Genomic DNA, 72,089 nt, shown 5'->3' with positions numbered 1-72,089 from the left:
CGGAGAACGCACAGTGGAAGCGTGTATTCGTCATCGCCATACTGGCGTATCACCCAGCGTGATGGTATGGGGCGCCATTGGTTATACGTCTCGGTCACCTCTTGTTCGCATTGACGGCACTTTGAACAGTGGACGTTACATTTCAGATGTGTTACGACCCCGTGGCTCTACCCTTCATTCGATCCCTGCGATACTCTGCATTTCAGCAGGATAATGCAACTGGCTATCACAATACGCCAGTCACTATTCTTGATGAACTGTGATATCGTGTTGAAGCTGCATGGACAACTGTACCTGTACACGCCATCCAAGCTCTGCTTGGCTCAATGCCCTGTCGGATCAAGGCCGTTATTACGTCCACAGATGGTTGTTCTAGGTACTGATTTCTCAGGATCTATGCACCCAAATTGCGTGAAAATGTAATCACATGCCAGTTCTAGCATAATATATTTGTCCAATGAATAGCCGTTAATCATTTGCATTTCTTCTTCGTTTAGAAATTTTAATGGCCAGTAGTGTACGTCCACATGAATTCCGAGAGGCCTGTCATAACAGAGCACAAGTAACTTTTGAACAACCAAACAGACATAATAACAAATCACTACTAAACCCGGCCAGTCATGAAACCCTCTACCCCCCCCCCCCCCCCCCACACACACAAATAAAACGGCTGACCATAGATAATATAAACGTATTTTACGTATACGGTTTGAAGTGTAGAGTGAAAATATGTACCAAGCCCTGGAATCGAAACTGGGTCTGCTTACTAGGCAGGTGCGTTAGCCGCTAAGCCACCTTGCCTCAGGGGTTCAGACAGCTGCACCGTTTATGCTGGCACGCCTGCCTCCCAGATCAAAATTCTCCCTGCCGCCCGTCTACTTTAAATATCTCCTTACGCACGAAGAGAATTTCCGATGCTCTACATGTTCTGGAATAGCACCGCAGCATCGTCGCCTGGATCCACCATTTACTTTCGGCGCTGACGTTGTATTCCAGAACATGGAGAGCCTCGGAAATTCTGTTCGTGTGTAAGGGGGATTTACAATAGACTGGGGCAGCGGGGAGAATTTTGATCGAGGATGAACGTGTGGCACGGTGATCCGTGTAGATGTCCGAACCGCTGTGAGGAGGTGGCTCAGTGGCTAATGCATCTGAAAGCAGGAGACCTGGTTTTGATTCACGGCCTAGGTACAAATTTTCACTCACCACTTCAGACTATATACGTAAAATAATATCTGTACGACACCAGTAAAGTCACTGAAATTGTGTCATTTCATGTATATTAATATTTATCTGTTAACACCACAGCAGAAAACAAAACATAACATGGTGAAAAAGAGTATGTGTGTATGTGTGTGTGTGTGTGTGTGTGTGATTGAGTGAGGGGGGGGGGGGGTTGTAAGCTGTGTAAATTAGTGTTAATGGCGTTGGAGATAGAACAACAGCTTCACCAGCAGAAAAGTAAGGACACGAACAAATCGTCTAAAGTAATAAAAGATGCGTTGAACAAGAAAGTACCAGAATCATAACAGTTTATAATTTATAGGAAAAACGAAAGGTTTTGTCGTTGAGTCGAGAGTTAAAAAAAGTTTCCGTCCCTACAGTAGCCTATGAAAACCAGCTGAGCACTAGACCATCTGTTGATATAGCGTTGTACGATTCTTCCAGACGGCAACACAGTGCTTTTTTTGGAGCTATTCGGCAAAAAAGGACAAAAGTGAATAGCTGTTGTTATTGTTTTTTTTCCGAAGCTCATTATGCTGGACTGCCCTGAAAGCGCGGCAAGAGTCGGTGCAATATTAGAAAACGTGTATTAGAAAATGTGGCTGTTGCTTGTATGAAGGTCTCACAGATTAATTGTTGTACTGAATGGTGACGACGGGTGTCTAAAAAGTAATATGAAACCCAGGTTGTTGAAAAGTAAGCCTATATCAACAATAGAATGAGAATACGGTCCGAATCACTTTATTACGACTGCCTTCTGAGTGTGACGTACAGAGCACGCAGTTTAAGGCGATGCGGTTACATTGACATTGCTTCAATTGGTCTGCGAGCGAGCGCAGAATCGCCAATTGAAAGCGAGCGCAATATACACTGAAGAGCCAAGGAAACTGGTGCAGCTGCCTAATATCGTGTAAGGCCCTCGCGAGCACGCATAAGTGCCCCGAGACGATATGGCATGGACTCGACAAATGCCTAAAGTAGTGCTGGAGGGAACTGACACCATGAATCCTGCAGGGCTGTCCACAAATCCTAAGAGTAAGTGGGGGTGAAGATCTTTTCTGAACAGCACGTTGCAAGGCATCCCAGATATGCTCAATAATGTTCATGTCTGGGGAGTTTAGTGGCCAGTGGAAGTGTTTAAACTCAGATGAATGTTGCTGGAGCTACTCTGTAGCAGTTCTGAACTTGTGGTGTGTCGCATGTTCCCGCTGGAATTGCCCGTGTGTCGGAATGCATAACGGCTATGAACGGATGCAGGTGATCAGACAGGATGCTTACGTACGTGTCACCTGTCAGAGTCGTATTGAGCTTGAAACGCTCCCTGCTGACATGTAGGGTACATGGATTCATGAGGTTGTCTCCATACCCGTACACGGCCATCGGCTCGATACAATTTGAAACTAAGCTCGTCCGTCTAGGCAAGATGTTTCCAGTCATCAACAGTCCAATGTCGGTGTTGATGGCGCAAGACGAGACGTAGAGCTTTGTTCCGTGCAGTCATCAAGGGTATACGACTGGGCCTTCGACTCCGAAAGCCCATATCGATGATGTTTCGTTGAATGGTTCGCACGCTGACACTTGTTAGTAGCCCAGTATTGAAACCTGCAGAAATTTGCGGAATGGTTGCACTTGTGTCACGTTGAACGATTCTCTTTAGTCGTTATTGGTCACGTTCTTGCAGAATGTTGCCGTCCGATGTGGCCGAGCGGTTCTAGGCGCTTCAGTCTGGAACGGCACGGCCACTACGGTCACAGGTTCGAATCCTGCGTCGGGCATGGATGTGTGTGATGTCCTTAGGTTAGTTAGGTTTAAGTAGTTCTAAGTTCTAGGGGACTGACGACCTCAGATGTTAAGTTCCATAGTGCTCAGAGCCATTTGAACCCTTTGCAGCATCTTTTTCAGGCTGCAGCGATGTCAGAGATTTGATGTTTTACCAGATTTCTGATATCCACCGTACACTGGTAAAATGGTAGCAAGGGAAAATCTCCACTTCATCGCGACCTCGGAAATGCTGTGTCCCAGCGCTCGTACGCCAACTACAACACCACGTTCAAACTCACTTAAAGCCTAATAACCTGCCATTGCAGGAGCAGTAACCGATCCAACAACTGCGCCAGACACTTGTTGTTTCACACTCGTATAGGCTTTGCGCACGCAGTGCCGTATTCTGCCCGTTTACATATCTCTGTATTTGAATATGCCTCTCTACACCAGTTTGTCTGGCGCTGCTGTGTGCTTATCGGTAGAGAAAAGAAGTCGCATTTTATCCATAAAATTTCTTCGGAATTGGTATGGAGTTCGCATAAATATGCAGTTAGCATTAATTTTACTCCATGGAACTACTGCAAAATATGAAATATTTATACAATGTGTCAAACTTATATTTTTTGAGGTCCATGGGTGAAACTTGACAGTATAGAAGGAGAAGAAAGTTTCTACGCCAAAAGGAAGCGTGACGGTTAAAAAGTTTTCCAAGTTTCACTGCATCTACCTCATGATCCAAAATTATCGGTCGATTTTTGAAGAAAATGTATTGCACAGACAACAGTGATCCGCCAAGTCTTATTACGGGCGTTACTGTGTGTGCGTCGTGTGAGTCCTCTGTATGTTTTCCGCTTTGACTGAAAGTGTCAGTTTATTGGTATTTCTTTTGCAAAAGTGGAATGATTCTTAGCGCAGGAGTCACTAAGACCAGTGATCTTCTGATGTGCGTTCGTATTGAAATCATCGACCACTCAGCCTGAATCACTTAACTTTCTGTAATGATTCTAGATATGATTTCTGTCAGTTTTTTACGTAATTTTGAGCATTTTTCTGAGGTACCTAATCCAATTGTGAGAAGCTGTTAACTGTTTTCAGCCCATTTCCTAAACAGTATCTAAAACCTAGTGGCGCAGAATGTTATCACTGAAACTAAAAGACGTTTCTCCACTTTGGAAAACAAAGTGTTGGAAATGAACCGCCTTTAATCAGCAACATATCCGATCGTATCTTACTTTGTTCTTCAAATTCGTATTTTCTGCCTTTGCTGTTCACTTTCAGAACGACCAAAGCGGAATTTCTTTTGAACAGCGCTCAAACGTAGGCTTTTCTTACCACTTCCGTTCACTCAGTACACCACGGTGTCTTCATTACCTGATAAGATAATTTTAGTTCCTAGCATTGCTTTCAGAGATAACGGATACTTCAATGCGGCACTATCGCTCGAAAATGCTTCGCTATTGTAATTACCTAAATCTTTTCGTCTGTGACGGATCCATAGCGCTATTTAAATGTTAGCCTACAGGTTTAAAGGCTATTTCTCACACCATGATCTTCACGCATGTTTTCTGTTGACGGATTTCGTTGGCAAAACATTAATAGGGTTCCCCATCATACGCGAGGGAGAATGAGTGTACAGAAAACTTTTAAACTAGATCTAAGACAAGAAAGAAGCGTTTACAAATACTTACCATAAGTTAAAAGAGGAGCCCGAAGAAACGTACTTCAACTTCCCTTTTTCACAAAATCTTGAACTGATATTCCCCTCCGTGTACGCAGGGGCCATAACAAGACGGCCCCACTCACGCGATTATGAACGCTCGGTTCTTGTTTGTTCAAAAACGGAAGAACTATGGATGGATAACCAGAAATCCAGATAATTCACGTGCTGATGGCCCATACTTTGCTGTACGTTAATAGCTTGCTGGTCAGTCCAGAACGTATTCCTTTGCTCGGCTCAACACAAAGTAACTTCATCCACTTTAATCAAAATTTAAAAAGCAAGAAGCAACGTAACAGCCCAGTCACAACTCATATGTGGTAGATTGTGCGGTATGGAATGGTGGAATGATTATATAAAATTGTTGGTAAGGCGGGTGCCAGGTTGAGATTCATTAGGAGAGTCCTTAGAAAATGTAGTCCATCAACAAAGGAGGTGGCTTACAAATCATTCGACCTATACTTGAGTATTGCTCATCAGTGTGGGATCCGTACCGGGTCGGGTTGACAGAGGAGATAGAGAAGATCCAAAGAAGAGCGGCGCGTTTCGTCACAGGGTCATTTGGTAAGCGTGATAGCGTTACGGAGACGTTTAGCAAACTCAAGTGGCAGACTCTGCAAGAGGGGCGGTCTGCATCGCGGTGTAGCTTGCTGTCCAGGTTTCGAGAGGGTGCGTTTCTGGATGAGGTATCGAATATATTACTTCCCACTACTTATACCTCACGAGGAGATAACGAATGTGAAATTAGAGAGATTCGAGCGCGCACGGAGGCTTTCCGGCAGTCGTTCTTCCCGCGAGCCATACGCGACTGGAACAGGAAAGGGAGGTAATGACAGTGACACGTAAAGTGCCCTCCAAAGAAGAGCGGCGCGTTTCGTCACAGGGTCATTTGGTAAGCGTGATAGCGTTACGGAGACGTTTAGCAAACTCAAGTGGCAGACTCTGCAAGAGGGGCGGTCTGCATCGCGGTGTAGATTTCGAGAGGGTGCGTTTCTGGATGAGGTATCGAATATATTACTTCCCACTACTTATACCTCACGAGGAGATAACGAATGTGAAATTAGAGAGATTCGAGCGCGCACAGAGGCTTTCCGGCAGTCGTTCTTCCCGCGAGCCATACGCGACTGGAACAGGAAAGGGAGGTAATGACAGTGACACGTAAAGTGCCCTCCGCCACACGTCGTTGGGTGGCTTGCGGAGTATAAGTGTAGATGTAAAATATGCGACGACGTCAGGGGGGAAATCCTGAAGACAATACTTCCCCTCTCAGCAACAGTAGCGCTCTCATGCTGCAGTCAATATAGTGTCGGGATAGAATGAGCTCTTTCCCAATTCGAGACCTCAGCTACAGCAGAGAACATCACTGTCTTGGACCAAGGTGATAGTTAAAGTTTCCGATGACAGGACACATGCTTTTGTCAGTGTGGAACGTTGTACTGCAGCAGAACAGTTCGTCAATCTGTGCATCAAGTGCCGGCCGGAGTGGCCTTGCGGTTCTAGGCACTGTAGTCTGGAACCGGGCGACCGCTACGGTCGCAGGTTCGAATCCTGCCTCGGGCATGGATGTGTGATGTCTTTAGGTTAGTTAGGTTTAATTAGTTCTAAGTTCCAGGCAACTGATGACCTCAGAAGTTAAGTTGCATAGTTCTCAGAGCCATTTGAACCTTTTTTTTTTGTGAATCAAGTAATGCATTAAATGCATTAATAGTCAATGCCACTTTTAAATTATCCACTAGTTCTGTGGCAGAGAACTGTGCCAAAGTTTTATTCACTTATGTAATAAAGTGAACTAATATTTCACCTGTTATAGTTAAAAACGAACCCTCATCCACAGCAATCAAAGAACCCACAATTGCGGCCGCACGAAAGTAGTTTCGCCTGGTCAACTGCATGTATGGAAAATAAAACACCATGGATGCTATGTGGTGTCACCGCCAGACACCATACTTGCTAGGTGGTAGCCTTTAAATTGGCCGCGGTCCGTTAGTATACGTCGGACCCGCGTGTCGCCACTATCAGTGATTGCAGACCGAGCGCCGCCACACAGCAGGTCTAGAGAGACTCCCTAGCACTCGCCCCAGATGTACAGCCGACTTTGCTAGCGATGTTTCACTGTTTACATGCGCTCTCATTTGCCGAGACGACAATTTAGCATAGCCTTCAGCTACTCATTTGCTACCACCTAGCAAGGCGCCATATTCAGTTACTATTTTGATATTGTGAATCGTGTACCGTCAAGAGCGACGTTCATCATTAACGGATTAAAGTTAAGTATCAAACTAATTAAGTCCGCTTCCTGAATTCTAATTCCTTGTCATGTTCCAGACCTCACGTCAGACAGCGTGGCTACAAATTCCATGCGGAAGTCTTTGGAGGTACTTGCGGCTGGCGCGACTTGTGTGACCAGGAGGTGTCAGCAATAGTGGCCACGGGTGCGGCGCTGCCGTCGGGGCCGGCCACCTGCGCGGGGAACCACCCGCGTGACATCACCGCCGGCCGGCTATTGTGGCGCCGCCGTCGCGACACCGCGGCGCCAGTGCCGGGCTGCCGGCGCGCGCTCGCATCCCGATGAGGAGGCGGCCATTGTCTGCCGCGGCAGGAAGCCGCCTCCCCCGCCCCCCTCCCCCACTCACCATCCGTCTATCCGCATCTTAAGCATTCCGCTTATGACTGGGAAAGTGACCCGGCATAACAAGCTCCCACCCTGGTCGCGCAAGGAAAGAAACCACGTGGCACCAGCAAAGTGTCGGCAACTACAACAGACTTGCGCTGTCTCAACCGCTGGCACGGTGTAGCAGCCTATTGTCATTACGGGCCATGCGACTCCTCGGTTCATATAAAGTTTAGCCTGTGATGCGTACTACTCGAGTACGGTATTATTGCACTAGGTCTCCCGTGGCTATTATCGGAAGCTCTTCGTGACGTCATACACTGAAGAGCCAAAGAAAGTAGCACACATACTTAATATCGTATAGAGACCCCGCAACACAACGTGGCATGGACTCTAATAACGTCTGAGGTAATGCTAGAGGCAACTGACACCATGGATTCTCCAGGGCTGTCCATATATCCTTAAGAATATGAGCGGATGACCTGAACAGCAGGTTTCAAGCCACCCCCGATATGCTCAATAATGTTCATGTCTCGCGACTTCGGTGGCCAGCGGAAGTGTTTAAACTCAGATGAGCGTTCGTGGAACCACTCTGTAGCAGTCCTGGACGTGTAGGGAGTTGCATTGTCCTGGTGGGATTACTCAACTGCGTCTAAACGTACAATGCACATGAACTGATTGTCCGGCCCGAGTGGTTCTAGGCGCTTCAGCCTGCAACCGCGCGACTGCTACGGTCGCAGGTTCGATCCTGCCTCGGGCATGGATGTGTGTGATGTCCTTAGGTTAGTTAGGTTTAAGTACTTCTAAGTTCTAGGGGACTTACGACCTCGGATGTTAAGTCCCATAGTGCTCAGAGCCATGAATGGATGCACATGATCAGACGGATGCTTACGAGCGTGTCACCTGTCAGAGTCGTATATAGACATATTACGGCTCCCATATCAGTCCAACTGCACACGCCACACGCCATTACAGGTTCAAATGGCTCTGAGCAGTATGGAACTTAACTGCTGAGGTCATCAGTCCCCTACAACTTAGAACTACTTAAACCTAACTAACCTATGGGCATCACACACATCCATGCCCGAGGCAGGATTCGAACCTGCAACCATAGCGGTCGCGCGGTTCCAGACTAAAGCGCCTAGAACTACTCGGCCACTCCGGTCGGCCCCTGCTGACATGTAGGGTCAATGGATTCATAAGGTTGTCTCCATACCCGTACACGTTCATCCGGTCGTTAAAATTTGAAATGAGACTCGTCCGAACAGGCAACATATTTCCAGTCATGAATAGTCCAACGTCGGTGTTGACGGGCCCAGGCTAGGTGTAGAGGTTTGTATCGCTCAGCCATCAAGGGTACAGGAGTGGGCCTTCGAAAGCCCATATCGATGATGTTCCGATGAATGGTTTGCACGCTGACACTAGTTGATGGCCCAGCATTGCAATCTGCAGAAATTTGTCGAAGGGCTACACTTCCGCCAAGCTGAACGATTCTCTCCAGTTGTCGTTGATCTGGTTCTTGCAGTATCTTCTTCCGGTCGCAGCGATGTCTGAGAATTGATGTGTTGCCAGATTCCTGATATTCGAGGTACACGTGTGAAACTGTCGTACGGGAAAATCCCCACATCATCGCTACCTCGGAGATGCTGTTCCCCATCGCTTGTGCGCTGATTATAACATCACGTTCAAACTCACTTAAATCTTGATAACCTGCCATTGTAGCAGCAGTAACCGATCTAACCACTGCGCCAGACACTTGTTGTCTCATACAGGCGTTGCCGACCGCAGCGTCGTATTCTGCCTGTTTACCTATCTGTGTATTTGAATACACATGCACATATCAGTTTCTTTGGCATTTTCAGTGTAGCAAACAAGCACAGTGGTGGTTAAGGAAAAGCGAATCGCACTGTGAATACTTTCAGGACCACTGTGCATGTACTGTCAAGTGGTTCAGCGTGTCCTCGTGAAATATCACGATAATTACAAGATGACCGAAAGACCCTCACTCCCAGGTGAAATAATATTGTGGTCGACAAATACTTGCGTTTAGACTAACCGCAGTTTACAGCACAGACAACAGATAGTCAGGCTCAAAGTGACGCCATTCTACCCACAGTGCCCTCCACAGCATTTGCTGTGAACGTGGTGGGCGATCGCCCAGTTACATTGCCACACGTGCACAGAAGAAATTGCGAGATAAAGTTGGGCAGGAGGCATGCGACTATCGAATATGTAGTTAGCGCAGCTTTTTTCGCCGCTTTATTCCGATGCTAAAAACAATAGTTCACTTGTTCTTATAAATTTCTTTCTCGATGCGTATCAAGTATAGACTGTCATTAGAATTTATCTCTAAAAGATCACAATTATCATGAAAGCAGTTATGAAAGTCTCTGTACTTAATGAGTAGCTACTGACAGAGTTCCAGTACTGGCTGTGATTATTATCTGATGGCATCGAAACTTGGTAGATATTCTAATGGATCAATGCGGAACCGATTTGCTCTAGAAAAAATTATTTGCAACTTTGGCCACCACGAACGAACCTGATGCTTTGAATGCATGAAACGTGTACAGAAATGTTTCCATATCTACTGGTTTAGACGCAGGACGAGCACAGAAGAGATCAAACAACTGAAAAAGGCACAATGGTGATTTTATTATTAACTGCACAACTCTTAAAGTGTTCATTTTGTTCAACATGAGCACCGGAGACGTCGACAAAATGCTGTAAGCGGCAGATTTGCACCTGGTGGCCAAAACTGGAACTAATTTTTTTTCCGCCATAGATCTGTATCAAATTAATGCGTTAGCATATGTTGCAAGTTTCGCTGCCGTACGTTAATTACAACTTACACTAGGCGTCCGTGAGGAGCTGCACTTTAATTATAACCATCCAATACAAACGCAAAACATTAGACGAAATTTAAAAGTAAACATAATCGAAAATGTATTGACCAATAATTTGGAACCATATAAAAGAACATGATAAATACTATTTGTCATGCAGTTCCATATTGATGGTAGTGCTCAGCTGAACACGGACTACCGTTACGAAAGCTTTCTTTTTTTTTTTTTTTTTTTTTATCAGTCTTCTGTCTGGTTTGGTGTGACCCTCCACGAATTCTGGATGTTTTACAATCTCTGTTTTCCTTTGCAGTTTTTGTCCTCAACGACTCCCTCTAGTACCATGGAAGTCATTCCCTCATGTCTTGACAGATGTCCTATCATCCTGTCCCTTCTCCTTGTCATTGTTTTCCACATATTCCTTTCCTCTCCCATTCTGTGCAGAACCTCCTCGTTCCCTACCTTATCAGTCCATGCAATTTTCAACGTTAGCCCGTAGCACCACATCCCGAATGCTTCGATTCTCTTGTGTTCCGGTTTTCTCACAGTCCACGTTTCACTACCATACAATACTGTGCTCCAGACGTACATTCTTAGAAATTTCTTTCTCAAATTAAGGCCTATATTTCATACCAATAGACTTCTCTTGGCCAGGGATGTCCTTTTTGCCAGTGATGTCCTCCTTGCTCCGTCCATCATTGGTTATTCTGCTTCCTAGGTAGCAGAATTCCTTAGCTTCATCTACTTCGTGAGCGTCGATCCTGATGTAAAGTTTTTCGCTGCTCTGATTTCTGCTACTTCTCATTACTTTCGTCTTTCTTCGATTTACTCTAACTCAATACTTGGTACTCACTGGATTGTTCATTCCATTCGACAGATCTTATATTGGCTGTGGAGCTGTTATTTGCGTCTTCTTCTGTCTCACTTCATAGCACTACGTCGTTTGCAAAGGCTAGGCCATCCACTTGGGCACTGTTGTCTGTTTTTTTTTGGCATTCCTATATCGTCGTCCATTGCTCACCAACATGTGACTACTTCATCCAGCACTATCTCGAACGAAAATGGTGAAATTTAAGCTTCCTGTTTGACATTAGTCTTGATCTTACACTTGCCTTTGTGTCTGTCAGAATGTCCGTAATCACTTCCCGCATGGTGGCTTCTAGTCCTGTGTTCTTGTGAATCCTTCCTCGAGTCTGTCTGCCGATACCGCCGAGGACAGTTTCAGTACTGCAGTACGATGTCACACTGAAGTATTTTCACTGTCCGAAAGCGTACATGTACACGTATCTCATACAGAATAGCCCCCAGTTCATCTAGGGAATCAGTTGAAGGACTGGAAGAAATCTGTAGCTGGAGCTCTAAATTGTTAATCACACGTCTGTGCGGGCTGCAGACGAGAATGGTTAATGTACCGGATGCAACACCGCAGGTATAGATCTTCATAAATGGCTGGCGACATGCGAAGGGCTCGTTCGTCATCTAGTCGCCGACGGGTTCAGTGCAAAAAGCGTTCAGCCGGCACTCCATACATCAAAGTATTGTATCATCGTAAAACGGCCGCGCCGCGTTCGCGTTCATTCGGAGGGGCGCTGGGTTCTTGCCCAGGGCAAGTCATCAGTCAGTCGTTTCACGGGTGCTCTTTTCTTCTTACAGCCGTATCGCCATTTAAATGGTAATGCTGCACTCACTGCTGTCGCTTTGGACGCTATAAGCTGGTAGAGAACGGCACAGAACGAGTATGAAATAATGAGCCGCTCTCGGCATCGTCCAGAGAAAGGGACTTTCTCTCACCTTATGTGCATGCGCTGCCCATTCAATTAGAACATTTCCGTCACTAATTCTCTTGTCCTTATTTATGCACGCGGCAATTGCTACTTAGTGATTTTTGTCTGCTGCATTTCTTTTCTACCTCTCGTGTTAAAAGATTTGCTTTTTGATTCAATTTAGATTACTTACGTTCCGTTTGGCCCTCAACACAATGTACGTCATTAAGACACAATGAAAGCTCCAAAATTAGCTGCAATAAGGTACTATATTTAATATTTTACATGACAGACCTGTTTAGGCTTAATTGCCAGTATCAAGTGACGTTTAGTAGGAAGTGATCTCAAGGTGTGGGAAGTATAGCATTTTTTGTAGCTATGAAACGGAAAAAATCGGTTTTGACAGATATGTCGACACTTCAGTATTTTCACAGTTCTTTATTACGATGCTATACAGCAGTTATTTTGACAGTTCGATATTTTGACAGTTCTTTTTTTTTTTGTTACTTTACAAAGACTGAGATCTCCTTTGCCCTTCAGGAGAGCGAGGGACTCACAGCTGACTTTAAAGAATACGCCTTGATAAATAAAGCAGCGATTCTAGGCGCTACAGTCTGGAACCGCGAGACCGTTACAGTCGCAGGTTCGAATCCTGCCTCGGGCGTGGATGTGTGTGATGTCCTTAGGTTGGTTAGGTTTAAGTAGTTCTAAGTTGTAGGGGACTGATGACCTCAGAAGTTGAGTCCCATAGTGCTCAGAGCCATTTGAACCATTTGAAACAAAGGAGCCCAATGCATCCAATATGCGTCTGGCCATTGACGGTGGGATGGGGAAAGTCTGGACGACGTGCGGGATTCGTGATGCGACATAAACGTTAGCATACAAGTCTGTTGCAGCACATCCAGGGTTCTGAGTCGATGGTCAAAGAGCCCTGCCCGGATGCGACGTTATAGGCGCCTACTGTTAAGGGCCACAGATCGCGGCAAGTTTGCCGGAAAATCAGTGCTCAGACATCGTACCGAGTCATAGACCCACAGGGAATGAGGCATCGGAAAGTCCACGTCCTATATACAGACAGTGCGCTGAGATTTGCTAATGTTAATGATGCTGCCTGAAGTAGCGCCGTAGGACTCAACCCACTCCCACGCTGCGGTAATATCTTTGCCGCTGCACATGAAGAAGACCAGGTCGTCCGCATAGGCCATGCAGCAAAAAGTGTGGCCGCCAAGAGACATACCGTTTAGGCATTGACAGAGGATTTAAAGTAATGATTCCATGCGAGAACCGCAGAATCGCAGAAAGACGGGTTCCTTGCCGCACCGATCGTTACACCAAAGTAAGACGACCATTGTACAGGATTCTAGATGTGGCGCCCCAGAGCAGACGCATTATTACCTCCACAAAGCCCCCTGGGAATCCTATATTCTGCATCAGCGCTGCCAGATAGGAGTGATCAACCCTATTGAAGCCCCATCTGTGCAAGCATTTTAGTGCTAATGCCATGATATCGAAATTAGGCAGTTCTGATGTTGTGATCGCCTCGTAAGACGCCTGATCATGGGAGGCCACGAAGTGGACGACCCTTTGGAGCGTGGTGCCAAAAACCTGGTAGATATCTTCATGTCATTCAGGAGAGATAGGGGACGCAGGCTCCAGCATTCGGTTTATGTACAGGAATGAGCAATCCTTCGAGGAAAACACCAGAAACCTGTACCTCAGGGGAAATCACGTCACGGCATAAGTCCGTCCCAGCGTCAGTAATAGGCAGTTTAGATACTGCAGAACTCCAACGGGAGGGTATCAAGTCCTGGCGACTTGCAATGTTTACTGGTCAATATAGCTGGAGTGAAATCCTCCTCGGTTACATCCTAAAGTAGTTCCATTTGCACGTTCTGCGATAGCGTGACATACGCAAGGCAGGAGACCCTCTCAATCGCGTCCAGGGGAAGGTGGTGGACCGCGAATAGTTGGCTGTAGTGAGTATGGAGTTCATGTCCGATCTCACGTTGTGTATCCCCTTAAAGACAATCGGCTACAGTTACAGCATGGATAAGCGTCTGTCGCCGACGCCAGTGTTCAGCAATGATGTTATACATCGACAGCATTTTGTTGCCCATTTTATTCACTGGGCACATATGAGCAATCATCCCTCCGACGTGCTGCTTCAAGAGTGCAGTGACCCACATTTTCGCACGCTTCATTATCTGCTAAGGGACAGGCGAATGCGGCATTGCGGACCAGTTTCGCAGAATGTGGTTATAAAACTCTAGTGAAGGCCGCCTCCAAGTGGAAACGTCCCTGCCATCGCCAGTTAGCGCCTCCCTGAGAGCCAGCTTGGGGCATAGCAGTCACCATGAGAGGTAAGCTGCCTACCGTGGAGTTGCCTCCACGACCTGCCAGCATTCAGGCGAATATAGGAGTGACACGGTCAATTTCCAGCCTAGTCCGTGACATAGCATCTGGCGGCTCGAGGTGACAGTATATAAACAGGCTGGTTGGTTGGAAAAGTCAACGGGCCATATTTCAGTGGCCTGTGTGCTCCAAACAATTGAACGCGAGGGGTAGGCCTGGTGTAAGTGACTAGAAGAGTGCATGAATCTCTAACAATCGCCGTATACATACTCCCGCATGTCACCGAGTCAAAGGTTGTTTACAATGATGGTGAGCACTACACATCGACCGTAGTGTAGCGGTTGCTCCTTCGGCGCCTGGGTAGAGTTAAAATACGCATCAAATGTTAAGGCGTCCTGATGTCCCAAAAAGAGCAGCGCAACAACGGCCGAAAAGGACCGGCCCGATCCTAAGGGCGCCCAGATGTTTGCGATTCTGACATCATGGAGAGCGCGCCATACCCTTTCCATCAAGAAGAAAAACGATGCTTTCAGCGATTAACCATTAAGAAGAAGGATTGCCACGTCACTGCTAGTGTAAGATGCGTTGGAGACATTGCAAGCCATCGCTTACTTTAATCATAAATATATGTCTAAGTGATGCTAAATGTTATTTTTACATAAAGAAAAGTATAATCTTCTCCATAACCTTCAAATCTAGAGACATACCCTTAATTTTTTTATATGAATCAGTTAATTTACTCATGACACTTTCCTTGCCTATGCTTGTGGACACTTTCAGAACTCAAATAATTAATAAAATTTACTGGTTTAATAATTTATGATGTATGCATGTACAAAATAATGGATAGTTTTATTAATAATTTCGTATCTACAACTAGCTAATAAATCTTACGCAGAGCCGGCCGCGGTGGTCTCGCGGTTCTAGGCGCGCAGTCCGGAACTGTGCGACTGCTACGGTCGCAGATTCGAATCCTGCCTCGGGCATGGATGTTTGTGATGTCCTTAGGTTAGTTAGGTGTAAGTAGTTCTAAGTTCTAGGGGACTAATGACCACAGCAGTTGAGTCCCATAGTGCTCAGAGCCATTTGAACCATTTTTCTTACGCAGAAATGACCAACACAAATCAGAAAAAGAGTGGTGTTTGACTGGCAAAGCATACATTAGGGTCCACGCTAAATTTTTTGTCCCTTGAATTAATCCCTTTTACAACACAATCTGACTTTGTTTACATGAATCTACAGTGAGGCCCAATTCTCTTCAAATGGAATCAACTATGTCCGAATATACCACAAACTATGGTTCATCTCAGAAGGAGTCGTGAGTATAATTTAACAACTCTACACTGGTGCATAAGTACTATACCCTTAGCCCGCCTGGCTAGCCATGTGGTCTGCTTCCCAAGTGGGGAGGCGTACCGGTTCCTGGCACGAATCCACCTAGCAGATTAATGTCGAGGTCCAGTGTTCTGGGCAACCTGTGAATGGTTTTTAACGCGGCTTTCCATCTGCCTTGGCGAATGCCGACTGGTTCCCCTTATTCCGCCTCAGTTATACTATGTCAGCGATTGCTGTGCAAACACTGTCTCCATGTATGCGTACACCATCGTTACCACGCAAACATTTGGAGTTACACTCATCTGATATGAGACGTTCCTGGGGGGGGGGGGGGGGTCCACTGGAGGCCGAACCACACAGTAACCCTGTGTTTGGTGTGGGCCAGCGATGGGGAGAGTGGACTGCTGTGGCCTGTTGAGAACCACTGAGGGCTACGATGGCATGAAGTCTCTCTGGCGTTTCTAGGCCCCTGGTTCAATACACAATACTCTACTCTTTCACCTTCATTCAGGCGGCAGCAGAAAAATGCGCACTGTGCGCGAGGAGTGGTGTGCTGCAGCAGCTGTAATCTTCTAACGCATCCACAAAAATTTGCAAACTAACCAGTCTTGCGTTCTGATTATCAGATCGTGGGAAACATCCCTATTAGAGCTCTGAGATCCTGACAGATTTCAGTGTGAGATGCACCTGTTCGCTGGTCTGGCCAAACAATTTCACTCAAACATGTGATGGCATGTGCTGTAATTCTCAAATGTCAGGCAGCCTACTCAAGATGAATTAGTTTGCCCTTGTGACACACAATATGTGTGAGATGATGTGTAGTTCCACTGTCGGTACAGTTGGAAACTGCCTCTGGCTCTTAGTCCATCACAAGGTACAGACAAGAAGCCTCACTCCACCAGAGTGGACCATAAGATGAGGAAGGCAAAGAATCACAACCACTTTCCACTGAGCCTCGGCACAGGAGGCGAGTTAGCAAAAACGAAACCGCCACCACGTTGCATAAACCAAAACTATGTTCTACACATTGAATCTCGCCTTTTGACTGTTACGTTAGTCAGGCAGCCAATCCAGACACAGCACCAGTTATAAGGTGACAGAATAAATGAAGGTCAGCTTCGAACCTTACATGAGAGCTTTATCCATCGCAACGAGAAGGTGATTATGACAACTAATGTAATTCGGCTGTTATGAGCAAATTTGCCCATCAGTATGTAATACAAAAAGGGATGACAGTCAATCAACGGTAATTAACACACTATTACTATATAATGCATGTCTTTGAGCGGAAGGTGGAACAAGCAGCGAGAGGCGTTTTTAGTTTGAAAGCCAGAGGGATTAGGGCAGAAGTGAAGGCGCGCCGCAGGGGTTATCACAGAAACCACTTAAAGGGGTGGCAGGTGGAAAGTCAATGACCTGACCGGGTGACTCAGGTGGGAGAAGCGCATTTAGTGGCACATCTGCAGAGGGACAGAGAAAAAGCTTTAGAAAGCTGCATTTCGGAATTCCAAAGGGATACGAACAAAAACCAGTGATGCATTTCGATCAAGTGTCCAGCGAGGGCGACACACGTGAAGGTCAATGTACTTTAGCCGTCTAGAGTGGGCAAAAAACGTCTGATTGGCGGAAATACACTAGGAAGGAGGAAAATACTGCAATTTCGACGCAGTTTAATGGGAGGGACATTGCGACTGGCAGAGAGAGTCGAAAAAGGCCATGACATGAAGAACGAATCAACCCAGGTGGGGGAGGTAGTTTGGCCATGAGTAAGACAAGAGAGAAATTTTTGTAAACTCTTCTCTGAACTGGCATCAAGTGCAGAATGGAGCACTTAACGCTCTGTACGACGCAGGGAAGGAATTTGTGTGAACACTGTGTTCACAGTGGCTGAACTCCAGCTAGAAATTAGCTGTAGCAACGTTCAGCTCCAACTATGGAGAAACGAACCAGCCAATTAGTTAACTGTTCTTGCGAGAACTGAGAGGGCACTATAATATGCACGTTGCTCCAACCATGCGTGTGTATATCGGCACCTACAAAGACTAGGGCTGAGTACATGTTTTGTCACATAACGAGAAATACAAGGAAAGTTTCTGCTGGAAAGTTCAACAAAGGTTTGATTAGTTTTATAGGAATTTCTGCTGAAGAGGGCGGACTAGCAGATGGCAGCTCATCGCAGCTTAAGGTAAATACAGCGTGCAGAGGCGTAAATATGATGGTTCACCATCCTGTGTCCACTGTAACTTCGAGCGGCCTTGGGTAATCTTTCGCTCAATTTGTCCTATAACTGACCATCCACCATAGACTTGATTGTCATCCTAAATAGTACCGAACTTTGAACCGGAATCGGACGATTTTCGTAGTACTGACCAACATCATGACATATGTGTAGGAACAATTTTGTAAAGAAACTTCTAATTAAACTTTAATAATGTTGTGTTTAGGATTAATATTCTTTCTGAGAGTTAATATTTAATATTGTTGTGTTTAGGATTATTTCACTTTTTTGGTGTTGGCGAGATGCATTATCCTGACAACTGTTTTTATGTTGTCAAATTGAAAACTGTGTAAAAGTGTGTATTTTTGTGCTAAAAATTGCGACATTAAACATGTCATTTCAACTTACACAGTTTTTCTCAATCATATAACCACGTTACACGGTGTTCCCATGCCTCTACTTTGCATATCCTCAGGGAGTAAATTAGTGCGTCCAAATCTCTCTTGTTTGAGAAAAAGAAGAATTCAGATGAGGCAGGTGTCGTTCTCACAGTCAGCATGGCCATATCTTGGCGAAAAACATCTGCCTATATGGGACCACAATCCCTCATTTTTAGAGAGATCTAATCTTTCGGGCCCAACCATTTCCAATTTCTGAAAGAAGGTTGTTAAACTTCCCAGGCAGTCATGCCAGTGAAATATACGTTTTTCCCACTGGCTATAAGAACCTGGTGACTTGCTGGAATCAGGAGGTTACGGCCAGTCCATATCGTCCCAGCTCCGAACATGAGAATGCACAGAGTTTTATGACCTTCCCATCGTTTGCAGTATCTGTCCAATGGTTTCCTCCACCCACTTTCTGCCAACTGGCTGCCTCCACGATGGACTGCCACCTGGCCTGACCTGCTGATGAGTATATTTTCTTATGGTGCAAGATTGGTAATGGAAATTGTAAAATAAAGATCAATGGTGATTGTATGTTGTATTACAGACAATAAAGATTGTCCTATCCGAGAACCTGGGTGTCATTCGCTCTGCGAACGTCGAGGAGTGCGGACGCATAGCCCTGGGTGTCTCGCTGGGCGTTGGCTTGCTACGTTCATTTGTGTCAACGTGCCACAGCAATGCCTCGGCGACGTGCATGGCGTCGTCGCTGGCGGTGCAGCTTTCCTGTGTATCACAGTTTGAAAGTTATTGACATTGATTTGGCTGGACAGTTTAATAAACAACAATTGATTGGAGGTCCAAATGTCTTTCGTGGACTTCATTTGAACTTTACATGTGATGTACAAGCAGTTTTCGGAGGTAGTACATGGCTTACGCTTGCTGTAGTATGGCGCAACCATGCAGATTATGGTGGCCTTGAAGCATTTCCCGATGGAAATATTCTAACATGGAAGACATGGAGTATAGCAGAAACAACAGGACTTTTGGCTAAGCAACCTTATGGAACAGTTGTTCCTAGTATGCCATTTACTTTGAGTAGCCAAAGGAAGAAGAAATTAAATGCTGATGAGTATATTTTCTTATGGTGCAAGATTGGTAATGGAAATTGTAAAATAAAGATCAATGGTGATTGTATGTTGTATTACAGACAAAACGGCGCCCTCCTCTTCGACCCTAAGGAAGAGAGAGCTATGGCCAGAAGTCACTCTTCAGGTACAATCCACTGAGCGGTCCTTCCCAGAATCACTCACACAGACTGGTCGCTGCACTCAGCATTTATGGCTCCCAGTCCTACTCTCTCCCTGTTTGTCGCCTCCACTGCAGCCCGTTGGGTACAAGTTCTCTATAGGTTATGCAGTTATAAGAAGTTTCTGCCCACAATGTGCTCCACAAGAGATGGGAAGCAAGCAGACGTCCGCACCTCACGGCTACACGCACTGAACTTAGCGGCTACCCATACATGACTGACAGCTAAATCCAAACTTCCACATGTGGTTGTTCTTGGAGCATGACCTGCACTCATACAAACAATATGCAACTCCGTTACATTTATGCAGAATTAGAGGAAATAGACGCCATGACGAAGTACGAGGGAAGAAGAAATGTATTCTCCACAGGGGTTCGTTACTTCAGATGCGATCGGCAGGGACTCCCACCACCGTGTACAAATTGTCAAAGGGTTGGCCATACATATCGCGGGTGTTGCAATACAGGGAAATTTGCGAACAGGGGTCCATTAAACAGGAGCGGGAACCCATTAAAATTCTATGCTATTAGAGCGCATGCAAAGTCGGAGTGGTAGTTACCAGGCATTATTAAGGGTAAAACACGTAGACTATTAGTCGACACTGGGGGTCACGTTTCAGTCATAAGTAAACTGTGCACAGAGGTGAGGATATATGACCCTCCTAGATATAAGTTAAGTGGTATAGGCAGAGGTGACGTATGTTCAGTAGGCCGTACGTTACTAACCTCTCACATTAAGGGTGTAAGATTCCAGGAGGTTGTGGAAGTCGTATCAAGGGTAAGCGATGAATATGTTATCCTAGGGTTAAACTTCCTGACTGAACAACATGCCATAATCAGTCTTGGGCAGCAATTGTGAAGCTTGGCGATACATTGTTTCGATTAGGTGGCGCAGCTGCCAAGGATGGTCTGCCACAAGATCCCTCTTCCCGGGAACAGGATTCCTCTAGAATGAGATTTTCAATCTGCAGCGGAGTGTGCGCTGATATGAAACTTCCTGGCAGATTAAAACTGTGTGCCGGACCGTGACTCGAACTCGGGACCTTTGCCTTTCGCGGGCAAGTGCTCTACCATCTGAGCTACCCAAGCACGACTCACGACCCATCCTCACAGCTTCAATTCTGCCAGTACCTCGTCTCCTACCTTCCAGACTTCACAGAAGCTCGAACGCTTGGTGAAAATCAATAAAAAGCAAAGCGCTTGGCGCGGGAATGGTGGAAGCAAACGAAATTAAGTCTCGACATTCAGCAACGGGAGTCAGGAGCGTACGACCAGGAAGACAAATTTGATGGTTCGCGATAATACTAGCCAACAAATACCGATAGTAGGCTATTTACCGCCCGCGTCACTATTTTAAAATCATAGTTCAAAAGGGTTATCGGGCGGACCTGATCCACACGCAAACGTCCCGGCCTTCTAGGGATCAGGACAATTTAGCAACCTTTAAGCTGGTCGGGAGAAGGCCTCAGTGGAATACTTCATTCACCATAGAAGTTATCGTATCTCCTATCAGGAGCCAAAATCGAATATAAAATTCTTTGGGAAGGCCATAGAAGCCAGGCGATTTGTGGGAGGGAGAACGAGCCACAACATCAAGCATATCATCACGAGAAAACACAGAGAAAAACTCTTCCTGGAGAGCTGGCCTAACACCACTATCAAAGAGGGCTGTAAAATCAACAGACAGTGGACCTTCTGAATCCACTTCAGTATAACGTTCGGAAAAGTACTGGTAAAGTCCACACATGATATCAGATTGGAAGGACCACTCACGCCCATCTAGAGAACGAATGGCAGAAAGACAGGTCCTTTGAGATCGCTTGTGAAGCCGAAGAAGATGATAGAGAGAGGACAACTCATCCTGTGCGATTGAACGAGGCGGGGAACGCAGTCGGACACCGTCACCTGCCTACGTTTTGCCTTCACACGGTGGACGTCGACGACTCTCGAGAGGTTATCACAAGCATTATCGTAAAGATAGCGAAGGACAGCATAATAAAAGTCCCTAGTTCGCCTTATTTCAGCCGCCTTTTCACCGCTAAAATGCTTGAGTGTATTTCGAATCCGGGGCTTAGCAAAGGCAACCCACCATTACAGAAGTGAGGAATAACGCGTCTGGGAGTGAGTTGTCCGCCGCCATACGTCTGCGATGACGCCTTCCAGAGAGGGGTCCGTGAGGCGTAGAGTGTTTAGCTGCCATAAAGGGCGCGAGAGATTGACCCGCTGCCGGACGTGGTTAAAAGTCACTGAAACAGCACAGTGATCAGTGAAACTGGCAGGAATTACACAATCGATGGAAGCTGACTACATATGGGGACAGATAAATAAAAGCGGTCCAATCGGATACTTGAAGTAAGTGAAAAAACGTAAACCGCACCAATGTAGGATATTTGCAAACTCAAGGATCTTGGAGATGAAAGGCCGTCACCGTATCATTAAGTTCAAGACAATATGTATAATCGGGGGTGTGATCTACACGACGTAAGACGGAATTAAAGTCGCCCCCCCCCTCCCCCATAAAATCCTTGGCGGGTTCCGTCTAAGTAAACGAACAACTTATTACTTATAAAATCGCGCGCGATCGGATGAACAACCGGATCCAGACGGAGCGTAAAGAAAAATTAAAGCGAAGTGATAAAAACTACAGCCTATACCGCGACCATTATCTAGCGTTTCGAAGTCCGTCAGTGGGATTCCATCTCTATAAAGCAAAGCCATACCGGTAGAATTTTCAGGAGCCATTTAAAAACATAGAGTATCCAAGAAGACAAAACACATCAAATAATACCACTTGTAAACATACGATATCAGCTTGGGAATCGTAAATGAACTGGCGTAACGCAGCAAGCCATAATTGCGAACATATCCTATTAACATTGAGGATTAAAAATGTATATGCCTGCATCCGTTAGCACATGTAAGGTCAATGAAACAACGCTAAGGAAAAAGCACTCATTACGTCCTTCTCTCCTCAACGTCCGGAGGATGGGGAAAGGAGGTATAATTCTAACCCTCCCCACCGGAAGCCGAGGAATCCTCGTTTCTCTTTTTACGACGCGCCGCTGCACGTGCAGGTTGAAAACGCTGTTTCACACCACACAGTGGAAACATGCACTCTTGATATGGAAGGGTTGGGAGCACGTCAAGCTCCGATTTGACAGAGGAGCCATCGTCACCGCACTTATCGGAAATAGGGGAGCACAACTCAGAATGACTAACAGCAATATCAGGTACAGAAGAGACAGGAAATGCAGTGCCGGTGTCGGATGGCATCTCCTAATCATCAGGAAGAGAACCAGTAGAATCCTGTTGCTCCACCGTCTCAGCGTGGAGGAGGGGTGGTATTTCACTGGAACACTGTAAAGACTGGCGAGCAGGCACTGTCTCTGCAGGAACATCTGAACTCACGGGAACCATTGCCTCTACGGGCGAAGTGGGGGTTGCAGATTCAACACATATTTCAACAACAACAGAAGCAGCTACATCGTCTCTGGTAGTACTGAAATCACAATGAACGTAAGTAGACAACTCATTATTGCCAGAAAGTGCACCCTCTGTCAACGCCGTATCAGAAGAACGAGACTGGAGTGGGGCGTCCTCGAAATCTGTACCGTCCTCAGTCTGCCGGCGTTTGACTTGCCCTGCAGGAGCTGTCGTCCCCTCATGGACAGATGCCGCATGCCGCACTGGGACGCGCCGGTAACGGTGGAAATTCGCGAGGAGTAGGGGGTAATGTCGTCCCTACATCGCTGGAGATTGACTACAGGTGACTGCGATGACACTATGTCTGCTAAAGTTAAAGGAATACTTTTTTGATAAGACGACGTCAGAACAGTAGTACGGCGCGGACAATCAGAACTGAGATGGCCGCTTTCGTTACAGAGAAAACATGTTCCTTCTTGCCCTGCATACGTAACATGGATCCGGTAACCACAAACAGTTAAGTGGGAAGGAATATTCTTTTTATCGCACGTGTCCACACTCCGGATACCATTATAACACTGGAAGAGATGATGTGCTGACCAGCGTTCCCATCGGATATGTCGTATTACTCCAAATGGAAGCAACGCTGTTTTAAGAAATGAAGCGTCCACTTGAGGAGGAAGGTTATAAATTCTAACCGCAGTATACTCGAGTGCCGCATTTTCAAGGAGTACTTGACCAACGGAACCATCTCGATGTGTAAACAACACTTTAGAACCAACCCGAGAGAGAATCCGTTCTACTTGAACGGGATCATAAAACTTCCCAAAGAATGCACACGAATCAGGATCAATGTAAGCAGTATCTACCTGTTCAGGTGTAACACGGATAACATCAGCCAACCAATCGTGAATCTCTACAGACCCAAGATGAACAAGACGCGTACTCTCGTCAAAAGTGAAACGAACAGTAGCTCGACGAGGAACAGACTTAGAAGACTCAACAGACACCATGGCGCGGACAGAAAACATCGCCTCCAAGAGAAATACGGCAACACACTCCGCTACGCAACTACGATGTGACTACGGCCGATACACCAATAAGACTAAGTAGCTTCGACACAAGCGGCGCTGCGGCACAGGCGGAAGTTAACTACGACCTCCTCGCTCGACGCGCAAGGCGACACTTCCATATATATGGTTACCTTAATAAAACCCAGGCTGGTGACGATGATGATGTTTGATTTATGGGGCGCTCAACTGCACGGTCATCAGCGCCCGTACGAAGTGCCAGTTTTTTCACAGTCCAATTTTTTACACAGTACAATCTAGCCACTGTCACGAATGATGATGAAAATGAAGAAATGATGAGGACAACACAAACACCCAATCCCCGGGCAGAGAAAATCCCCAACCCGGCTGGGAATTGAACCTAGGACCCCATGATCTAGAGGCAGCAATGCTAGCCACTAGATTACGAGCTGCGGACACACAATCTGGGAATACGTACTAACGATTGTAGCTCTCTAACCATGTTAAGTCTCCCTGATCAACAGAATAACACCATTGCACAGACTATAGTCAATAATTGGTTTTCAAAATTCAGCGTACCAGAAGCACCAATGTAGTAATTTCACGACTAACCTCATGAAACAACTTTGCCGTTTGCTGAAAGTACGTAAATTATGCACCGCCACATTATACGCACAGGCAAACTGACGGACGGAAAGGAACCACCGTACTGTCTGGAAGATGCTTAGGTATTCTGTTAACGACCAACACAGCAATTGGCATATCGTTGTTCAATACTGTGTAACCGCTTACAACGCCAAAACACATGAAGGAACGGGCAGGTTAGCGTATGAAGTTATTTATGAAAGAAAGATGCCTTTGCCATTCGATATTATGAAGCCCAAAGAAGGAAAGAATGGAGAAGCAGTTAGGAAATGTGCTCGAATCATTAAGGACGTGTGGACAAAGGTACAGTAAGCAAATACCGGATCATTAGAATGGCAAGAGGAATTAGGCAACGTACATCTTAAGCATTCGTGATTCAAAATTGGACAATGGGTTTTTCTATCCGCTCCCTATGTTGTTAAAGGAAAGACGAAAAATATTGTGACAAATTACCAGTGTCCGTACCAAGTCGTCGAAATCACTAGTTAACGTCAAGTAACAATTACCCACAGAAACAACTATTGTTCATGCAAGCTGGTTGGAACTTTTTGAGGGAGTAACGGATGTAATGCCACCAACGGTAGCAAATACTGTTCCGAAGCGGCTGGACTGTGCAAACGGAAGACCGCTGATACACCAACACAGAACACGCACTCGGCCCCATATAACCTACGGTCACGCGAGTCAATTACACATGCACAATACAAAATCTACCATTGTAATGCAAATGCAAACAAGCTTTATGTACTGCAGATTCTAGCGATAATGCACTTGCAGGGAATTAGTTACAGGAAAGGAAATGAGCAAAATAACTGAAGGTGAAAACCCAGAAGTACTCATGAATAAACTCGTACTTCCAGAAGTAAAGTACTACAGCTGCTACTGGAGCATCACGCACAAATTCCTCCTCGTATTTACGACGAGACTTTGGAAAGTAAGGTACACATTAACGCAGTGGGTTAAGTAACTTTTAGTCAGTGCTGCACTGCACTTTAAAATAGCATAGACACTAATTTTCTATAGGGAACAGACATGCTACCAATCGTTCTGTTCCTCGACGACAGAAATCCTCTCCTTCGTCAAGAGGATATTCGAGAACACTGTGAGAACGTCGCCATCAGTTGAACATCTCTTAGCCCCTAAATCTCCTTTCGGGCTTGCCGACACGGTGGAAATCTCATGTTGCAAGATCTGGACTTTCTAATCAGCATCGCCCGCGTCCATATACCAGCAGAATTTAACGACGAATCTGCGTACAATTTAGAATTTTGCCCACAAGAACCGTACTGCCCATCAACTTTGGAGTACATTTCCAGTTTATGGGCTGTTTTACTCCCACACTAGGATGCATCTCTTATCCATTCTACGGTAGAACTGCGTCTGCAGGAAACTCGGAACTCTATTCTGACAATGCGCCACTCTTGTTGCGTAATATTCTTCGCGTGGACGACATGTATAGTTTATTTTCTCAAGTGTTTACGTATCAAGAATATGTCCCTTAACTTCGTGGAATAATTGAATCTTCTCCTGATGTTTTACTTGGTAAAAAGCTTTCTAAAGCCAAGATCACGTAAATATTCCTTTATTTTCAACAACAGGTTTCGACAGTGTTTACTATCATCTTCAGGCATTCAAGATTTTTGTTACAAAACGTATTCGTATTCATTGTACGTCGGATAAAATATGAACTACCAGAATATGTTAGTCCAGAAACACAAGCAGATATTACAATTTTTGCTGAGCAACAATCACAGAGTATTTTTTAAAGGAACACACCGCCATTGAACAGTTTTATTGTTTATTTAAGTACAATCCAGGTTTTAGACTTAGACACCATTTTCAAATATTTGCTTTTATGTCTTTAGCGTATATTGCAGGACACTTAACGTGTTGTCAGGCTCGTAGTTGGCCATTTTTGAGCTTGACAACAGGTTAATTGTCCTGCAATACATGTTAAAGGCATAAAATCAATACTTGAAAATGGCATAAAAGGCCGATACCTGGATTGTATTTAAATAAACAACAAAACAGTCAAATTGCGGTGTGTCCCTTTAAAAGATATTACGATAAGTTAGTCCTATGGTGCCTCGCATAGATCATTAGCACTGCTATAGAGTTTCACAGTTTTACAAAATGCAGACTTTTACGAGTGAACGACCTTGAGGAGTCGTAGAGCAGATACATTTTCATATTTTAAAATTATTTTATTCCGTTTAAGCAGTTGCAAGTCTGATACCGGTTCTTCTTTTGACAGTGTACTGTGATATTACTGCGAGTTCTGTAGTTGATTCATTTCGTATCCCGTTTCCAGCTTGTTTCAGAGAGCGATTCTGTGTTAGAACGACTCTAATATATAACCGATATAAAATTAAATTACTAGCATAAATGAAATAACTCTAGCTGCTATTGAAGCGTTAGAGACAAATTGCTCCTCGCATTTTCCAAGACTGTGCCCCTTAACTATACAGTATAGAGTTTGAACTGCCAGAACAAGTTGTTTCAGAAACACAGCCAGATGTTACGATATTTTATTCCTAAGTGCCAACGCGCTGGCGTCCCGCTTCGGACCATTAGCATTGCTATAGAAGCCACGCGCGGCAGTATCGCAAATTGTGCAGAGTGTGACTAACTATAATGGCGCAGGTATCTGGGAACTGGAGCTTGTAGCTTAACTCCTCGACCGCCTCGCGGGTGTCGGCAATTTGCTGGACAATCCTTTCTCTCTCTCTCCCGGCCCTCGGCAGCACTGGACGCCCACCAGCGCTGCCCGGCTGGTAGTAAACTCTGAGAGCGGAGCCACCTGAGCAACGGCACCCCCGGGCTCAGATCTCTCAGTGATACTCCCGCTGCCGAAGTTTATAGAGGCGTAATTCCCTCCAATACACCGCAGATTATTGGGAAACGGCCAGCCGCCCGACGCACGCATAAAAATGTCGCGCAGCGCAGTCCAATCCTATTACTCAGGGACAGAACAGGTTTCTCTATGGCACTGTGCACACACTGAGACGTGCCGGAATGGACGACTCTGGGAGCGGAACGCGACAACTGTCCCTGCCGTTTTTGAGGCTAGGAAATTAGGCAGGCGAAGGAGCCAAACGGACGGCATCCATCATCAGAACGCACGTGGCCGCTATGGCTCATGTGTGCATGGTAAGCAACGGGACTACAAATGATTTGATTATTTCATGTTTTCATTAGTACCGAACACAAAATAAATGATTTCAGCAGCGTCTTAGAGTGAGAAAGTATTAGTTTATACACTATTGGCCATTAAAATTGCTACACCACGAAGATGACGTGCTACAGACGCGAAATTTAACCGACAGGAAGAAGATGCTGTGATATGCATATGATTAGCTTTTCAGAGACTTCACACAAGGTTGGCGCCGGTGGCGACACCTACAACGTGCTGACATGAGAGAAGTTTCTAACCGATTTCTCATACACAAACAGCAGTTGACAGGCGACGAGAAATGCGTACCACCACGTTTCCGACTTTGATACAGGTCGGATTGTAGCCTATCGCGATTGCGGTTTATCGTATCGCGACATTGCTGTTCGCGTTGGTCGAGATCCAATGACTGTTAGCAGAATACGGAATCGGTGGATTCAGGAGGGTAACACGGAACGCCGTGCTGGATCCCAACGGCCTCGTGTCACTAGCAGTCGGGATGACAGACATCTTATCCGCACGGCTGTAACGGATCGTGGAGCCACGTCTCGATCCCTGAGTCAACAGATGGGAACGTCTGCAAGACAACAACCATCTGCACAGACAGTTCGACGACGTTTGCAGCAGCATGGACTATCAGCTCGGAGACCATGGCTGCGGTTACCCTTGACGCTGCATCACTGACAGGAGTGCCTGCTGTGGTGTACTCAACGAGGAACCTGGGTGCACGAATGGCAAAACGTCATTTTTTCGGATGAATCCAGGTTCTGTTTACAGCATCATAATAGTCACATCCGTTTTTGGCGACATCGCGGTGAACGCACATTGGAAGCGTGTATTCCTCATCGCCATACTGGCGTATCACCCGGCGTGATGGTATGGGGTGCCGTTGGTTACACGTCTCGGTCACCTCTTGTTCGCATTGACGGCACTTTGAACAGTGGACGTTTCATTTCAGATGTGTTACGACCCGTGGCTCTACCCTTCATTCGGTCCCTGCGAAACCCTACGTTTCAGCAGGATAAATCACGACTGCATGTTGCAGGTCCTGTATGGGCCTTCCTGGACACAGAAAATGTTCGACTGCTGCCCTGGCCAGCACATTCTCCAGACCTCTCACCAATTGAAAACGTCTGGTCAATAGTGGCCAAGCAACTGGCTCGTCACAATACGCTAGTCACTACTCTTGATGAACTCTGGTATCGTGTTGAAGCTGCATGGGCAGCTCTATCTGTACACGCCATCCAAGTTGTGTTTGACTCAATGCCCAGGCGTATCAAGGCCGTTATTGCGGCCAGAGGTGGTTGTTCTGCGTACTGATTTGTCAGGATCTATGCACCCAAATTGCGTGAAAATATAATCACATGTCAGTTCTAGTGTAAGATACTTGTCCAATGAATACCCGTTTCTCATCTGCATTTCTTCTTGGTGTAGCAATTTAAATGGCCAGTAGAGTAAGTTCGAGACGCAACTGCATACGCCGTTTAGCGGTAAATGTGTATCTTAAGGCTACTGCCATTTGTATTCTACAATCTGAGGGTTTTACCGACTGACAATTGCTGGTGTGAGTCAAATATGTGCGAAGATACTGTCAGTACGATCAGTAAGTGTTAAACAGGATCTATTAAATACATTTGGAAGATACAGGGTCACAGTTATTGAACTATATGAAAAAAGTAAATCAATCACAGAGTACGATGTGCCCATCTTTTATTCAACATGCAAACATCATTACAGACATTCGTATTTAAGTTATGACATGCGAGCTGATGCCAGTGTCATAGAGACTCGATACTTGTGCGAGTTTCATCGGCACCACGGGCGGCTGTGAGGATGAAGATATCGACTTCGCCTCGGCCAATTGCCGGCCGTGTACAATGCGCCAATGACCGGACGACAACGGACAGAAGTCTACTCGGCAGATAGAAGAGCATCTCCCACATTTGGTTATAGATCATCGTCCAGGATTGAGTTAGACAGGGAACGTCGTTTAGTGAACTCTTTAGAAGTGAACAGACAGTTGTAAATTGCATTTGCTATGTACGGTGATGTTTGCCTACGATTATTTGCACTTAGCCAGTAAGGGCCTTTTTCTTCTGTTATATTACAAGCAGTGTCGCATAATTCAATATTTATCTAGTCAGAAAGGTAAGTAAACATTTTAACTCATTTGTGTGACTTTGTTAGAGCGTTGTAGAACCTTCGTTTTCCTATCCTGTTACCTGATCCCGGGGCATAGCTGTGTAATAGCAGCAGGGAGAAATTGTCTTAGCGGTGTACTGCACCAGTAGCCGTTTCACGAACTCACAAATTCGGCAGTAGTGAGTGACGAGGGTTTATGAAAACTTGTAAATTGCACGTTTCTGTAAAGAGAACAAAATGGTTCAAATGGCACTGAGCACTATGGGACTTAACTGCTAAGGTCATCAGTCCACTAGAACATAGAACTACTTGAACCTAACTAACCTAAGGACATCACACACATCCATGCCCGAGGCAGGATTCGAACCTGCGACCGTAGCGGTAGTGCGGTTCCAGGCTGTAGCGCCTAGAACCGCTCGGCCACCACGGCCGGCTTCTGTAAAGAGAACAATCGAATAATGTAAACTAAAACTTGCTATGAAATGCGCGTTCTTGAAAGACGTACAGCTACCTAAGGCGCGATGTATGGAGGAACAACAAGTGAAAGAGAGAGTGACGGCGATGACGACGAAGGCGACGAATGAACGAATGAGAGAGCCACAGGGACAGAGAGAGAGAGAGAGAGAGAGAGAGAGAGAGAGAGAGAGAGAGTAGCCATGTGTGGTAACGAAAAGAGGCGATCTGTTTCTGTAGATGCTCGCCATATTAACTTAGTTATTTTAACAGAGCACACAGAATTCTAAAAGTCGTTTCTGAGGTACACCGCAAGGAGTTACGATTATCTTTTTGACCGAAAAGAAGAATGGGAGCACTGCAGCTACTCAAAGAATATTTCACACTAGGAAGAGATCACATACCTTCTAATGCAGAAGTTGGAATAACTGCTTTAATTTAACTTACCTTCATACTATATTCATTTACTAAAGAAGCTGTCCAATGTGTCTCAGAAGCAGCTATGTTAATGATAGCAAATTATACGATGCCTCCAATCAATGATGACGCACTTCAATACAAGGAAATCATCCAACAGTTACACAATGCGGGCAAGAATATCGGCTTGCAGTTGTTTCCTTCCCGTTGTGCAGCTTTAGAGAACGAACTAGAAAGTGTTGGGCTTAGCAAGGACCGTAATTGATGTTCATGTCTTGAACCAGTAGAACACCGTTCACCAGAGCAGCTGTCGTTATTCGCTGTCGTGTAACGGAATCGTTCTTGGCTGACATGGAACTTCAGACCAAGGTAAAACGTGGAAAGAAGCCTTACAGCCTGCACTCTCAGAATGACCCGCATGAGAAGCTGCTGCGGGGTTTCGAAGTAAGATAGGCGATTGCCTCAGCAGCCATTTTAACCACCCAGGCGCGTGCTAGACACATAATCATCTGTCCGCCACTGTCAGCTAAACGTTTTACTAACGTTTCTTAAAATACATCATAGTCGCCGTTGACTGTGTGAAATATTTATTGTTACTATTGCAATTGCGGCCTTATGGCCATTTTCAAGTAACACTGCAAAGTTACTAACGAATAGTGATATGATTTTCTAACAATGGTAATATATACTCAGTTGCATGGAAACTTAATTATGATCCTTCTAGTGCCTCTGCACTCAGTATTCAAATAAGTAGATAAAAAAATAAAAAAATACGATTGCAGCAGTGCATTTCACGACTGTTTGATTTATAATAAGAGTCAGATCCCATAGAAAAAAAATAGCGATAATACCATAATATGCACGATTATTCACACAGAACGGGAAACGTTTACTTCGAAACAATAGTAAAAAATGGCTCAAATGGCTCTGAGCACTATGGGACTTAACTTCTGAGGTCATCAGTCCCCTAGAACTTAGAACTACTCTAACCTAACTAACCTAAGGAAATCACACACATCCATGCCGAGGCAGGATTAGAACCTGCGATCGTAGCGGTCGCGTGGTTCCATACTGTAGCGCCTAGAACCGCTCGGCCACTCCGGCTGGCTGAAACAATAGTCGTATACGATTGTTTCGGCTCTGAGCACATCTGAGGCACGAGAAAAAGAAGACATAAGTCGGAAGAGGTGACAGTTGCTTGTAACAATGTAGTTTCTTTGTACTTAGGCCAGTGCTAGTTTTCCGGTGATTCGTGTCCCGTTAAACATCGCAGTAGTAAGTTTGCGAGCTTTCCAGAAAGGAAACGTAAGTTATTCAATAACGCTTTCCTATCCTGGTAGATTTAGGGTTCAGACTTTTATCAGAACATTCAAGGTTACTGCCCGTATCTTAATGAAGTAGGCGTCGCACTCAGCTTATTGATTTTTTTACTAACACATTAACCAATTTCCCATTTAGGTATGAAAAATTATATCCTGAACACTCAAAGCCGCGCATCGACGAGCAATGCGTTCGTTGAAGTTCTCGATGATGCGTTCACGAACATCTGGTTATAACTCTACGCCATGACACACTGAGCAGAGAGATTCACAACCCCCATTTGCACCAAAGGTCGGCAGTCGACTGTCCCCGCTGATCAAAGATGTAGACCTGTGCTTGTTAACGGGCGTTGGAACTCAGCGCTGTCAGGACTAATTTCTAAGGATACTAAACTAAAGCATGTTCACGACAGGGAACACAGTACAGAAGAGAAAGATCTTAAATTGGACGAATGTCAGAGGCTTTACTCGAAATAACAAACGAAGAGGTACACTGAAACGCCGAACAAAGTGATATAGGCATGCATATTCAAATACAGAGATATACAAACAGCCAGAATACGGCGCTGCGGTCGCAACGCCTATGTCAGACAACAAGTGTCTGGCGCAGTTGTTAGATCGGTTACTGCAGCTACAATGGCAGTTTATCAAGATTTAAGTGAATTTGAACGCTGTGTTATAGTCGCCGCACGAACGATGGGACACAGCATCTCCGAGTTAGCTATGACGTGGGGATTTTCCCCTGTGTACTGTGAATATCAGGAATCCTGTAAAACATCACATCTCTGACAACGCTGCTGCCGGAGAAACATCCTGCAAGAAGGGGACCAACGATGACGGAAGAGAATAGTTCAGCGTGACAGAAGTGCAACCCTTCCGCACATTGCTGCAGATTTAAATGCTGGGCCAGCGACAAGTATCAACGTGCGAACCATTCAACGAAACATCACCGGTAATAACTCTTTTAATTTCATCCTTCAATTGGTGTAGTTTGTGGTTTGTTAACGTACACTTTAGATTTCACAAATACCCACCAAAAAAAAAAAAAAAAAAACACGAGACGTAGTAAAAACATAATTTATTGAGGAAACTTTTCATTCAGTAGAGCAATCGTTTCACAGAATTTGTAACACGTCGCACAATCTTGTTGAAACCAAAAATCGCTATTTTAATCAATAAGAGGGAAAATCCAACCAAGAAAGCATGTTTCGGTAACGGTCGCAGTTCACAGTAAAGGCAACTCGCTCATCATTTTCAAAAAAGTACGGGCCTATACTCCTCCTGCCCAGAACCTACGCCCCACAGTCATGCGTTGTGGGTGCATCTCATCTACCACAGCCACTCGCGGATTATCGTTATCCCAAAATCTGCAGTTCTTCTTACTGAGGTGGAAGTACGCCGCTTCTGAGAAAATTATTCTTTTTGTGAATATCACGTTGTCCGCTTGTCGAGCCAAGACCCATTGAACAAATGGATGTCTCTTTCCATGATCTGCAGGTTTCAACTCTTGTATAAGTTGATTCTTGTACGCATGCATTTTCAGAAAGGATTTCATGCAGTGAACTTCGTGATAAATTCAGTTGTTGAGCTCGTCGGCGAACCGATATTCTGGGGCTTACGGTCACATTGTCAAGCAGGACAGCAATGTTTTCTCGTGTTCGAACAGAACGCGGCCGTCCTGTTTTCTTAACGTGTGGAACAGAACCCGTGGTCTCAAATTTCCGGGCCAGCTTCCGAACTGATGATTCGGTTGGAGCGGCATTACGTCCGAGCGCAATTCGCGAACGGTTGCCCCACTGTTTTTGTAACGACTTTTTATCATTTGGATATGTTGCTCAGTCGTCATCTGCTCCATGACCGCCCCCGGTAGCTGGGTGTTCAGCGCGACAGAATTTGAATCTTAGGGGCCCGGGTTCGATTCCCGGCTGGGTCGGAGATTTTCTCCGCTCAGGGACTGGATGTTGTGTTGTCCTAATCACCTTGCACCTGGCGAACGGTCAACCCTATGGGAGGCCCTAGCTCAAAAATGGTTCAAATGGCTCTGAGCACTTTGGGACTTAACATCTGTGGTCATCAGTCCCCTAGAACTTAGAACTACTTAAACCTAACTAACCTAAGGACATCACACACATCCATGCCCGAGGCAGTATTCGAACCTGCGACCGTAGCGGTGGCGCGGTTCCAGACTGAAGCGCCTACAACCGCTCGGCCACACAGATCGGCGTGGAGGCCCTAGTCACACGACATTTACATCTGGTCCATGACGAAAATGAACGTGAAACAATAATGCTAACCGCACAAAAACTATCAGGCTACTAATGGCAAGGACTACAGATAACAAACATGAAAAAACCACAGCTGCCAACCGTCATATGACAAAGTGGTGCAAAATTCAAATTCGTCCTCCCTTCCTGGACACCAGTGATGTCGTTTCATGTCTACGGTTTGCTGTCTACAAGGCAAAGCAAAGCTTGCCCCTACTGCTGCATTTCAATAACTGAGAAACGAACAAGTTAAAATTACTCTAATTACGTAAAAACTGAAATTATCGGAAAAAAAGATTAACTGACAAAAGACTCAAATTTAACTCTAAATAACACTTTTCTGAACCCGAATATCAACATTCAATATGTTCGTTATACCAAAGCTCAGTGTCGTGCTACAGTCCTTCGTAAACACATAGCACTCCTGTTCATATGCGCTACCTTGCATCGTGTTACACATATTTTCTGTTCTAAAAATCGTTTCGTTGTAATTTATTTTAGTTGTGCGAAATGTATCGCAATGGTTGTCATATCGCGCATTGCGTCATTGTGTAGTGCAGTTTAACAAACCTCTTGTTTTTCGTATTTCTTTGATGAGGAATCTTTGAACCATGCGGGGTGAATCATATAAGGCTGCAGCACTGAATATTTCCCAAACGTGATGGAGTGACTGATACGCTGTTTTCACCTCATGGAAGCACTCAAGCCTTAAAGTGTAATGGTTTTTGTTAGGAAGTACCGAAACTAGAATGTTACAATAAACTTCTCATAACTTCAGGCCATCTCACCTAGTCTGAAGTAAAAACTGGCGATGTTATCTTAAACGAACTACCTCGTAATGCTACCAAACATTATTTCTGCATCGTTACTGGAATCGCTGTAAGGATTTAGTTCGTAAATACTTGAGTTTCTGTTATCTCCACATGTCGCGCTGGCTTAACCCAGATACGGCTGTTGTCCTTCTGGAAGCATTTTTACAGTGGCGCTTAAAACGGCTTATAGCACTTAGTTACTCTGTTTGCCAACAGAAGGCATTAGTGTACGCTTCATCCAACACACCCTTTCCATTGTTTAAAACATAATTTAGCTTCCATTGTCGAGTCACGCTTACTCTGCGTGCGTTTGAAAACTTGGTGTTCTGAAAACAGATTATATTTCCGGCCTTCTCGTCGACGGGTAAGGATAACGTCTATGTGCATATATTATCAGAGATATAACTATTCACATACTATTTCAGAATGCCGTATTAGCATTCTAAAGGATAAAATAGATTTTTCCTTACCCAATATTACCTCCATGACCGTCTATAGAAGCACATCCTTCTAGAAAGACGTTAGCTTATTGCATACAGACACAATGTTTGCTGAGTTCCCTATTTCGCTGCAAAGTAATCAAGTGTGCTTATATAAAATTTAAGCGACGTAGGTTGTGGTTTTAATCACTAAAAGGTGTGAAAAATGCTCTTAAACATGTTTAACATCACATAGGGTTTTTTTAAATTTTCTTTGTTTTTATATCAGAATTGAAAACCCAGGTTTATATTACTTTACCCTCACATAAAAATCCTATGTATTTTTTTTTTTTTGCAAGCCACGTATTTCAATAGGATTGCTTACATTTAGTTATATGAAATAAAATGCAGCAGTAAGAGTAAATACTATAAAAGGTATCGCTAATATAGGCAAAAAATTACATTTCCTGCACAATTAGTAGCAGGTAACGGGTGACATTAGATGAACTTCGTGAAATTCTAGAGAGTACTGATGAAGGCATTCCTGAAAATGGTTTGGATGTTGCTGCGTTACTACCCACGAACGCTACAGATGATGTAACAGATGAAGTTTCTGGTGATCAAGAAGCACCAAATATTGATAAAGTTTCAGCAAGTCAGCTGAAAGCTCCTGCTGCAATTTGCAGTAAGGCTATGCCTGAAAACATAGAAATTCCAATTCCATCTCTCTTTACCAATGATGCAGAACTGACCTTTCAACAAGTCGAGATTCTCTGCCTTCCACATCCACTGCTGCAGTATCCTACGCAACACCAAAAACATCAACTCCACTAGAACGAAAAAATCAACTAAACTCACTCGTACATACAACTGGATAAAACAGACACTTTACCTACCACAGTGTGGCCACAAATGAATACCGCAAAATGTTCATTGAGTTCACCATTAGAATATTCTGAACCATTTTTTGACAATGATGTTATAAGCATGATGGTGTACTACACCAAAATACACCGACCAATATGTAGGGAAGAGGAACCGACTTGGAGATTGCTCTGAAGAGCATTTTGCTTGTTAGTGGTTACGTGATCCTGCAAAGAAAAGACATGTATTGGCAGATGTACACAACATTTTACACACATCAAAAAAAGTTTTGCATCACCTCGGTTCCCAGAGTTCCGGAACCTGTACAGAAAATTGGAATAGAGATCAACATAAATATCATTTGTGCCGTTTTTGTTGCTCATGAAAACCACACACTGCATGTTGTACCACCATATAGCGAACCTTATGAGGTGGTGGTCCAGATTGCTGTACACACCGGTACTTCTAATACCCAGTAGCACGTCCTCTTGCATTGATGTATGCCTGTATTCGTCGTGGCACACTATCCACAAGTTCATCAAGGCAGATTGTCCAGCTCCTCAACGGCGATTCGGCGTAGATCCCTCAGAGTTGTTGGCGGATCACATCGTTCATAAACATCCCTTGTCAATCTATCCCAGGCATGTACGATAGGGTTCATGTCTGGAGAACATGCTGGCCACTCTAGTCGAGCGTTGTCGTTTTCCTGAAGGAACTCATTCACAAGATGTGCACGATGGGGGCGCGAATTGTCGTCCATGAAGACGAATGCCTCGCCAATATGGTCGCACTATCGGTCGTAGGATGGCATTCACGTATCTTACAGCCACTACGGCGCCTTCCACGACCACCAGCGGCGCACGTCATCCCCACATGATGCCACCCCAAAACAGCAGGGAACCTCCAACTTGCTGCACTCGCTGGACAGTCTGACTAAGGTGTTCAGTCTTACCCGGTTGCCTCCAAACGCGTCTCCGACGATTGTCTGGTGAAGGCATATGCGACACTCATCAGTGAAAGAACGTGATGCTAATCCTAAGCGGTCCATTCGGTATGTTGTTGGGCCCATGAGTACGGCGCTGCATGGTGTAGTGGTCGCCATGGACGTAGGGAGTGAAGTTGCGCGTCATGCGGCCTATTGCGCGTAGTTTGAGTCGTAACACGACGTCCTGTGGCTGCACGAAAAGCATTATTGAACATGGTGACGTTGCTGTCAGGTTTCCTCTAGGCAATAATCCGTAGGTGACTGTTATCCACTGCAGTTGTAGCCCTTGCGGTCCGCAGCTCGTGGTCGTGCGGTAGCGTTCTCGCTTCCCACGCCAGGGTTCCCGGGTTCGATTCCCGGCGGGGTCAGGGATTTTCTCTGCCTCGTGATGACTGGGTGTTGAGTGCTATCCTTAGGTTAGTTAGGTTTAAGTAGTTCTAAGTTCTAGGGGACTTATGACCGTAGATGTTAAGTCCCATAGTGCTCAGAGCCATTTTTTTTTTTGTAGCCCTTGCGCGGCCTAAGCAAGGCATGTCATCGACAGTTCTTGTCTCTTTGTACCACCTCCATGTCCGAACAACATCGCTTTGGTTCACCCCGAGACGCCTGGACACTTCCCTTCCTGAGAGCCCTTCCTGCCACAAAATAACGACGCGGACGCAATCGAACCGCGGTATTGACCGTCTAGGCATGGTTGAACTACAGACAGCACGAGCCGTGTACCTCATTCCTGGTGGAATTACTGGAACTGATCGGCTGTCCGACCCACTCTGTCTAATAGACGCTGCTCATGCATGGTAGTTTACATCTTTGGGTGGGTTTAGTGGCATCAGTCAAGGGGACTGTGTCTGTGATACAATGTCCAAAGTCAACGTCTGTCTTCATGAGTTCTGGGAACTGGGGTGATGCAAAACTTTTTTTGCTATGTGTAGTTTCCAATGCAGGGACCGCTTCAGGTTCATTGTGTCAAATATTCACTTATACGACATCGATAAACTTGATGGCGCTGACAGATTTTCTAAGGTTCGCTCCCTTATAAGCATGACAAATGAGAAATGCAAAGAACATACGCCTCATATGCAAAGTCATTCAGTCGACGAAAGCATGGTGCCTTATTATGGGCGACAAGAGGCAAAACAATTTATTCGAGGAAAACCTATAAGATTTGGGTTTCAGTTCTGGTGTGGAGGGCCAAGTAATGGATATCTGACATGGCTTGAACCATAACAAAGAGATGTCACACTGCCAGTGAAATATGTTCACAATGATCTTGGTTACGGAGTAGGAAGAGATGCCATGAAGACTGTATTTTGACAATTTGTTTACTTTATTTCATCTTCTGTCTGAGTTGCATCTACGATATATCTAGGCCACAGGTAGTATAAGAACCAAGATAATTGGTAATGATAGTCCTTTACAGAAAGGAGAAGATTTGAAAACCTAAAGGGACATTTGACTTCAGATCGGAAAGTTCAACTAATATGTTAGTGGCTTCATGGAATGACAACAGTGTGATGACAATAGCAACTAACTTTGTACTATACATCCAACTCATCCAGTAATGCGATATTCACCTCCGGAGAAAAGACGGATAGTTCACCAACCAAGAGTCGTCCATCACTACAATAAGTTTATGGGTCGAACTGACCAAAATATTTCACTCTACAGAGTATCTTTCAGGGGTAAGAAATGGTACTTCGCCACAGCTGCACATTACGTCGATGTAGCTGAGCGCAATGCGTGGCAGCTCTACAGGGAGGATGACGGTAAATTAGATCACATGGCATTTAGTCGAAGGATCGTCACGTCAATTCTGGAATGAAACTGCCGTCTTTCTACACCGAGAGGATGACCATCTAAACTGGCAAAAATGACAAGCTGGAACATTATATTGCAGATTTGCCACTAGAACCTGTTACAGGAAAGAAGAAACAACAACTGTCACCAATGTCAAAGGAAAATCAACAATGCATGGATGTGTGTGATGTTCTTAGGTTAGTTAGGTTTAAGTAGTTCTAAGTTCTAGGGGACTGATGATCTCAGATGTTAAGTCCTATAGTGCTCAGAGCCATTTGAACCATTTTTTTTTCTAACCTCGCATACAATAACAACACATCTGGAAATCTGAAAAAACCATGTAAGGTAGATTTACACCAACGCCTTAATAGAAAGAACAAGTTAGCTGCCATAGTCGTCGACCACATGATGGAATAGCGCACAGCGTCAATGGTACTGAGCAACGAAATCCAGCGAAGTGGATTATCCTTCCGGCGTCCAGATGGACGAAGTGAATTCACATTCTAACCGCCTCGCATCTCGTTCATCTGCACACGAAAACGGTGCGTAGATAGCCTTTGAACGATGCTAGTGACTGACAGCTCACATAGCGACTGTGAAGAGCGTTTCTAACAGGCGGCTTTCAATCGATATGTATAAGTGAATTTTGCCGTCGACAAGGAGTGCAGGAAACAAATGTTAATATCATCGTTTTCTGATGCAAGAACACACACTGAGGTGACAAAAGTCATTGGCTACCTCCTGGTATCGTGTCTGACCTCGTTTCTCCCGGCGTTGTGCAGAAACTCGACGTGGCGTGGACTCAACAAACCACTGGAATTCCCCCGCAGAAATGCTGCCTCTATAGCCGTCCATAATTCCGGAAGTGCAGGATGTTGTGCACGAACTGACCTCTCGATTATATCCCATAAATGGTCGACGAGACTCGTGTCGGGCGACCTTGGGGCGCCAAATCACTAGTCCGAATTGTCCAGAAAGTCCTTCAAACGAATCGCGAACAACAGTGGTCCGATGACATCACTTCATTGTTTGGGAACATGGAGTCTCTAAATGGCTGAAAATAATCTCCAAGTAGCCGATCATAACCATTTCGAGTCAACGATCTGTTCAGTTGAACCAGAGGACAAATCCATTCCATGTAAACACAGCCCATACCATTATGGAGCCACCACCAACTTGCACAATGTATTGTTGATAACTTGGGTCCATCGCTTCGTAACCCTACCATCATCTCTTACCAACTGAAATCGGCACTGATCTGACAAGGTCATGGTTTTCCAGTAGTCTATGGCAGAAACGATGTGGTCAGGAGCCAACGAGAGATGCAGGCGATGTTGTGCTGTTAGCAAAGGCACACACATAGGCCGTCTGTTGCCATAGCCCATTAACGCCACGTTCTTCGCACTGTCTTAACGGGTACACCCGACGTATGTCCCACATTGATTTCTGTGGTCATGTCACGAAGTGCCGCTTGTCTGTTGACACTGACAGCTCTAAACAAAGACAGCTGCTCTCGGTCGATAAGTGAGGGCCGTCGGCCATTGCGTTGTCTGTTGTGAGAGATAATGCCTGAAATTTGGCGTTCTGGGCAGACTCTTGACACTGTGGATCTCGGAGTATTAAATTCTGTACGATTTCCGATATGGTAAATCCCATGCGTCTAGCTCGAACAATCATTCCGCGGTCTGTTAATTCCCCACAGGCCTCTGTGGCCGAGCGGTACTAGGCGCTTCAGTCCAGAACAACGCGACTGCTACGGTCACACGTTCGAACCCTGCTTCGGGCATGGATGTGTGTGATGTCCTTATGTAGTTAGGTTTAAGTAGTTCTAGACTACTGGCCATTAGAATTGCTACTCTACGAAGATGACGTGCTACAGACGCGAAATTTAACCGACTGGAAGAAGATGCTGTGATACGCAAATGATTAGCTTTTCAGAGCATTCACACAAGGTTGGCGCGACACCTACAACGTGCTCACATGAGGAAAGTTTCCAACCGATTTCTCATGCCGTGCTGGGTCCCAACGGCCTCGTATCACTAGCAGTTGAGATGACAGGCATCTTATCCGCATGGCTGTAACGGATCGTGCAGCCACGTCTCGATCCCTGAGTCAACAGATCGGGACGTTTGCAAGACAACTACCATCTGCACGAACAGTTTGAAGTTTGCAGCAGCATGGACTATCAGCTCGGAAACCGTGGCTGCGGTTACACTTGACGCTGCATCACAGACAGGAGCGCCTGCTATGGTGTACTCAACGACAAACCTGGGTGCACGAATGGCAAAACGTCATTTTTTCGGATGAATCCAGGTTCTTTATACAGCATCGTGATGGTAGCATCCGTGTTTGGCGACATCACGGTGAACGCAAATTGAAAGCGTGTATTCGTCATCACCATACTGGCGTATCACCCGGCGTGATGGTATGGGGTGCCATTGGTTACACGTCTCGGTCACCTCTTGTTCGCATTGACGGCACTTTGAACAGTGGACGTTACATTTCAGATGTGTTACGACCCGTGGCTCTACCCTTCATTCGATCCCTGCGAAACCCTACATTTCAGCAGGATAATGCACGACCGCATGTTGCAGGTCCTGTACGGGCCTTTCTGGATACAGAAAATGCTCGACTGCTGCCCTGGCCAGCACATTCTCCAGATCTCTCACCAATTGAAAAAATCTGGTCAATGGTGGCCGAGCAACGCCAGTCACTACTCTTGATGAACTGTGCTATCGTGTTGAAGCTGTATGGGCAGCTGTACCTGTACAGGCCATCCAAGCTCTGTTTGACTCAATACCCATGCGTATCAAAGCCGTTATTACGGCCAGAGATGGTTGTCCTGGGTACTGATTTGTCAGAATCTATGCACCCAAACTGCGTGAAAATGTAATCACATGTCAGTTCTAGTATAATATATTTGTCCAATGAATACCCGTTTCTCATCAGCATTTCTTCTTGGTGTAGCAATTTTAATGGCCAGTAGTGTATGTTCTAGGGGACTGATGACCTCAGATGGAAGTCCCATAGTGCTCAGAACCATGTGAACAATTTTTGTTAATTCCTGTCGCGCGGCCGCAATCACATATGTGCAAATGACAGCTCCGTCCATACATTGTTCTTTTATAACTAGTGTTCCCGATACTACCGTCATCTGGATATGTGCATGTTGCAATGGCATGGCTTTGTCACCTCAGCATAGGACACATTTTCTTTCTCACAGTTGTGTCGTGAAAGATTAGTCACATCTGCTCATTACTAGCCATGTACTGAAACACACATAAAGTTAAGCTCACCAGGCTAGACCAGAGTTCCACGTACGGTAGAGTCTCGGAGACGTGTCGAGGCTTTTGCGGCAGAATGCAGGGAGCGCCGGAGAGAAAAGCCGCGGGAAAGCGGGCCGCCATTTTCCGTGACCCGGGCGGCTGTCGCGGCAGGAGATACGCAACCGGCCCCAGCTCTGTACTTACGGCGCCTCGGGTACAGAATTTGCGGCGACTTCGTAGCGCGTTAGTCAGGCCGCGGCGGCCGTTCCCAGCGCCGTATTAAGGCAGAATCGCTCGCTGGCCTATTTCGAAAAAAAGAAAGGAAGAGCGCACGGGAAAGGAGATACGCGGGGCGGAGGGGCGAGTGCAGACGACGCGAGAAATTAACGGCCAGCGTTGACGAGCGGCCTCCATCGCCGTAGCAGCCGATCTACTCCGCGCGGTTTAAGGTGTCCGCTTGCGAAAGGCGGCGAGTCTGCCGCCACCGAGTCGCCTCGCAGCTTTACGGTAACAGCTGCCTGCCACAGAGGTGCGATCGTAAACACCGCCGCTAAACACCTGTTTTCAGTTCAGGATGGGCAACCAGTAACTCACCCTCCCCCCCTTCCCCCCCGCCCCCTCTTCCACCACGGCGACCCGATGTTCGGGCGCCGACCAGACGTGTCCCGTTGACCCGACCCGACCCCTGTCACTAGGAGACGTTGCTCCAGCTTCTTCTCCCTGCTCGCTCTGTTCTTTCCCCTGTCCCCGGCTTTATGCCAGTCACGCCGAGACAAACACCGTTCCCTCGTAGGAAGTTGTAAATTAAAATTTATTGGCTCTTATAACTGCACGCCCGATCGTAAAAGAGCCGGACGAACAAAATTTTAAAAAGGACCGTTAACATTCTCTCGTGTTTTGTCGTCAATCATTTTATGCCTTTTTATGGTGCTCGTAATCTTATGGGGCATGAGTTTTTGGACAACTCACAAAACATTACTGCTTTTCTTGGAATCCCATCTAGAAAGCCGGAAGACCGAAGACTGACTTTCTACAACGTCACTTATTAACTCATACTATCAGTCGCATGTTTAATTGTATGACTAATTCGGCGGTACGCGTAACTAAACTAAGACCGTTTCGTTTGGCAAGAATCGAACATGATGCTTAGAAAGCTGTCTGTGTCACGCTGTTTGTAGATACTGCGTCTGTGGAAACTACACTGGTGTCCAAAATTAAAGCAACAAACAGCTGTTCCCCCATCCTGTGTTTCATTCACTATCAACAGACGTCCGTACGATCGAGTTCTGGACGGAAAATGGCATTCCGGTCAACGGAAAACCACGACAGCGATGTCAGGGCACCTATCAAATGGAGTGGTGTTTTCATGGTAATCCCACATCCACAACAGCTGTGTAGACAGTTACAGACTGTGATGTATGGCGCAGTGGAGGACCTTAGGAAGAATGGGAGCAGGACAGTCGAAAACTCATGTGGCCCGATGGCTTAATGCGAATCGTTCTGTTGTTTCTCGGATGTGGTGACAGTTTATAGAGACCCAAACTGTGTCCTGAAGACCAGGGCAGGACCGAACACGTGTGACGTCAGAAAGTGAGGACCATTATTTGGCTACAAGGACATGACGTTGAGCCGGCCGAAGTGGCCGTGCGGTTAAAGGCGCTGCAGTCTGGAACCGCAAGACCGCTACGGTCGCAGGTTCGAATCCTGCCTCGGGCATGGATGTTTGTGATGTCCTTAGGTTAGTTAGGTTTAACTAGGTCTAAGTTCTAGGGGACTAATGACCTCAGCAGTTGAGTCCCATAGTGCTCAGAGCCATTTTTTGACATGACGTTACCACCTTAGGACTGCCCAGCAACTGGCACTGACTTAGCAGCACTCACTGGACGCGCTGTATCGAGGCAAACAGCGTTGAGAAGGCTTCGATAGAGTAGCCTTTATTGCCGGACGCGTCATCACAGAAGGGAATGTCTAGAGTGGAGTCGTCAACATGCCACACGGGCAGTCGAACAGTGCGCCAATGCTCTTTTCAGAGATAAATCTCGATTTGCTCTGGAGAGTGATTATCGACATATTCGCATCTGGAGGGATTGTGGAACAAGTTTTCGAGACGCGAACATTTAGGTTGGTTGGTTGGTTGTTTGGGGAAAGAGACCAAACAACGAGGTCATCGGTCTCATCGGATTAGGGAAGGATGGGGAAGGAAGTCGGCCGTGCCCTTTCAAAGGAACCATCCCGGCATTTGCCTGGAGAGATTTAGGGAAATCACGGAAAACCTAAATCAGGATGGTCGGACGCGGGATTGAACCGTTGTCCTTCCGAATGCGAGTCCAGTGTGCTAACCACTGCGCCACCTCGCTCGGTTGCGAACATTTAGGAAAGAGATCAATATCCAGCAGGATCGTTGATGCTGTGGCCAGGGGTTGTGTTGAGCACTTGAACGTCTCTTCATGAAATGTTAAGGGTGAATCGGAAAGGTTTAACTGCTGTCAAGTACCGTGACGAGACCTTGGTACCTCATGTGCGGTTGTTGCGAGTTGCTGTGAGCACAGACTTCGTACTGGTGGACGGTAATGCTCTACCTCGTAGAGCACGGGTGGTTGATGTTTTCCTGGAAACGGGAAATACTGTACGCATGGCGTGGCCTGCTCGCACTCCTTATTTGAATCCCATGGAGCATGTCTGGCATGTGTGTGATGTCTTTGGTTAGTTAGGTTAGGCCTGTATTGCTGCCAGAGGTGGTCGCACTCCATAGTGAGCACATTAACGAATTATCGGAATGTGTGTGTTAAGTTGGAAAATTCTAAGAACATTTTCGTCTACTCTACATCTACATCTACATCCACACTGCGCAAGCCACCTGATGGTGTGTGGTGGAGGGTACCTTGAGTACCTCTATCGGTTCTCCCTTCTATTCCAGTCTAGTATTGTTCGTGGGAAGAAAGATTGTCGGTATGCCTCTGTGTGGGCTCTAATCTTTCTGATTTTATCCTCATGGTCTCTTCGCGAGATATACGTAGGAGGGAGCAATATACTGCTTGAATCCTCGGTGAAGGTATGTTCTTGAAGCTTCTACAAAAGCCCGTACCGAGGTACTGAGCATCTCTCTTGCAGAGTCTTCCATTGGAGTTTATCTATCATCTCAGTAACGCTTTCGCGATTACGAAATGATCCTGTAACGAAGCGCGCTGCTCTCCGTTGGATCTTCTCTGTTTCTTCTACCAACCCTATCTGGTACGGATCCCACACCGGTGAGCAGTATTCAAGCACTGGGCGAACAAGTGTACTGTAACCTACTTCCTTTGTTTTCGGACTGCATTTTCTTAGGATTCTTCCAATGAATCTCAGTCTGGCATCTGCTTTACCGACGATCAACTTTATATGATCATTCCATTTTAAATCACTCCTAATGCGGACTCCCAGATAATTTATGGAATTCACTGCTTCCAGTTGCAGCAGTTGTAGCTAAATGATAAAGGATCTTTCTTGCTATGCATTCGCAGCACATTACATTTGTCTACATTGAGATTCAATTGCCATTCCCTGCATCATGCGTCAATTCGGTGCAGATTCTCCTACATTTCAGTACAATTTTCCATTGTTACAACCTCTCGATATACTACAGCATCACCACAAAACGCCTCAGTGAACTTCTGATGTCATCCACAAGGTCATTTATGTATATTGTGAATAGCAACGGTCCTATGACACTCTCCTGCGGCACACCTGAAATCACTCTTACTTCGGAAGACTTCTCTCCATTTAGAATGACATGGTGCATTCTGTTATCTAGGAACTCTTCAATCCAATCACACAATTGGTCTCATAGTCCATATGCTCTTACTTTGTTCATTAAACGACTGTGGGGAACTGTATCGAACGGTTTTGCGGAAGTCAAGAAACACGGCATCTACCTGGGAACCCGTGTCTATGGCCCTCTGAGTCTCGTGGACGAATAGTGCGAGCTGGGTTTCACACGATAGTCTTCTTCGAAACCCATACTGATTCCTAAAGAGTAGATTTCTAGTCTCCAGAAAAGTCATTATACTCGAACATAATACGTGTTCCAAAATTCTACAACTGATCGACGTTAGAGATATAGGTCTATAGTTCTGCGCATTTGTTCGACGTCTCTTCTTGAAAAAGGGGATGACCTGTGCTCTTTTCCAATCTTTTGGAACGCTACGCTCTTCTACAGACCTACGGTACACCGCTGCAAGAAGGGGGCAAGTTCCTTCGCGTACTCTGTGTAAAATCGAACTGGTACCCCATCAAGTCCAGCGGCCTTTCTTCTTTTGAGTGATTTATGCATGTTGCAATTGTTTACGTTCTGTATTCACTACATTGTTTCTACTTTCTATCACCTTGATAATTTGCCTTAACCCAGATAAGGCCGAATTATTTTTTATTTTCATTTTAATAACAACTTTATTTAATCACTTAATTACATGTATATAATAGTTTTACAAATTTTATTTGCATGGATTTTGAAGAACGGCCCATCATTCTGGAAGGACTTTAGCTGAATATACATTCACTTAACACAATGTCACTAAGCATTCAAACGATACTGCCTTACTATTTTGTGTGGAACAGTATGAAACATGATACTCCACATTCCCTCCTAGTCCATTTTCTTTTGTTTTCTTTGTACTAATTTTCATTCCGTAGATCTTTCCTTTAGCTTCAGTGGTATCCACCGTACCCTGTAATTTTTTTCTCCTGCTGCTAGGAGGACCATGTCGTCTGCAAACCTCAGACACAATTATTATACTTTTTTCTTCAAATTTTAGCTCCTTTTCATTTAGTGAGAAGTGGTCAATCATAATTTTTAAGTGTACACTGAAAAGGGTAGGAAACAAACAGCAGCCTTGTCTTACTCCTGAAAATCAAACCTCCGTCTCGTAACGTGGAAAGGAGGGCTTTTCTTGAAGTAAGTGCAATATTACATAATCACAGAAATGTTGTTATATTTTACGACGCGAATGAAAAAGTTTCGTAAACTAGGCACCCACAAAAACTTTGTTATAATTTAGGACACAAATATAAAACTTGCAAAGACGCCTACGCTACCGTCTGATGATGGGCTCTAGTCCGAAAATCGTCGCTAGTTGCAGCATTTCATACAGTGGAGGTAGCTTGTTTTGTTTTCGAGCCACTGCATAGAGCTATGAATAGAATTCAGAGAATAACGCTAAATAACCGAATATCATTACTTTTATACAAATTAAGTGTTGTAAGCGGTGCATGCCAGGAAAGCTCTATGGAGTCATGAATGTTGTGTGTCCCATATTGAATTGGCGTTTGGAGTAACATCTCAAGGCAATGATGGGAGAACTTCGTTATGTACAGTAAGTAATGTGTTTGCAACCATAATATGTGTTACAAAATCCTATATGCGAATCATGAGTCTATGTTTCTGTGAATGATTCAATACATATCGGAGGCTGGCTCAGTTGGCACAAATTAAAAAATAGAGAAAAAACACGTATTGTTAGCTCTTCTTACAATGACGTCTGTTTGCCAGCTGGCAGTGACATCGATTTCACTGTGGCGAGAAACATTAATTCCCCACCATTCAGACAATTTCTACGAAATGTATACAAATTATAAAAAAAAAACCCTTCTTATTGAATCAGAGTATCTATTAATCAAAACCAGATGAAACTCCCTGAAATTGTTCCTGAGATTAGACTGATTATACAGATGTAAGCGAGTGCGCTTCTTTAATTTATAGGCAAAATGTCCATAATTGAAGATCTAGTCTCAAAACTGCATAGAAAGAGAAGCGCTGCTCAGAATGAATATCACTGATCGTGACCGAGCCAAATATCTCACAAAATAAGCGTCAAACGAAAAACTACAAAGAACGAAACTTGTCTAGCTTGAACGGGGAAACCAAATGGCGCTATGGTTGGCCCTCTAGATGGCGCTGCCATAGGTCGAACGGATATCAACTGCGTTTTTTAAAATTGGAACCCCCATTTTTTATTACATATTCGCGCAGTACGTAAGGAAACACGAGTGTTTTAGTTGGACCACCTTTTTCGCTTTGTGATAGATGGCGCTGTAATAGTCACAAACACATGGCTCACAATTTTAGACGAACAGTTGGTATCAGGTAGGTTTTTTAAATTAAAATACAGAACGTAGGTACGTTTGAACATTTTATTTCGGTTGTTCCAATGTCATACATGTACCTTTGTGAACTTATCATCTCTGATAACGCATGCTGTTACTGCGTGATTACCTGTAAATACCACATTAATGCAATGAATGCTCAAAATGATGTCCGTCAACCCCAATGCATTTGGCAATACGTGTAACGACATTCCTCTTAACAGCGAGTAGTTCGCCTTCCGTAACGTTCGCACATGCATTGAGAATGCGCTGACGCATGTTGTCAGGCGTCGTCGGTGGATCACTACAGCAAATATCCTTCAACTTTCCCCACACAAAGAAATTCGAGGACGTCAGATCCGGTGAACGTGCGGGCCATGGTATGATGCTTCGACGACCAATCCACCTGTCATGAAATATGCAATACCGCTTCAGCCGCACGCGAGCTATGTGCCGGACATCCATCATGGCTCAAATGGCTCTGAGCACTGTAGGACTTAACATCTGTTGTCATCAGTCCCCTAGAAATTAGAACTACTTAAACCTAACTAACCTAAGGACATCACACACATCCATGCCCGAGGCAGGATTCGAACCTGCGACCGTAGCAGTCCCGCGGCTCCGGACATCCATCATGTTGGAAGTACATCGCCATTCTGTCGTGCAGTGAAACATCTTGTACTAACATCTGTTGAACATTACGTAGGAAATCAGCATAAATTGCACCATTTATATTGCCATCTATAAAATGGGGGCCAATTATCCTTCCTCCCATAATGCCGTACCATACATTAACGCGCCAAGGTCGCTGATGTTCCGCTTGTCGCAGCCATCGTGGATTTTCCGTTGCCCAATAGTGCATAATATGCCGGTTTACGTTACAGCTGTTGGTGAATGACGCTTCGTCGCTAAATAGAACGCGTGCAAAAAATCTGTCATCGTCCCGTAATTTCTCTTGTGCCCAGTGGCAGAACAGTACACGACGTTCAAAATCGTCGCCAAGCAGTACCTGGTGTATATAAATATGGTACGGGTGCAATCGGTGCTGATGTAGCTTTCTCAACACCGACGTTTTTGAGATTCACGATTCATGCGAAATTTGTCTGCTACTGATGTGCGGATTAGCCACGACAGCAGCTAAAACACCTACTTGGACATCGTCATTTGTTGCATGTCGTGGTTGACGTTTCACATGTGGCTGAAGACTTCCTGTTTCCTTAAATAACGTAACTATCCCGCGAACGGTCCGGATACTTGGATGATGTCGTCCAGAATACAGAGCAGCATACGTAGCACACGCCCGTTGGGCATTTTAATCACAATAGCCATACATCAACATGATATCGATCTTTCCCGCAATTGGTAAACGATACATTTTAACACGGGTAATGTATCACGAAGCAAATACCTTCCGCACTTGCGGAATGTTGCAGCGCCATCTGTCACAAGGCGAAGGTAGTGGTCCAACTAAAACATTCATATTTCTTTACGTACTACACGAATATGTAATAAAAAATTGGGGTTCCAATTTAAAAAAAAAACGCAGTTGATAACTGTTTGACGTATGGCAGCGCCATCTAGCGGGCCAACCATAGCGCCGTCTAGTTTCTACATTCAAGCTAGTCGGGTTTCGTTCTTTGTAGTTTTTTCTTTTGATGCTTATGTCGTGAGATATTTGGCTCGGTCACTATCAATGGACCACCCTGTATACACCAACAGTTGTGTGGCACACTGCTCTACAACTGTTCCTCAGTTTGCGTCCGACACGCCCAAAATGACGGTCTCCATAAAGAATCGCACGCTGCTGGTAAAGTACTTTCATAAGAATAGTGACTGTGTGCCAGTAGCCCTGCAGAAGTTGAGGACACTCAAGTGTACGAAAAAAGGTCTAGGTCCAGTCTCTACTAATGTTCTGGAGAAAATTATTACAAAATTCGAAAAGACAAGTTGTTTTTAAGTGCAGTGTGGCAGAGAGAGAAAAGCAGTTGATCTGACGTCTGTCGAAGATGTAGCCATAGCTCTGGTGGAGGGGTCAAGCATTGTGTGCAGACGGGGAGTGCACAGGTAATTGCCCATACGTTTGACATACCTGCGAGCACGGTGCGTAAAATACATCCTGCATTCCTATTCTTCTGTCGAAGATGTGGCCACAGCATTGCAGGAGTGGTCGAGCGGTGGTGTGTAAATACGCAGTGCGCGGGTAATTGCCTAAACGTTGAACATGCCTGCGAGAACGGCATAAAATCCTACGAAACATGCTGCGTTACTATCCATAAAAAACCACCCGTGTTCAGTAGTTGCTTCTTGCTGCCCTGCCAGCAAGAACAACCTCTACTCTGGCATTGCTAGCTGATATGGATGTGAGCAAGCAATGGCCAAGGAAGATTCTGTAGACAGACGAAGCCCATTTCCATCTGCAAGGACGTGTAAATACGCAGAATTGCAGAATATGGGCAACGGAAGGTTCGCACGCACCACGTCCGGTACCACTCCATTTCGCAAACGTGAATGTGTGGTGCGGTCGACAGCATCGTTCATCGTAGGGTCGTATTTTTCCGAGGAGATGAGTCCTGCGCATCCTGCTAACGTGTACCGTCACTGGTAAATACTATGAAAGTCTTTTGCACACCGGCGTTATTTCAATCCGTAAACAGCGTGGATTTCTATGCAAGATGGCGTTCCACCGTACAGTGCACATCCAGTGAAGTGGCTGCTGCAGAGGCACTTCGGAAATGCTAGACTTATCAGTCGTCATTTCTTTACAGATCACCTGATCTGAAACCGTGTGACTCCTGGCTGGGCCAATATCTAGAAAATGTTACGTTCAGTGTTCTAATTACGAACGAAGCTGAATTGAAGGCACGCATTGCGCAATGCATTCTGAATGTGACACTCCGATCTGTTGTGGAACAAGCTGTTTCTCGATTTCAGCTTTTGACAAAATGGCGCTGAGCACTATGGGACTCAACTGCTGTGGTCATCAGTCCCCTAGAACTTAGAACTACCTAAACCTAACTAACCTAAGGACATCACATACACCCATGCCCCAGGCAGGATTCGAACCTGCGACCGTAGCAACAGCAGCGGCTCCGGACTGGAGCGCCTAGAACCGCACGGCTACCGCGGCCGGCTCAGCTTTTGACAGAAAACGATGGACAGCATATTGAATATGTTGCGCCCGTCTCACAACAATTATAAACCGTTTTTATTTTTATTTTTTTGCAGTTTTTGGCCACAGGACAGTTAAAAATCAATGTCATTTTGCTTTTTTGCGACTTCAGTTCCGGGAGAGTTAAAAAACACATTTTTCCCATCCGATGTAGTACGACCTAGACGCTGTGAATGAGCTTACCTAACTAACAGTGCCACAATTATTGACTGACGAAGTTGTGCGGGAAATCACAAGGAACCACACGGATGATGTAATTTCAATTCAAACCATTGCCTTCGTATTGCGAATGATCTGTCATTTGTAGTCGACTCCATTTACGATGACACGCCAACAGCGCCACCTATTAGCAAATTTTTCGTTAATTTTTTTTTTTTTTTTTTTTGTTCAGTGACGTTTCCACCTGCTTCAATAACAGAGTGTTCAAATGTGATGTCCTTCTGACCATTGGTTCTTTTTCTACAGCGTTTTGAAACTGGGACTTTAATTGTTAAAAATGTGTGTGAAATCTTACGGGACTTAACTGCTGCCGGCCGCGGTGGTCTCGCGGTTCTAGGCGCGCAGTCCGGAACCGTGCGACTGCTACGGTCGCAGGTTCGAATCCTGCCTCGGGCATGGACGTGTGTGATGTCCTTAGGTTAGTTAGGTTTAAGTAGTTCTAAGTTCTAGGGGACTGATGACCACAGCAGTTGAGTCCCATAGTGCTCGGAGCCATTTGAACCATTTGAACTTAACTGCTAAGGCCATCAGTCCCTAAGCTTACACACTACTTAACCTAAATTATTTTAAGGACAAACACACACACCCATGCCCGAGGAAGGACTCGAACCTCCGCCGGGACCAGCCGCACAGTCCATGAGTGCAGCGACCTAGACCGCTCGGCTAATACCGCACGGCTGGACTTTAATTATAGAACTGTCCACAGAGATGAGTTTGTAGGTCGTCTGGTTTTCCCTCTTTACTTTTGCAAGCTTATTCTTATTTCTATTACTTCTTAACAATGTTAGATATTTTGTGCCCCATTACATTCGCGTTTCGAGTGAGGGAGAATGACTGCCTAAATTCCCTTGTACGCATTCTTTATTAGTCTTGTATTTATAGTTGTGTGTTTTGATGTTCATCCAAGTTTTTGTTTCATTTTCTACATGACGATCCATCTGTGTTCTTCTAGTGCTACCACCTGCGTTATCACTTGTACAAAATGCCTGGACTCCGACAGGAACTCCAGCTGTCCGGATGCTGTCCAGGCAGCGAGTACACATAATATCACAGCTGGCTGGTAGCACGTGAGAAGATGACTGAGTCAGGCTTCGAAACATCCTGCAGAAAAATGGACCCAACGAACCGGCTCAATCCGAGATATCGCTGTGACACCTTATTCTCGTGATACCCACTCGATATAAATTCGTGCTTCGGCAGGAGCATAACTCCACGCAGACTGCTCCGAATACAGGTTCTCTTAATTTATGCGGTAGGGTTTCGCGAGCACTGCGTTGTATACTTTTCAGGAATTCCCATTTCATTTCTCCTAGCATTTCTGTCACACATTCAAAGCGGCTACGCCGTCCTGTTAGGTTCTTAGCAGCGCATCTCTCAATGACTGAGCTGACGTTGACTTTGCTGCGTCCTTGTGACCGACAGGTCTCACTATCGGCCCCTGTGGAGGGAATGGGAAGTGAGAAGTTGCATTCAACGTTTTACAGTCCAAGAATTTTACGTTAATCGTGTCCGCTACAATAAGGCGTCTTCCCCATACAAAACGACCCGAATTATCGCGAATTTCGAATTAGTGATGGTTTACTGTGCAGCAGAACCACCGTAATCATATCTCGAATGGTCCGAGTACCCGCTTAGTCCGACCATCCCAGTTCAGGTACTTGTTTACGTAAACGGCCTGCTGCTACAGTCAGGACTCGACATGTCACTCTCTCCGAGTCTGCCATGTGCATCAGTAGGCAGTTGACCGTTGCCTGGTGCGATAGTTCGATTACTTTTAGTATGAAGCAAGTTGTTTCTAACTCGAGCAATAAACGTTATTGTGCACGCTTTGTTTAACAGATTAGTGACAGTGTTCTTGTTCGGTATTAAAGTGTGTAAAACTAAGTTATGCCAAAAACTCCACGTAAACATGTTACACTGTCCTAATAAACGGACGTTCAGGCAAGTGACGTAAGTGAGTGATCAGCATAGCTGACTTGGACTGCACAGCAGAGGCAGAATTAACTGACTCATTGACACTGAAACTCGATCAAATGTCGAGAATGAGAAAGATGATGATAACAATGGAGACAATGAACCTACGGCTCGAGTACCACATACAGAGGCTAAAAATGCATTTGATGCCACCATTCAATGCATCAAACAAATCTGTATGCCTACCCCCACTAGAAATTTTGTGGACTGGGGAATGGTGGAACATCGCCGCAAAATCAAAGTTCTCGTCTGCTAAGCAAAAGAACATTACACACTTTTTTCGTCTTGCTTAAAAACAGAACTTTTTTACCGTGCGATTTCTCATATTTTAAACAGTTAAGTGCAAATCAGTTGCGTGACATTGCATTACTGGATAAGATATAAAATGATAAACTTTCACTCACAGTAACAGTACCTTAGTCTACGATACAGGTCTATTTTACAGTTAAAGGCACTACTGTACACTACCATTTCGTGTAAGATTTTTTAGAGTGTGAACGTTTTCTTTTGTTTCATTACTGTTGTAACATGAAACAAAATTTCAGACAGTATTTTTTATTTTTCTTTATTGTTTTTGCATTCCTTATCGGGGCGGGCTGGCAGCAGCATATGTGCTGCTCTTCAGCCGAAAGACGTAAAACATACAATAGAAGAAATTTAAAAATACAATAAAGGAGAAAACATGGTGTACATAGATATAAAAAAGTGGGGAACTCTATGGAAGACAATAGAACAAAAAGGGACGACTCTAAAATGGAAATAAAATCCGCAAAAAGATAGTGCACACAAAAATACCACACACTGGGGCAATTAAAGGAACACAAGGCGAAGGATGACCGGAGCACTAAAGTATCGACGGGCGGCGTAGCACATAACGATCACTGACAGGAACACTATGTACAAGTCCAGCACACAATGAAAGTCACAACCTCTCGACGCACAGGAGAGCAGCACCAAACACAACACTTCATAGCACACTGATGATGACGAGCAAAATGTAGGATCTGCCAGGTGCAGGGAGATGAAGGGAAGAAGGGAGGGAGGGAGGGGTAGAGGGTGGGGAGATGGGCAGGGGGTGCACCAAAGAGGGCCAGGGAGGGAAGGATGTGGTAGGGAAAGAGGCGAGGATGGGGTGCAGGGACTCAGAGGGGGGGGGGGGAGGAGGAGGAAAATCCGCTCTGGGAGAAGGAGAGGAAAAGGGGGGCCCTGGGTAGGGAGGGAACAAGGCCAGGTTACAGTTGGAAGGAAGGGTGTATGCCACAGCCAAGTTCAACATCTGGGAGGGGGAGGTGCTGGAAATTGCTATGATGGAGGGATACAGTGATAGAGGCAAGGCAATGGGCGGGGGGCAGAGAGAAACGAGGAAACCAGGGGGTGGGGGGGATGAAGCCAGCGGACAATGTAAAGGATGCAGAGATGTTGGAGGAAAAGGAGGAGGTGGGGGAAGGGGATGAGGTCGTACAGGAGCTGTGTGGGGGAAGGATGGTGGATATGGAAGGCAAGGCAGAGCACATGGCGTTCAAGAATTTGGAGGGCCTTGCAAAACCGAGTGGGTGCAGAGATCCAGGCAACGCTGGCATAACAGAGGATACGATGGATGAGGGATTTGTAGGTGTGGAGGATGGTGGAAGGATGCAATCCCCACGTCTGGGCAGACAGGAGTTTCAGGAGGCAGAGGCAGGAATGGGCTTTCTGCTGGATGGTCAGAAGGTGGGGGGTCCAGGTGAGGTGACAGTCGAGGGTGAGGCCAAGGTATCTCAGGGTGGGGGTGAGCTGAATGGGACGACCATAAAGGGTGCGGTAGAAATCATGGAGACAGAAGGAGCGAGTAGTGCTGCCTATGATGATTGCCTGGGTTTTGGAGGGGTTGAGATGAACGAACCACCGGTTACACCAAGTGGTGAAATGGTGATGGTGGTTAGTGTTTAACGTCCCGTCGACAACGAAGTCATTAGAGACGGAGCGCAAGCTCGGGTTAGGGAAGGATTGGGAAGGAAATCGGCCGTGCCCTTTCAAAGGAACCATCCCGGCATTTGCCTGAAACGATTTAGGGAAATCACGGAAAACCTAAATCAGGATGGCCGGAGACGGGATTGAACCGTCGTCCTCCCGAATGCGAGTCCAGTGTGCTAACCACTGCGCCACCTCGCTCGGTCAAGTGGTGAAATGGTTTGGAGGGTGCGTTGGGACCATTGAAGGGTAGGATAGAGAGCTAGGAAGGCGGTGTCATCAGCATATTGGAGAAGGTGGACAGGTGGGGGTGGCTTGGGCAAATCAGCCATGTACAAGAGTTAAAGGAGAAGGGAGAGGACGGAGCTTAAGGGGACGCCAGCAGTGGGATAAAAGATATGGGAGTTGGTGTTGTGGAGGGTGACATAGGATCAGACAGTATTTCCAGTTGAACATCAAAGTTCTACTCTACTGTATTGTGATGTTACGGGCTAATAAATGTGCTCCTCTGACAATCCGATATTTTTTGCGTTACGACCTCGCTCCCGATCCCGTAAGGGACGGGTTAGCAACGTTCTACTGTAATTACAATGTTACATGAGCCAAATAATAGACATTGTTATCCTAAGCATGCCAGTTGTGCCCTCTTGTGACATTTTCTGAAAATTCCAGGGCCTGAGCGCTGGACAGCGCCTGCAATCGACAGACCAGCGGGCGGTAGTTAAAGAGTTCCCGTGGGAAGCAGCGATCGGCAGGATGGCCACCCAGGAAATTGGACTACGGCGGCGGCGGCTGCGGCGGCGGCGCACACGTGCATCTCTGCGCTCGCCGCCCAGGTCCGGCGTGGCAGCCAGCCTGCCCTGCGAGGTACAGTGCGGGCCCGCCAGAAACAAACAGCGCGCGCGGCACGTAATTCACCGGCAATTTCACGCGCCGGCCCTCCGCCTCGATAGCTGCCACTTTGCCGCCAGATGGTCTCCGTGTGAACGACGGCTCCGTACTCGGTCGTAAAGTCTTGCACAGTCGGCGAAAAGTGCCGTCCAAATACTGTGGTTTCGGGAGGAGGGGTCCGCCATCTGCCGGAACTCAACTCTAAGTGCCACAAATTGTTCACGTCCGAACAAACCGTCGCTGTGGAAGCGACGGGGAATGCGAACTCGAGTAGGCATTGCTTCTAATAAATACAGTGGGCAACGGGAAGAATGGTAAACGCTGAAGGTGGAGGAGGTGGTGGTGCGTGCAATTTCCAGTTAAAAAGTTCGTATACCCACGTCCAGTTGTGACTGACTATAGGGATAAAGCTGCTTGAACGTGACACGAAGAGTTCCCACACTCGTACGTTACTAGGAAACATATGCTCAAGTCTCCATTCATTATCACAATCATCAGTCATTTGGTATTGACTGATGGATCATGGGCCGCTCAACAGTATCGTGTGCTGTAGGGTCAAATAGCGTACGCGAAGCATTCGCTCCTTCGTGTTGTCTAGTGTCATCCACACATCATTCCACTGGCCAACGTTCCGATCTGTCCTTGAAATGCATCAAAAAACGTCCTTTGCCCATCTATCAACTGCTTTCCTAGCTATGTATCCCGCCCAGCTCCATTCTGCTTTGATTACTTCTCTAATCAAATTGATTACCTGTTTAGCATCGTTTCAGTTGTAACGACAGGATTTGTGATTTCTTGTCAGAGAGATCACAGTCCTAAAATGTAGACTGCCACGGCCGGAAATGTCATGTCCATTATAATTATCCGGGCTGTTATGCCGTGGTCGGTTGATGAATTGTGTGTCATTTCTCAACGTTGCGTCCCCGTCTGCGGAGGACATCTTCAACGTGGTCCGTAGCTCGATAGAAGGTCGAACACATTCACTGCCTCGCTACTGACTGCCGCCTATCTCCGTCCGTGTCCGCGCACTCCCGCACCGAGGCTTGACGTCACGTGTTTTGAAAACGTCAGTGGGTGGTTGATGAAACGCTGGGAATTGACACAGAATTCATCAACCGAACGCGGCATAACAACTCGGATAATTATAATGGACATGACATTTCCGGCCGTGAAAGTCTACATTTTAGTATCAGACGCCTCTACGGGGAGGAGATGTCAAGAAAAGTGCGACGCCAAGAAGGACTCCAGAAGAAGAGAGTGCAGCTTTTCTGTTCCCTCACATTCCTGTCTCGTTGCAGAGCCGTCGGCGTTATACCGAAGTTTCTGAAGGCGAAGCGACTGTTCTATTCAGGAAAGGCACAACGCATTTTGAAACGGACTGGTGGTGGTGGTTAGTGTTTAACGTCACGTCGACAACGAGGTCATTAGAGACGGAGCTCATGCTCGGGTTAGGGAAGGATTGGGAAGGAAATCGGCCGTGCCCTTTCAAGGGAACCATCCCGGCATTTGCCTGAAGCGATTTAGGGAAATCACGGAAAACCTAAATCAGGATGGCTGGAGACGGGATTGAACCGTCGTCCTTCCGAATGCGAGTCCAGTGTGCTAACCACTGCGCCACCTCGCTCGGTGAAACGGACTGAGGAGGCCTTACTACGAGAGCGCATTCAGCAGGCCCGTTAATGTCTCTCCATATTACTATCAGTAATAAAGTGTGCAGCGGTGACTGGGATAAAATTGATAGACTACTGCATGATACCATGGGGAAGCGTATGTTGACAGCGTCTAGTAGACAGAAGAAGAAGTTTGATATTTGCTACCTAATCAGACTGTCCGGCATTTAGACGTTTCCCGGACCGTTATCAATTTGTCCAAACGTTCGTTATCTGACGATGAGACATCTGTGCTTGCCAAGGACGGCCGGGGTGGCTGAGTGGTTCTAGGCGCTACAGTCTGGAACCGCGCAACTGCTATGGTCGCAGGTTCGAATCCTGCCTCGGGCATGGAGGTGTGTGATGTCCTTAGGTTAGTTAGGTTAAAGTAGTTCTAAGTTCTAGGGGACTGATGACCTCAGAAGTTAAGTCCCGTAGTGCTCAGAGCCATTTGAACCATTTTGCTTGCCAAGGGAGGAAATGTTGCTGTTAGTCCACGTTTTGTGCCCACGGAAGAAATTATAGCCAGTGTAGAAGCAGGAATTCGCAGTGTGGATTCTGTAACAGCTGAAGAAATCCGGCGAAGAATAATATAACTGTGGGTGAAAGAAGAGCTGTAAAACTCCTGAATGACGACGATAGTATTTTGATTCTCGCAGCTGACAAAGGAAGGGCAACGGTGGATATGGGTGTGGCCGACTATCACAGTAAAATTACTGATCTGCTGGATCCGCAAGCATATAGGAAGCTGAATAAGGACCCCACTAACAACGTTCTTAGAACTGTGTCGCGGTTAATAGAAAAGTCCTCCATTGAAGAGAGTGTACAGAAAGGTCTCTGCAATTCGGTTGCGCTACCACCGAGGCTTTATGGATGGCTAAAAATTCATAGAGAAAATGTGCCGTTAAGACCGACACTAAGTGACATTGGTTGCCCCACCTACTCGTTAGCCAAGTTTCTGACTACGCTGTTAAAACCACGTGTGGGCCGTTCGGGCTCTTATATAAAGAATTCGACACATTTCATCAGCAGATTGAATGGCATAGTAGTCCAGCCGGAGGAAATATTGGTCAGCTTCGATGTGGTATTCCTGTTTACCATGGTTCCAATTAATGATGTACTGAAACGGCTGGATCGAATTTTTCCTGGCAATATTTCAGAACTGTTTAAGTGTTGTTTGACGACCACATACTTCAAGTGAAATGAACAGTTTTATGAACAAACGGATGGCGTGGCTACGGGAAGCACCGTAAGTCCCGTAACTGCAAACTTCTTTGTGAAGAAATTCGACGAACAGACCTTAGGTACTGCCAGCAAAAAACCAAATGTATGGTTCCGATACGTGGATGACACGTCTGCGCTGTGGGGACATGGCAGGGTGGAACTAAGCCGGTTACACGAACATATGAATGGTATAAACTCCAGAATTCAGTTTACAATGGAGGAGGAGGTAGACGGGAAATTACATTTCCTCGATGTGCTTGTTTTTAGAAACGAAAATGGTAGTTTGGGCCACTCAGTATACAGCAAACCCACGCACACGGACTGTTATTTGCACCGGGATTCAAACCATCACCCACAACAGAAGCGGGGTGTTATCAAGACGTTAGCGGACAGAGCTAGAAATATTTGGGAACCTGAGTTGCTCGACGCTGAGATGGAACATCTCCACAATGCACTTATGAAGAACGGATATACGTCCGCCGAAATAAAACGTGCGTTGAGACAGCCACGCGGAAACCATAGTGACGTATAGGTTACCGCAAAATCTAAAGTTTTCCTGCCGTTTGTTAAATATGTAACGGAAGGCATAGGGAGGATCTTGACGAAGCGGAATATTACTGTAATTTACAAGCCCACCAGGAAGATACGGGAATACCTTAAGCCTGCCAAGGACGCTCGCAAGCCATTGGAAAAAGCTGGAGTGTATAGGATCCCAAAAATGTCTAGCCATAAGTTTCAGTAAACGCAGTCAACACTACAACATGTTTATGTGGGTACCACTAAAAGAACTGTTTCAAAACGTTTGGAAGAGTACAAGGGCAATTGTAGAAGAGGAGAAACGGAACGATCAGCTGTTGCGGAGCATGCTTTCCAGCCAGGTAACCACCATATTCGTTTTGAGGAGACGCAAGTACTAGCGGCAACAAGCGGATATTACGAAAGGCTCTACAGGGAGGCAATCGAATTCGCCAAACACCCTAATAATTTCAATCGAAAGGAGGAGGGCGTGAAATTAAACGGTATATGGATGCCGGTGTTGAAGAAGATGTGTACCACCCGTCCACCACTGGGTGATGGCAACGGTGATCGATGGCAGCGGACAGCGGCCAATTGCACTGACGTTTTCAAAACACGTGACGTCACGCCTCGGCGCGGGAGCGCGCGGACACGGAATTTAGCGGCAGTCAGTAGCGATCCAGTGGGCGTGTTGGACCTTCCATCGAGCTACTGAAGATGTCCTCCGTAGACGGAAACGAAGCGTTAGGAATTGATACAGAATTCGTCAACCGACCACGGCATAACAGCCCGGATAATTACAATGGACAAGATCACAGTCTGCAGAAATTCACGAGCAGTCATCGAGTGAAACAGAAGTGACATCATGAGGTCTCCCAAGGAAATGTTATAGGTCCTCTGCTGTTCTTAAACTATACGATCGATTTATGAGACCGTCTATGCAGCCTGTTTTTTACTTTTATTTACACATCAAGTTCCGGAGGACAAAATTGAAGAGCAACTCTCCAAGGTTCACACACATCCATGCCCGAGGCAGGATTCGAACCTGCGGTTCCAAACTGTAGCGTCTAGAACCGCTCGGCCAGTCCAGCCGGCAATCTCCAAGGTCATGGAACGTGTCAGTACATGAAATTACAACATAAAAGTAAAAACAAATAAAGATAAAACGTTTATGAACCCAAAAATGTCTAGCCATAAGTTTCAGTAAACGCAGTCAACAATACAACATAAGAATCAGCTTAATTTTTCAAGGAAGTCCTCGACAGAATAAAGGCAGTGATCCATGAGGAAACTCATCAGTTTCGATATGAAAGCGCGTGGATTGCTGCTAAGATTTTTGAATTCTTGTGGTATCTTATTGAAAATGGATGCAGCAGAACACTGCACACCTTTCTGCACGAGTGCTACGATTCAAATGCAGGTTGGACTTCTGCCGAGTATTAACTGAGTGAAAGCTGCTTATTCTTGGGTATAAGCTAATATTGTTATATTGAGAGGCCAATGTTAAAATACCTTGACTCATGGACAGCTGTCGACAAGAGGTTCGTGAACTTACACCACTTATTGCCCGAACCGACCGTTTCTGAGCCAGAAATATCCTTTTAGAATGGGAAGAGTTACTCCAAAATATAATACTATACAACATAAGCGAAGGAAAATAACCAAAGTAGACTAATTTTCGTGTCGAACGATCACTCACCCACTTCAGATACCTTTAGAATAGTAAAAACGGCAGCATTACGTCTTTGAACAAGATCCTGAACGTGGACTTTCCACGACAGCTTACTATCTATCTGAAGACCTAGAAATTTGAACTGTTCAGTTTCGCTAATCATAAGCCCATTCTGTGGGATTAAAACGTCAAGTTTTGTTGAATTGCGTGTTAGAAACGGTAAAAACTGAGTCTTACTGTGATTTAGCATTAGTTTATTTTCTACAAGCCATGAACTTGGATCATGAACCGCACTATTTAAAACCGAGCCAATGGTACGCACAACATCCTTTACTACCAAGCTAGTGTCATCAGCAAACAGAAATATGTTAGACTTACCCATAATACTAGAAGGCACATCATTTATGCAAATAAGGAACAGGAGTGGCTCCAACACTGATCCCTGCGGCACCTCTCATTTAGCCGAACCCCACTCAGACCCCACATCACAGCCATTCTCAACTCTGTGAATAATGACCTTTTGCTGTCTGTTGTTAAAGTAAGAGGTGAACCGAGCTACTCCCCATATTCCGTAATGGTTCAACTTCAGGAGCAATATTTTGTGATCCACACATTCAAACGCCTTGGTTAACTCAAAAAATATGCCTAGCTTACGAAACCTTTTGATTAGCCCATTCAGTACCTCATAGAGAAAAGAGAATGTAGCCTTTTCAGTTGTTAAACGACTTCTAAGGCCAAACTGTACAATTGTTGGCAAAATATGTGAATAAAATGATCAATTATCCTTACATACACAGCTTTTTCAATAACATTAGTAAGCAGCGATGGCATAGAAGCAGGTCTAAAATTGTCTACATTATCCATTTCTCCCTTGTTATAAAGCGGTTTTACTACTGAGTAATCGTTCAGAAAACTGACCATTCCTAAGGGAAAAATTACAAATATGGCCAAGTACAGGGCTAACATGTGCAGCGCAGTACTTAAATATTCTGCTATGCACGCCATCATATCCATGAGAGTCCTTAGTCTTCAGTGATTTAATTATTAACCTAGTCTCCCCCTTGTCTGTATCATAGTGGAGTATTTCAGATGTCAATCTCGGAAAGGCATTTGGCAAGAGAGTTATATGATTCCCTGTAGATACTAAATTTTTATTTAATTCACCAGTAATGCTCAGAAAATGAATGCTAAATACTGTACATATATCTGAATTATCAATAAGAGAAATATTCTTGCTACGAATTAACTTTATATCTTCGACCTTGCGCCGCTGACCAGACACTTCCGTCACAACTGACTATATGGTTTTAATTTTATCCTGTGAATTAGCTATTCTATTTGCGCACCACATACTCTTTGCCTTCCTAATAACATTTTTAAGCACCTTACCGTACTGATTGTAATAGGCAACTGTAGCTTGATTGTAACTACTTCTAACATTTTGATATAATTCCCGATTTGTTCTACATGATGTCCTTATCCCACTAATCAGCCACCCAGGCTACCTTTTACTGCTAGTACCCCGTTTAGAACGTTATAATGGAAAGCAACTCACAAAGAGCACGAGAAATACAGGGTGTCCCAGCTATCTTGTCCACCCAAAATATCTCTGGAACAATAACAGCTATTGGAAAACGACTTTCACCGGTATCAATGTAGGGCTGGGGCCCATGAATGTACATATTTGGAAACATTCTAAAACGAAAGCATATGTGTTTTTAACACAAACTTACGTTTTTTTTAAATGGACCTCCTGTATTTTATCTTCAGCAATCCATAGCATGACAAAGCACATACACAATGGCGTTGATTGCATCGCAATATTCCCATTAGATCCCGAGATTTTAAGACGCGAAGTTGACGCTTGAAACACCCGACATGCACCGCTAGCGCACGTCCTGAGGCTCAGGCGTGAACCCCATGCTGCCCGTAATCGCGGTGTGATTGACATGTGTAATCACATCTCCATACTTATCAAGAGGTCCGAAACGAATAATACGGTCTGCTGCCATCAACTCTCATAAGCACATAATTGTTTCCCTCTTGCACGTTTTACGTATCTACGTACACAGTATGAACTAGTACCGATCGGTGCACACCCGTCAGGTTGTCTTATTTATCCTGCACACCCAAAATAAGGTTTATCTAATGCGTTATATGACCCATTGTGCCTGTCGCGCAGGGCCTGGCTCTACCTAGTCAAGTGTCCAACGTAGTTCCCACTACTGCCACAGTTACCACTTCGCCTTGTTTATGATTTGCGACCCATGCAAACTCCTGTACTCCACCACCCTCCAAGCATCCCATTTGTGGTTGCTTTGGCGTGCAGTACACCGCTTGCCAGTGTAGTCGTGCATCAGAGTAATCTAGCGACGGCGCGGAGGTAGTACACATTGTGAATAAAGGTTGTGTTGTGGAACTTATACCGTACAGTATAATGTACACACATGAAGAAATGGTAGAAATGCTGCTGATCTATGGAGAATGTACGTTGACGGGAAATACGTTATGAGATTGCTTGTTTGTTGATAGTACTGTTAGCGAACATTATGATTATTAAGTTAATATGTCTGTTTTCTACCCTACTCTACATACCTGTACTGTACCCTGTTGTAGGTGGACGAAATGCTGTTCAGGCTGACAAGCCATCGCCTTCGCGCCGGATGTTTGGTCGTCTCACGTCTCGTCTACGTGAAACGGGAAGCTTAAATCCAAGACCTCGACATCGTCCTAGAACACGCACAGATGAACGTGCTGAAGTTGCTGTGCTCGCTACCATAGCTGTGAATCCTCAAATCAGCACACGTCAAATTGAACGTGGTGTGTCGAAATCAAGTGCACAGCGTATTCTTAAACGTCATAAATTTCATCCTTACCATGTTCATTTACACCAGGATCTTCATGGAAATGACTTCCGCAATAGGGTAACATTTTGTCGGTGGGCTCAGCAAAAACCTTTGACTAATCCAAATTTTTTTGCAGATGTTCTCTTTACCGAAGAGGCATCATTCTCCAACAAAGGAATTGTCAATATGAGCAATATGGATTATTGGTCCGCAGACAATCCAAAATGGCTCCGTCAGGTAGAGCACCAACGTTCGTGGAAAGTTAATGTTTGGTGTGCGATTATTGGAGATACCATTATCGGACCTTTCTTTATAAATGGCATCCAAAATGGCAGACAATACTCCAGATTTATACGACACAATCTTCCTGTTCTCTTGGACATCGTACCTCTGAACCGGAGAATGGTCATGTGGTATCAGCATGACGGATGCCCTACACCTAACGCCTTACGAGCACGACGACTTCTGAACCGTAAGTTCCCTGGTAGGTGGATTGGACGAGGTGGCCCAGTTAGGTGGCCTGCCCGATCTCCGGACCTTACACCGCTGGATTATTTTCTTTGGGGAGCAGTGAAGGATGTTGTTTACCAACATGAACCAACAACACCAGAGGACATGAAACAACGCATTATTGATGCTTGTACAGCCATCAAAGAGGAAACAGTAGCACGAAGTAGGGCATCCTTCATCCGCAGAGTGACCCTATGTATGCAAGCCAATGGGCATCACTTTGAGCATGAGATGTGAACGCTATGTTTAGTATGTGGTGCTGGTGTCACAGTGGAAGTTTCTATAAAGGGCCATTTTACCCAGTGATGTTAAGAAACATTTGTTTGCAACAATTTGTCATTTAACGCATTAGATAAACATAACATTGATAATTATGTGATAATAAAACTAATTGGTTAAACATGTTTACATTCATCTTCTATGCCCTACCTGAACTTTCCAAATCAAAACATTTTTACCTAAACAACGGTATAACTTTTAGTCCACTTGCTCGTTTCACTAAAACCATCAACATGAATTTTACTATTACGAGTGAATGATTAACTGTCACTTGCGCTAGATCTACAGTAAAGTAAAGTTTTAACGTTGAACGGCATTACCTTTTTAGTAACGGATTAACGATAAGCGAAGTTAACTTTGTGACTGACGTTGCGGTACACAGATATGTTACAGAACCTCTTCACCCCTAGCCTATGGGATAAATACCTGCCTGAATGTACGAAGCTAATGCAGGATGGCAGCAGACCGTATTATTCGTTTCGGACCTCTTGATAAGTATGGAAGTGTGATTACGCATGTCAATCACATCGCGATTATGGGCAGCATGGGGCTCACGCCTGAACATCAGGACGTGCGCTAGCAGCGCATGTCGGGTGTTTCAAGCGTCAACTTCGCGTCTTAATGTCTCGGGATGTAAAGGGAATATTGCGATGCAATCAACTCCATTGTGTATGTGCTTTGTCATGCTATGGATTGCTGAAGAAAAAATATAGGAGGTCCATTTAAAAAAACGTAAGTTTGTGTTAAAAAACACATATGCTTACGTTTTAGAATTTTTCCAAATATGTACATTCATGGGCCCCAGCCCTTCATTGATATCGGTGAAAGTCGTTTTCCAATAGCTGTTATTGTTCCAGAGATAATTTGGGTGTACAAGATAGCTGGGACACCCTGTATATTAAGGAAAGCATTGTATTTGTCATCTACGTTATTGGCAATATAAGCATCCTGCCAGTCTTGTTACTTGACGAGTTTTAAAAAAACTCTCTACTGGCGTTGGATTAGCTTTTCTGTACAGCTTGTAAATATATGTGACACTTGTTTGAGTACAAAAGCCTTTTAGTGTTAAAATTTGTGCATCATGATCTGAAATGCCATTCACCCTTTTACTAAAAGAGTGCCAATCTAGTAATGAGGAATGAATAAAAATATTGCCCACGGCTGCGCTACTGTCCCCTGCACCCTATTTGGAAAAAACATAGTCTGCATCAGATCATACGAATTTAGGAGAACTAACAACATCCATTTTCTTGCACAATCATATAGAAATTTAATACTGAAGCCACCACATATAACTAATTTCTGGTACTTCCTGTAAAGTGAATCAAGAACCCTCTCTACCTTTAGCAGAAATGCTCTGAAGTCAGAGTTAGGGGACCTATAGACTACAAAAATTAGAAGTTCAGCTTCATTACATTCAACTGCCCCTGCACAACATTCAAATATCTGCTCAGTGCAGTGCCATCATACGTCTGTGGACTAAAGAGGAATACTGTTTTATACGTACATGGCCCCTCCATCAACCCGCAAAGAAGTCCTTGAAAAACAGCCAGCTAATCTGTATCCTGGCAAAGGAAGCCTCTGAATTGTCAAATTATTTAAGTGGTGCTCCGATATACCAATAATTTCGGAGTCACCATCTATAAGCAGTTCACTAACTTTATCTCTAATACCTCTTGTATTTTGATGAAATATGCTAATTTCTTGCCTACTTAGAAACATGACGTCCTCTGAAAGTGATTCCTTTGTTAGAGGGACTTCCTTTAAGCAGGTATATCTATCACCTGACTTCAAACTAAAAAAGGTGCAGCTCTAACACCAACTGCTACAAGAATTTTTCCATGAGCGATTTCACCACCTCCCTGTCACCTATAAGCTTTTCCAGCCTCCCCTTCCCATGCCTATTGAGGTGGAGGCCATGCCTAGTGAAACCCGATCTACTGATAGACTCAACTGGCACCACTGCAATATGATCCATGCCCTGCACCATCAGTGCCTTCTCCAGCCCCGTGGTAATGCACCTAACATCCACAACAGGATGAGGCCGATCATGACGATGAAACAGTCGCATGAAATCCACATTAGTGCCATCAGTTTGAGTAGCTACCTTTAGCAGGTCACCATCTACATCATATTCCCCTTCGCTATCAAAACTGTTCCCTGCTCCACCCACTATCACTACCTGATTCTGCTTCGAAATGATGCCGTCGTTTACCCCCTAGTGAAGTCATCAGAACATCAAATCCAAATGGAAAAGATTTAGACAAGATATCTTTGTTGTGCAAAACGTGGTAACTGTCCCATCCACTTCTCCGATTTTCATGTTTTAAAAATTCTTAGCGGTATATAAGACTTCGCCTCATCGTTTTATGAACTTATTTTTTCCTTAAAAGCGTTACTTACGTCGTGAAAAAAGAAAAAGTCTAATTTTCGTTTCGCGTGATTTCTTAGTTTCGTAACGCTTCCCAACCGATTTTGAAGAACGTATGCTGCTAAAGAATCTGATTTTTGTACACGTGGTAGTGCAACATCTTAGCTTCGTATTGAATCATTTATCTTTCCATATTTCTTAACAGTCATTGTGAAATGATGCTATTTGTCAACGTTGTGCACTTGATTTACAAATCTTGTAGTGAAAAAGTTATGTAGCGGTTAGCTTACTGTTAGACCCGTTTTAGACCATACATTGTTGGGAATGAAATGTAGCTAAAAGTACTAAAAAGTTTTTGAAATGATAGTTATACTGATATCTGTCTCTGGTCTCAAGTAATGCGAGCTATTCAGCCGCGTCCGCAAGCCACGGAGTTCGCGCGGTTACAGCTTGGTTTAGTGTAGTCATATAATGCAGGACAGAAAAAAACTAATTACTAGTGATCAGCGCAGACCTAGTGCCGGTCCCTTTTATTATTTTAATGGTCTCATCCTCTAGATAAATCCAAATGTATAAGAATTTTTCCCTCGGCTACTGGACAATTCATCTGCTATGCTTTTATAATTGGCCACACGTTGCATCACAAAAGACAAACAATTATTTGTCATCAACATCCTACAATTAGTATGATGTACATTTCGTATTTCGAACTAAAAGATAACTGAAGCGCAATTCTGTAGTCTCGTTGTCTACTTTGACAGAAAAAATAATGGAGATTTAATGAAACTACTGTAGATCGGCACAGATGTGCGTTTCATTGTTCTTCATTGTTTTTTTTTTTCTTCCTTGGCGGGCTGCGCTGCACTGTCAAGGTAATCCCCACTCTTTGGCTAAATGGCTGGCGGGAGGCCAAATAAATAAATTTAAAAAGATCTCCACCCTTCGACAGCTGACAAGCAAGTCAGTAGAAAACGCAGCTGGAGTCAACAGTTGCTCGCTTTTAGCTAGTCTGTGCTGTCGTGTAGAACAATGTCTTCACTCTTTTATTGGTATTGTTTTGACTCTGCAGTAACTCGTCGAGTTTTGAAGTACAGAAGAACTAGGAGGTTATGGATTCATCCTGTGAATAGCGACAGACATTTAGGAGAGTTTTTTTCTTTATATGAAGAACTTAAAAACTATCCTGAAAAATTTTATTCAAATTACAGAATGAATCATAATACATTTCAGTATGTGCTGCAGAACATTCAAGACAAAATTTCTAAACAGAACACAAAGTTTCGCAGAAGTATAACAGCAGAAGAAAAATTGTGTATAACGATAAGGTAAGATTCGTTAGTACACACTTTTTGGCTCGCAGTAGAACAAACACGCTTACCCTTACCACTGAGGGGAAGAGAGTTTATGGGACTCCTGAGAATCATTAGGAAGTAATTAGCTTCGTCATTTTGGGTAATGTCTTGCTGTGCCTTCAACGAAGAATCGCAGAAATACTCCTTCAGATTTTGTAACTTTTTTCTTCTTTTTTCTTCATGATGCAGCGCTTGACAGTGGTGATAGTTCATCATGTGGAACCACTGATGACCTCACAGAATTCTTTTCATTACCTTGTAAGATAGACAGATTGATAGGCGAAGAGTTTTGAGATAATGCCCTTTGACTCAGTGGTTCTATTTCCACTGATAAGGAACTGTCACAGCATGACTTTACAATGCATTATCATCTGGCAGGGACACATTTCCGTCCCTCAGTGACACTCATATCTGTCTCCGTTTACAAGTAAATGCGAACTATTCAGTGGCGGCAATGCCGCGATCGCTGGCAAGCTATTGTTGTAAATGCATGTAAATACGGTAGATTAAATAAATGAAATAAAAGTAATTTCGCATGTATCATTATAATAAACGTAATTTTTCCTGACTGATTGTGAAACGTGAGGTAACATCTTAAAATAAAAGACATGTGCAGTCACACTTGTGATGAAAGCAGAAGGGAGACGTGTGATGCGTGTACTGCAGAAGCTGTAGTGCTGCGCCACAGGCTCGCGCCTGCGGTCGGCTCGCGCCGGCAATATTAAACACTCGGGATGTCGCCGGCTCGGCTCCGGGAGGCTCACGCCGTGTCGGCGCGGCCCGGCCGCCAGTGTGAACACCGCAATTCAAAACCATGTGTTTGATATCGAAGCGGGCGGCGGCCCGGCCAGGCTCGGCTCGGCCTGGCCGGCAGTGTGAACGCAGCCTAACCCTAAAAAGTGTTAGATCCTACACATGACTACTAAGAGAAAATTCATTAAATATCTTGTACACCATAAATCATACACGTTTAAGTGCTGTCGATTCAACCAAATACCTATGGTTTAAAATTACGAACAACGTTTACACAGAAAACGATGTGGGGACGGATAACCAAAGACTAACAGTACCACCGGAACAGTAAGAATATGCAGTAAATCTACTACAAAGGCAGTCTACACGACGCTTGCCCTTCCTCTTCTGCAGTGCTGCTACGAGGTATGGCATAGGTAGGAAGGAAGACATCAAAAAAGTTCAAAGCGGGGGAGCTCCTCCTGTTTTATTGGGAAATATTTCACGGTTATGATACAACAGATGGAGTGACAATTATTGAAACAAGCCTTTTCATGAAATGGCAATCACCAACTTTCTCCTCTGAACGAGAAAATATTTTGTTAACTCTAACCTACGTAGGGAGGAAAGACCGCCGTAATAAAATATGAGAAATCAGTGCTCTCGCGAATTGTTTGCCATTAAGTGAGAGGCCGGAGAACAACCGTCAGGAGTAAATCAATGATCATCCATGACGACCGCGTGTGAAACTCTGTGAAAACATTACTAGTAATAGGTAATAGGAAACTAAACCCTGCAATTAATAACCTATGTAGAAGTGTGTGGTACTGACTAATTTCAAGTTTACAGACACATACGCAATTTACAAAATAATCAGCTGCACTGATTTAAACGAACAAAAGTAGTACAACGCACCCCTCTAGACAAATTTACTGCTTTATATATGTAATGTTCCGTAACAGAATGACTTGTATACCATTTGATTCCACCCCATGAACCATGGACCTTGCCGTTGGTGGGTAGGCTTGCGTGCCTCAACGATACAGATAGCCGCACCGTAGGTGCAACCACAACGGAGGGGTATCTTTTGAGAGGCCAGACAGACGTGTGGCTCCTGAAGAGGGGCAGCAGCCTTTTCAGTAGTTGCAGAGGCAACAGTCTAGATGATTGACTGATCTGGCCTTGTAACACTAACCAAAATGGCCTTGCTGTTCTGGTACTGCGAACGGCTGAAAGTAAGGGGAAACTACAGCCATAATTTTTTCCGAGGGCATGCAGCTTTACTGTACGATTAAATGATGATGGCGTCCTTTTGGGTAAAATATTCCGGAGGTAAAATAGTCCCTCATTCGGATCTCCGGGAGGGGACTACTCGAGAGGATGTCGTTATCAGGAGAAAGAAAACGCGTTCTACGGATCGTAGCGTGGAATGTCAGATCCCTTAATCGGGCAGGTAGGTTAGAAAATTTAAAAAGGGAAATGGATAGGTTAAAGTTAGATATAGTGGGAATTATTGAAGTTCGGTGGCAGGAGAAACAAGACTTCTGGTCAGGTAAATATAGGGTTATAAATACAAAATCAAATAGGGGTAATGCTGGAGTAGGTTTAATAATAAATAAGAAATAGAAGTACGGGTAAGCTACTACAAACAGCATAGTGAACGCATTATTGTGGCCAAGATAGACACGAAGCCCACGCCTACTACAGTAGTACAAAATTAAATGCCAACTAGCTATGCAGATGATGAAGAAATTGATGAAATGTATGATGAGATAAAAGAAATTATTCAGGTAGTGAAGGCAGACGAAAATCTAATAGTCATGGGTGACTGAAATTCAAGAGTAGGAAAAGGGAGAGAAGGAAACGTAGCAGGTGAATATGGATTGGGGCTAAGAAATGAAAGAGGAAGCCGCCTGGTAGAATTTTGCGCAGAGCATAACGCAATCATAGCTAACACTTGGTTTAAGAATCATGAAAGCAGGTTGTATACATGGAAGAACCCTGAAGATACTAAAAGGTATCAGATAGATTATATAATGGTAAGACAGAGATTTAGGAACCAGGTTTTAAATTGTAAGACATTTCCAGGGG

The sequence above is a fragment of the Schistocerca serialis genome, chromosome 4 (assembly GCF_023864345.2).
Source record: "Schistocerca serialis cubense isolate TAMUIC-IGC-003099 chromosome 4, iqSchSeri2.2, whole genome shotgun sequence".
Taxonomy (NCBI): domain Eukaryota; kingdom Metazoa; phylum Arthropoda; class Insecta; order Orthoptera; family Acrididae; genus Schistocerca; species Schistocerca serialis.
The sequence above is the reverse complement of the archived record's forward strand: the minus strand, read 5'-3'. Positions refer to the sequence as shown.